This window comes from Petromyzon marinus, unplaced genomic scaffold, assembly GCF_048934315.1.
Source record: "Petromyzon marinus isolate PM22_M1 ecotype Great Lakes invasive population unplaced genomic scaffold, UKy_Petmar_22M1.pri1.0 PM_G_Scaffold_2, whole genome shotgun sequence".
Lineage (NCBI taxonomy): Eukaryota > Metazoa > Chordata > Hyperoartia > Petromyzontiformes > Petromyzontidae > Petromyzon > Petromyzon marinus.
In genome coordinates this window covers 5,605,619-5,677,707 of record NW_027422761.1, presented here as the reverse complement: position 1 = coordinate 5,677,707, position 72,089 = coordinate 5,605,619, and the positions used below count along the sequence as shown (strand labels likewise).

At 44.5% G+C, this 72,089-nt stretch overlaps 2 protein-coding genes across 4 annotated transcripts; both read right to left on the bottom strand.

The window, feature by feature from the left end:
- Positions 1–24,835: 24,835 nt before the first annotated feature.
- Positions 24,836–43,519, bottom strand: LOC116938255 (uncharacterized). Of its 2 annotated transcripts, none has more exons than XM_076060511.1 (8): positions 43,346–43,519; positions 37,262–37,604; positions 34,675–34,725; positions 31,211–31,361; positions 30,916–31,037; positions 27,818–30,351; positions 27,203–27,316; positions 24,836–26,335 (listed from the first exon to the last, which is right to left on the bottom strand). In XM_076060511.1, exons 1-6 carry the CDS (start codon positions 43,367–43,369, stop codon positions 30,254–30,256), a joined length of 789 nt encoding a protein of 262 aa, XP_075916626.1. In that variant the 5' UTR covers positions 43,370–43,519; the 3' UTR covers positions 24,836–26,335; positions 27,203–27,316; positions 27,818–30,253. The 2 variants fall into 2 exon arrangements, with proteins under 2 accessions (XP_075916626.1, XP_075916625.1); XM_076060510.1 differs by having other exon boundaries at positions 43,346–43,432.
- Positions 43,520–48,006: 4,487 nt separating this feature from the next.
- Positions 48,007–67,978, bottom strand: LOC142912339 (protein cordon-bleu-like). Of its 2 annotated transcripts, XM_076060508.1 has the most exons (5): positions 67,590–67,978; positions 65,273–65,313; positions 59,387–59,561; positions 53,968–54,184; positions 48,007–48,884 (listed from the first exon to the last, which is right to left on the bottom strand). In XM_076060508.1, the coding sequence occupies exons 3-5, from the start codon at positions 59,548–59,550 to the stop codon at positions 48,624–48,626; spliced, it is 642 nt and encodes a 213-aa protein (XP_075916623.1). In that variant the 5' UTR covers positions 59,551–59,561; positions 65,273–65,313; positions 67,590–67,978; the 3' UTR covers positions 48,007–48,623. The 2 variants fall into 2 exon arrangements, with proteins under 2 accessions (XP_075916623.1, XP_075916624.1); XM_076060509.1 differs by lacking the exon at positions 65,273–65,313.
- Positions 67,979–72,089: the final 4,111 nt, after the last annotated feature.

The following is a 72,089-nucleotide window of genomic DNA, read 5'->3' as shown; positions in this document are numbered from 1 at the left end:
ACTTGTCGTACCGAGCTGCGCTGAGTGCCTTTGCTCCATCAGACCAATTTTGCAGAGGAAGCGTCAGCTGCAGACAGAAAAAAAGAATATCCACACCATCTACACGTCAGGCACAGAGGAATGCACACGTGACTTACACGTCTATACTTATGAATATATTCATGATGTAATGAAAAAGTTTCCCAAATTAATCAGATTTGATGAATCTGCAAACGCCTTCACGCACAGAGTGCACCTGAAGGGTTTCTCTCCACGGGCTGCTATGGCACACAATGAGAGGGGAAATGTCATTAATATGCCTGGAAGCCCTCGTATCTTCAAGATGAATGTTAACTCAAAACTCTAAGCACACAATTTCGGCTGTCTGACTAGAAAAGGAATATTTATGAAAGCTAAATTCAGCTGACGTAGCAAAGGGTGTTGAAAACAATACTATTTGTGTGATGTACTAATGCATAAATTAATGTTCAATCGCAACTTAGAGGTGTGAATCCAGGCTCAGATGTCCTTGAATGCTGGGATGAACAGTTCCGACATCAGCTGAATGTGTGTGCTGTGTTCACCTCCTGTTTCCATTCTTAGTAAGAGTTCCAGAGGAAAACAAAAATAAACTATTGTTTTGATATAACCTCCGTGTTCAACAGAGTCAACAGCGGCACGCGCTTAGCGTCTTTGACCGATAGATACATTGACGCACGTATTGTTGGTTCTTTCAGTAAAGTCACGTAGATAGAAAATAAAAATAACAGATTAAATTTAATAAGATAAAGACCACTTGTGTTGCAATCGAAACGTCGTGGGTTTTTTGCTTTATTTTCAATTTTTTATTTTTCATTTCATTTCATTTATAATCTGTTATTTTATTTTATTTTCTATCTACGTGACTTTACCGAAAGAACCAAGAATATTAATTCCTGCAGTCACCAAAGTTTTAAGTCAAAACATTCACACCCGTTGACAAAGCCTCACCTTGTGTTGTTGTGGGCAGGTCGCTTCTGATAACAAGAGCGGTATAGCAGCTCAAGCGGGCTTGGCCTGCTAACAAAAGAACGAAAATAAAAACTGCGTGAATATTTACAATAAAACTAAGTTACAAAGTGGCGAGCCGGGTGAAGACAAATTAAACTTAAGCGAGATAATTAAAGTGAATGCAATCAGGCGAGGGCAGGAGGCAAGGCCCCGCGTGGCTAGGCACCGCGCTGTAAAGTTCCAACCTGGACATCGATTCCCATGCTCGCTGCTACTCAACTGACATCCCTACGTGAGAGAGCGAGGCTCTACCTTGGTAAACAACAACCACCACCACCACAACGACCACCACAACGATGAGAATTTCTCACCTCGGATTTCAGTGCAAGCGCGCACACGGCAGCTTCCTGTTACCTCGCGACAGCAGGAAGTAGTATGACGTCACTTCCCCCCCACGAGCGGCTCTCTAACTGAATAAATTATATGCTTAGTTTTTTCGGTAAAGTCACGTTGAAGAGAAACAACAAAATAATAATAATATATATATTTTATATTTATATTATAAGAATATGAATTACTGCAGTCACGCAAGCTTTAAATCAAAATTTGGTTAAATTATGTTAATGAAGCCGGCCCAAATGTCGATGGATGGGGGCGTGGGCGCTGAACCCGTCGCAATAAACTCGCGACGGCTTTAACGGACACATTATGTTAATGAGCTACCAGTCACTGGGCGTAGCTTTGCCCAAATAAGGATTGCAACTGGAACGATATCGGCAGTGACCCAAGCGGAGGTGACGTCACGCTCAAGAGCGCGGTGGACGGGGGTGGGGTGAATACCTTGGTGACGTGAATTCACTAGCGAGGCTCACATGAAATTGACTTTTCCAAGACAGAGGTTCTTTGTAAGCCATCTGGCTACCATGAGAGATTCGTTCATGAGGCTATCCACATATACAAGCACAGAGACAATTTCAACCGAGAAGATGGATTCTGGCTTAGCAATCATTGGAACGATTTGATAAACCATTTCAGGTCTTAATTGATTATTCACGCTTACAGTGGCTTTCAGACAGCATACATTAATTTTTCGTCTCCCCCCTTCTCTTTTCAGAACATAGATGGACTAGTCCTTCTAAATAAACTGCCAAATCGCTGCGCGTGGCGCTAACGTTTTAAAAATAAATAAATAAATACACCGTTTAAAAATAAATACATTTATGCAAACCGACACACCTGATGACGACCGTTTGTGTTATGGTCAAAACGTCATGAGAATTTTTATTGTTTTATATATATTTTATTATTTTATTGTTTCCCTTCAACGTGACTTTACCGAAAGAGCTAAGATTACGGAATATCATTTGGGTCGTTTTTTTTGTTACTCAAGATGAGATTTCTGATATTACTGCGTTTTTTAAAATATTTACATAACCAATAAAAATTTGTGTTTTTTTTTATTCAGACCGCGCCAATGCCAACGCGAGTGTTTATTGTTGATGGTGAGTTTTGTAAATCCGTCGTACGGTTAAAAAGAATAAAGTTTTCCCGTAAAAAAAATAAAAATCTCTCCGCCTTGGAGCCAATCAGGTTTCAGTTTCTCCCCTCCCACGTGACGCGGAGTTTTCTGGCTCCTCCCCCTCCTCGCTCGCCGCCATTTTGAGAGTCGTGAGGGAGGTGAAGCCTGCGGCCTTGACAACGACGAAGATTCACCAGGGTCAGTGACAACCTCACACTCACACTGTGACAACCTCACACTCACACACTGTGACAACCTCACACTCACACACACTGTGACAACCTCACACTCACACACACTGTGACAACCTCACACACACACTGTGACAACCTCACACACACACACTGACAACCTCACACACACACTGACAACCTCACACTCACACACACACTGACAACCTCACACTCACACTGACAACCTCACACTCACACACACACTGACAACCTCACACTCACACACACACTGACAACCTCACACTCACACAAACACTGACAACCTCACACTCACACTGACAACCTCACACACACACACTGACAACCTCACACTCTCACACACACTGACAACCTCACACTCACACACACTGACAACCTCACACTTACACACTGACAACCTCACACTCACACACTGACAACCTCACACTCACACACTGACAACCTCACACTCACACACACTGACAACCTCACACACACACACACTGACAACCAACAACAACAACAACAACCGCCATTCGCCACTAAGTGGCGGTGACGTCACCACGACGCTTGTGCCAGGCTATGTGCACCCTGAGGCCACGTGAAGTGTCGAACGCCCGCTGGCAGGAGGTCACGGGGCAGACCCAGGTGCCACGGGTCGACTGACTGAGATGACTGGCTGATACACCACCTGTGCCCCCTACTGTGCCAACCTGCTGTGCTTTAGCCACCCGGCGCTCCGCTCGCTGTTGTGAGCGTCGCTCCTCCGCCCTCCGTTGTTGTTGGAGGGCGACTGCCTCCAACTGCCCACTAGCATCCTTCACGAGCCTCCTCCACAGAGGCCGATCTTGACACCGCTGGTACCAGTCATCGGCAAGTCCACTCAGCTCCACGTCCTCCTGTACCACATCACTCCATCTCTTCTCTAGCCCGTGCCGCGCCCGCTTAGCCCCATCAATCCGGCCAAACAAAAGCTGTTTCGGCATGCGGTGGCTGGGCATGCGGGCTACATGACCCAGCCATCGCAGCCTTGCCTGCCGGAGGAGCTCACCGATGGGACCCTGCCCAGATCTTTCAAGGATTTGTGAGCTCCTCACACAATCCAGTCTGGTTAAACCCAGGATGGATCGTAGGCAGGCCAGCCTAAATGTTTCTAACCGGCGAAGATGTTCCATTAGGGGGGTCCACATTTCGCAAGCGTAGAGAAGGGAGGGAATGACCGTGGCCGAGAAGACCTTAAGCTTAGTGCGGAGCGACAGACCAGGTAGCTTCCACACAGCGTTACGCAACCGATGAAAATATATTGCCGCTCGACTGATTCGGAGTGAGACCTCTGCTGTTAAACTGGAGCCAGTCATAAGCACACTGCCCAGGTATGGGAAACTCTCCACTCTCTCCACAACTGCCCCATCACCGATTGGGAGTTGTGGGGGTGGAGTGTCCGATGGTACAAAATACCCAGGCAGGTGCTTAGTTTTGGTGGGGCTGATGGTAAGGCCCCACCTCTTAGTGGCACGCTCCAGTCTCAGCAGCAGCGTCTCCAACTCCTCCTCTGACTGAGCAGCTATTAGCAAATCATCAGCATACATAACGTGGTTGAGCAATAGGGAGCCATCCCTTGACCGCACCCGGGCATCGATTAGCCTCCCATTATATCTGTACCATATGGAGATTCCTCCGGTACAGCTATTGAAGGCTTCACGAACTACGTGGTCAAAATAGATGTTAAATAATGTGGGAGCCAGAGGACATCCCTGTCACACCCCAAGGTGTACAGGGAATGGCTCTGACTCCCGGCCACGTAGTTTTACCCGGGCCCGCTCACCATCATGAAGGTCCTTAATGATCGTGAGCAGAGGGTCAGGTACTCCAAAAGCACGAAGAACGACCCAGAGCCCAGGCCTACTGATGGTATCATAGGCCTTGACCAGGTCAATAAAGCAGAGATGTAGGTCTTGTTGGAATTCCCTACACCTCTGCTGTAGCAGACGGACAGAAAATATAGCATCCGTGCAGGACCGCCCTTTCCTGAAACCGCATTGTGGCTCCGCAAGTCTCTCCTCAGCGTGCCTGGCAAGACGATGCTGAATAATCCTTGGCAGGACCTTTCCCGGCACACTGAGGAGTGAGATGCCCCTGTAGTTGTTACAGTCTGTGCGGTCCCCCTTCTTAAAAAGGGGAACCACCAGGGCATCCTTCCAATCCTGCGAAACCCGTCCAGTGGTCCAGACTGTTGTTATGATGTCATATAGGGCAGTCTGTGCACAAACGCCACCCTCAGCATTTCGCTTGGGAGATCATCTCTGCCCGCTGCCTTTCCTGGTCTCAGACTCCGGATCGCCTTCAATACTTCCTCAGCAGATGGCACCTCAGCCAGCCACTCACAGGGGGTGATTTCATCCAATATTTGAGGCACCGCAGCCTCAGCAGGGTCATCCTCACTTTGTGCCACGATGTTTTCCTGGCTGAGGGATTTTCCCTCCCCCAGGACCTCACAGAAATGCTCAGCAAATCTGCGAACCTGTTCCTGGGGGTCGGAAATTGGATCACCGTTTTTTCCCCTAATGATGGTAATAGGTGTGGCGCTGCAGGTTATTTTTTTGATGGAGTTAAATAGAGATTTGTGATCACGGGCCACTGAGGCAGACTCCATCTCCTCAGCAACCCGCGACCACCACCCATCCTTGCAGCGCCTCACGGCTCTCCGAACCTCCGAGCGAAGGCTGCGGTAAGCCTCCTCATTCTCTGACGTGGGATTCTGTAGCCGATGACAGTGGGCCTGTCGCTTTTTCTCAACCATCCTGAACAACTCCTCTGTCATCCAGGGTGTCTGGGGAGGTCTGGACCGCGTACCCAAAGCAGCCATTGCAGCTGCATGAGTCACAGTCCTAAACCTCGCCCATTTACCCTCGACATCAGGAGGAGTCGGGGACGATGCCAATCCCAGCCGCAAGCGATGATGAAATTCTCGCTTGCAACTTTCATCAGATAACTGAGACCAGGCCACTTTAGGTTGGAATGGGGTCCTGGGTGTACACCCACCACCGGAGTGGAAGAATGGCAGGCGCATCTTACAGATGACTAGTCGATGGTCAGAGGGCAGATCAGCTCCACGGTAGGTCCTGGTGTCAAGGACATGGGCTCGCATTCGCTGGTCCGTCACTATGTAGTCCAGCAGATGTTCTTGCTTGGACCCGGCATGCATCCATGATGTTGTGTGGATGCGCCGATGCCGGAACAGCGTGTTGGTAATTACAAGCCCATGGGCGGCACAAAAATCTAGCAGCCTCCTACCGTTGTTATTGAGCTGATCTGGCCCATGCCCTCCAATCACTCTAGACCAGGTGCCAGTATCATGACCAACTCGGGCATTGAAGTCACCCAACATGATGACTCTATCCCGAGGGGCCACTTTAGCCAGCACCTGTGACAGGAGGTCATAGAAGGCATCTGACTCATCGGCTTTGCCTGCATCCCTCCACGGATGTTCGTCTTCGGTGGGGGCATAAGTAACCACGACCACCATTCCTCGCCTCCGGTTGATGGGAAGGCGAGCCCAAAGTAGCCTGGGGCTTACAGCTTCCCACACCTCACCGCCACGCTCCCACGCCCCCTTCATTCTTTTGTTCAAAAGAGCCACACCCTGTTGTTTGGCAGTCTGCTGCCCCGAGTAGAGGACTGTCCACCCCTCATGGTGGCAGGAGCCAGAGCCGGTCCACCGGACCTCCTGAATGCCGCATAGATCCAGGCGGTACCGGTCCAGCTCCCGACAGAGGAGTGGCAGCCTCTCCTCTGCAGTGAGCGTTCGAACATTCCACGTGGCCACCCGTATTAGCTTTTCGTTGTTTCTGGAGTAGCCCCGAGGGTAGGTATTCAATCTCCTGGCTCCGCCAATTGGGGTTTGGCCAGGAGACGTCATAGACGCCTGGCCCCCCGGGGCCTCCGGCACAAGCTTAGTTGTTACATATTTCAGTTTAATTCGTGGTTTCGTGGTAATTAATTGAAGGTGGAGGGGTTACCAGCCCCTCGCACCCGTCCAGAGCCCCCGTTTAGCCCCTGTGGTGGACACATATGCCATGAGGGGAGGAGCCAATCAAAATTGGATCTCCCCCCACAGCGCTGTCCACGACAGAGTTGCCCGTCCGGCACCGCGAGGAGGTAGGGGGTTGTTTTGCCGGACACTGACAACCTCACACTCACACACACACACTGACAACCTCACACTCACACACACTGACAACCTCACACTCACACACACTGACAACCTCACACTCACACACTGACAACCTCACACACACACTGACAACCTCACACACACACACACTGACAACCTCACACTCACACACACTGACAACCTCACACACACACACTGACAACCTCACACTCACACACACACACTGACAACCTCACACACACACACACACTGACAACCTCACACTCACACACTGACAACCTCACACACACTGACAACCTCACACTCACACACACTGACAACCTCACACACACTGTGACAACCTCACACACACACACTGACAACCTCACACACACACACACTGACAATCTCACACTCACACACACTGACAACCTCACACTCACACAGGCTGACAATCTCACACTCACACAGACTGACAATCTCACACTCACACAGGCTGACAATCTCACACTCACACAGGCTGACAATCTTACACACACACACTGACAATCTCACACTCACACAGGCTGACAATCTCACACACACACACTGACAATCTCACACTCACACAGGCTGACAATCTCACACACACACACTGACAATCTCACACACACAGGCTGACAATCTCACACTCACACAGGCTGACAATCTCACACTCACACACACAGGCTGACAACCTCACACTCACACACACACACTGAAAATCTCTCACACACACACACTGACAATCTCACACTCACACAGACTGACAATCTCACACACACACAGGCTGACAACCTCACACACACACTGACAACCTCACACTCACACACACTGACAACCTCACACTCACACACTGACAACCTCACACACTCACACACACTGACAACCTCACACTCACACACTGACAACCTCACACTCACACACACTGACAACCTCACACTCACACACACTGACAACCTCACACTCACACACACTGTGACAACCTCACACACACACACTGACAATCTCACACTCACACAGGCTGACAATCTCACACACACACACTGACAATCTCACACTCACACAGGCTGACAATCTCACACACACACACTGACAATCTCACACACACAGGCTGACAATCTCACACTCACACAGGCTGACAATCTCACACTCACACACACAGGCTGACAACCTCACACTCACACACACACACTGAAAATCTCTCACACACACACACTGACAATCTCACACTCACACAGACTGACAATCTCACACACACACAGGCTGACAACCTCACACACACACTGACAACCTCACACTCACACACACTGACAACCTCACACTCACACACTGACAACCTCACACACTCACACACACTGACAACCTCACACTCACACACTGACAACCTCACACTCACACACACTGACAACCTCACACTCACACACACTGACAACCTCACACTCACACACACTGTGACAACCTCACACACACACACTGACAACCTCACACACACACACACACTGACAATCTCACACTCACACACACTGACAACCTCACACTCACACAGGCTGACAATCTCACACTCACACACACAGGCTGACAACCTCACACTCACACACACTGAAAATCTCTCACACACACACTGACAATCTCACACTCACACAGACTGACAATCTCACACTCACACAGGCTGACAATCTCACACTCACACAGGCTGACAATCTTACACACACACACTGACAATCTCACACTCACACAGGCTGACAATCTCACACACACACACTGACAATCTCACACTCACACAGGCTGACAATCTCACACACACACACTGACAATCTCACACACACAGGCTGACAATCTCACACTCACACAGACTGACAATTTCACACTCACACAGGCTGACAATCTCACACTCACACACACAGGCTGACAACCTCACACTCACACACACACACTGAAAATCTCTCACACACTGACAATCTCACACTCACACAGACTGACAATCTCACACACACACAGGCTGACAACCTCACACACACACTGACAATCTCACACTCACACACACTGACATCTCTCAGGGACATGATCTAACCCACGACCTCCTGTAGACCAGGCGAGGTAGTTAACATCTCTCAGGGACATGATCTAACCCACGACCTCCTGAAGGCCACCGCGAGGTTGTTTTGTTAACAAAGTAAAACATTTCCTCATCGTGTAAATGTACACACGCGCGTGTGTGTAGAGAGTGAGTCACGAGTGATAGATAATTAATAATTAAGCTGAAGTTAGTCGTCCAAGTGGGAACGTGAAGAGTTTGCGGTGTTGGTTTTGGTGACGGTTTGTTTTTGGCGGGAAAAGTGGAAACGGCTGCGCTGAGGGCTCGCGTGAGGTAAACTTTTAATTAAACACAACTCTTAAATTACTCGCCTAATGTTTATTTTATCATCGTAATATACACGGCCTTTAATGTTTGCGCAGGTTGAGCACGTTTAGGGCGACGGGGGGAGCGGTGGCACAATGGTTAGCACGCATTGACCAGCGTGGTGAAGTATGGTCAGGTCACATTGACCAGAGTGGTGAAGTATGGTCAGTACACATTGACCAGGGTGGTGAAGTATGGTCAGGTCACATTGACCAGGGTGGTGAAGTATGGTCAGTACACATTGACCAGGGTGGTGAAGTATGGTCAGGTCACATTGACCAGGGTGATGAAGTATGGTCAGGTCACATTGACCAGAGTGGTGAAGTATGGTCAGGTCACATTGACCAGAGTGGTGCAGTATGGTCAGTCCACATTGACCAGCGTGGTGAAGTATGGTCAGTACACATTGACCAGGGTGGTGAAGTATGGTCAGGTCACATTGACCAGAGTGGTGAAGTATGGTCAGGTCACATTGACCAGAGTGGTGCAGTATGGTCAGTCCACATTGACCAGCGTGGTGAAGTATGGTCAGTACACATTGACCAGGGTGGTGAAGTATGGTCAGGTCACATTGACCAGCGTGGTGAAGTATGGTCAGTACACATTGACCAGGGTGGTGAAGTATGGTCAGGTCACATTGACCAGCGTGGTGAAGTATGGTCAGTACACATTGACCAGGGTGGTGAAGTATGGTCAGTACACATTGATCAGGGTGGTGAAGTATGGTCAGGTCACATTGACCAGCATGGTGAAGTATGGTCAGTCCACATTGACCAGAGTGGTGAAGTATGGTCAGTACACATTGACCAGGGTGGTGAAGTATGGTCAGGTCACATTGACCAGCGTGGTGAAGTATGGTCACTACACATTGACCAGCGTGGTGAAGTATGGTCAGTACACATTGACCAGGGTGGTGAAGTATGGTCAGGTCACATTGACCAGCGTGGTGAAGTATGGTCAGTACACATTGACCAGGGTGGTGAAGTATGGTCAGGTCACATTGACCAGGGTGGTGAAGTATGGTCAGTACACATTGACCAGCGTGGTGAAGTATGGTAAGGTCACATTGACCAGCGTGGTGAAGTATGGTCAGTACACATTGACCAGCGTGGTGAAGTATGGTCAGTCCACATTGACCAGCGTGGTGAAGTATGGTCAGTACACATTGACCAGGGTGGTGAAGTATGGTCAGTACACATTGACCAGCGTGGTGAAGTATGGTCAGTACACATTGACCAGCGTGGTGAAGTATGGTCAGTACACATTGACCAGCGTGGTGAAGTATGGTCAGTACACATTGACCAGCGTGGTGAAGTATGGTCAGTACACATTGACCAGGGTGGTGAAGTATGGTCAGGTCACATTGACCAGGGTGGTGAAGTATGGTCAGGTCACATTGACCAGCGTTGTGAAGTATGGTCAGTACACATTGACCAGCGTGGTGAAGTATGGTCAGTACACATTGACCAGGGTGGTGAAGTATGGTCAGGTCACATTGACCAGGGTGGTGAAGTATGGTCAGGTCACATTGACCAGAGTGGTGAAGTATGGTCAGTCCACATTGACCAGCGTGGTGAAGTATGGTCAGTACACATTGACCAGCGTGGTGAAGTATGGTCAGTACACATTGACCAGCGTGGTGAAGTATGGTCAGTACACATTGACCAGCGTGGTGAAGTATGGTCAGTACACATTGACCAGAGTGGTGAAGTATGGTCAGTACACATTGACCAGCGTGGTGAAGTATGGTCAGTTCACATTGACCAGTGTGGTGAAGTATGGTGAGTACACATTGACCAGGGTGGTGAAGTATGGTCAGGTCACATTGACCAGGGTGGTGAAGTATGGTCAGTACACATTGACCAGGGTGGTGAAGTATGGTCAGTACACATTGACCAGAGTGGTGAAGTATGGTCAGTACACATTGACCAGCGTGGTGAAGTATGGTCAGTACACATTGACCAGCGTGGTGAAGTATGGTCAGTACACATTGACCAGCGTGGTGAAGTATGGTCAGTACACATTGACCAGAGTGGTGAAGTATGGTCAGTACACATTGACCAGAGTGGTGAAGTATGGTCAGTACACATTGACCAGAGTGGTGAAGTATGGTCAAGCAAATCGCTCCTCAACCTCTCACCGGGAGACTAGCATGATGTTTTGTGTTTCTCACTCGTGATGGGACTTTGTAGTATCAACGCTGAGATGTATAAGGGGCACCGAGGGGTGATCAATAAGTTCTGAATTACTCATTGGTTTTGTCGGTAAAGTCACGTATGTAGAAATATAAAATTATATTAAAACAAAAAAACACAATCACGACGTTTCGATCACAACGCAAGCGATCTTCATCAGGTGTCAAGAACAAATCGCGGAGGTAAATACAGCAAAAAGATGAGAGACGAGAATTCAACAAACCTGAAAAACCATTATGTGAAGCACATCGAGTCAGGCCAACGACACAGTTAGACACTTCCTGGCGGACCACGAATTTCAGAAGAGTGTTACATTTCGTGTTCAACCTTTGGATTGCACATACCACCTGATGAAGATCGCTTGCGTTGTGATCGAAACGTCGTGATTGTTTTAATATATTTTTATTGTATTTCTACATACGTGACTTTACCGAAGAAACCAATGAGTAATTTCATGCAGTCACGAAAGCTTTAATACTTTATTAAGTTCTGAATTGGCCCGTAGTAAGGTAGGGGCAACTGATGAGCGGTTGACAGCTGCGCCATCGAGAGGGAATCTTGATGGTGACGGTGTTTGTCTTTGTGGGTGAAGGACGCCAGTGGGAGAGCCTCGCCATGGACACGTCAGGTGGCGAACTTGGCCGTGGTGGCAGCAGCAGCAGCAAGGCCGCTTCTGACAGCCGGTGATGGCTCTGTGGTGATCGTGATGGGGTTGGTGGTGGTGATTGTGAGGGTGGTAGTGATGGGTGGTGATCGTAATGATTGTGGTAATGGTGGTGATCGTGAGGGTGGTTATCGTGATGGGGTTGGTGGTGATCATGATGATGGTAGTGATGGTTGGGGATCGTTATGGTGAATGTGAGGATGGTAGTAATGTTCATAATAAAGGTTTTTGGGTTAGATCGCGTTTATTTATGAATGTGTCGTAACCCTCCACCACCCGACATGGCCAATCAGCAAAAAAAAAGTGTGACGTTGACAAAAGACAAATAGTTCACTACTTTAGCCCACCGGTGTGTTGAAGAGTGAATCCACATTTACAGTTTGAGTACGACGTTTCGCTGGTAAATACATCCAGCATCATCAGGCAATTCGCCAGAATGGTAAAGCCCTCGCTTGCTCACGGTTTTATGTAGAGCAGCAGGGTGACGTCATCACTTAACTCATATCAGGTGCAGTGATTAGAGGCGGGGGGGGGGGTATTGTAATTATATAATCGATTAGTAATCAGTCATTGGTTATGATTAGTAATGAGTTGTAGATTAGTAATTCTTTAAATCAAAATGTAATGTGTATTATTTAATAATACGCTTCCAGGCTGCACTAAGCCGGTAGCTGTCAGAGCGATTAAAGTTATTCTTGTTCCTCTCAATTTCAATGGATTCTCTAATTAGTCTTTGCCAGTAATAATTAGTTTTACACACCACTGCAACATTGTCAAAATCAATTGAGTGTCCTTGTTGACAAGCATGTTCTGCCACTGCCGACAGTTGTGTTTGAGATAATTTAATATTTCTCTGATGTTCTTTTAGTCTTACGCTATGTTACGTCCCGTCTGCCCAATGTAGCAGCTGCCACATGAACAATTAATCCGATATACACCTTCTGTTGATAGTTTAGGTAATGCGTCTTTAGTGCAAGATACTAGTTTTTGAATTTTGTGTACTGTACCAAATCTTACTGTAATGTTTTGCTTTTGCAAAACACGGGCTAATTTGTCAGTTACTCCTGAGATGTATGGAATTTTTATTGTTTTAACAATCAGGTCGCTTTCAGCAGTATTGCTTTGCGATCGTGATTTGGCATTCAGTGCTCTGTTAATTTGAGCATTATTGTAGCCATTCTGTCGTAGTGCGTCTTTAACGTGTTTAATCTCTCTCACTAGACTCTCACCATCTGACACTGTTTTAGCCCGATGTCAGATGGTGAGAGTCTAGTGAGAGAGATTAAACACGTTAAAGACGCACTACGACAGAATGGCTACAATAATGCTCAAATTAACAGAGCACTGAATGCCAAATCACGATCGCAAAGCAATACTGCTGAAAGCGACCAGATTGTTAAAACAATAAAAATTCCATACATCTCAGGAGTAACTGACAAATTAGCCTGTGTTTTGCAAAAGCAAAACATTACAGTAAGATTTGGTACAGTACACAAAATTAAAAAAACTAGTATCTTGCACTAAAGACGCATTACCTAAACTATCAACAGAAGGTGTATATCGGATTAATTGTTCATGTGGCAGCTGCTACATTGGGCAGACGGGACGTAACATCAGCGTAAGACTAAAAGAACATCAGAGAAATATTAAATTATCTCAAACACAACTGTCGGCAGTGGCAGAACATGCTTGTCAACAAGGACACTCAATTGATTTTGACAATGTTGCAGTGGTGTGTAAAACTAATTATTACTGGCAAAGACTAATTAGAGAATCCATTGAAATTGAGAGGAACAAGAATAACTTTAATCGCTCTGACAGCTACCGGCTTAGTGCGGCCTGGAAGCGTATTATTAAATAATACACATTACATTTTGATTTAAAGAATTACTAATCTACAACTCATTACTAATCATAACCAATGACTGATTACTAATCGATTATATAATTACAATACCCCCCCCCCCCGCCTCTAATCACTGCACCTGATATGAGTTAAGTGATGACGTCACCCTGCTGCTATATATAAAACCGTGAGCAAGCGAGGGCTTTACCATTCTGGCGAATTGCCCGATGATGCTGGATGTATTTACCAGCGAAACGTCGTACTCAAACTGTAAATGTGGATTCACTCTTCAACACACCGGTGGGCTAAAGTAGTGAATTATTTGTCTTTTATATTCTTAGTTTTTTCGGTAAAGTCACGTTGAAGAGAAACAAAAAATATATATAAAACAATAAAAAATTCTCACGACGTTTCGACCATAACTCAAACGGTCGTCTTCAGGTGTGTTGGTTCGCATAAATTTATTTTTAAACGGCGCATTTATTTATTTATAAAAAAACGTTAGCGCCACACGCAACGATTTGGCAGTTTACCCAGGACTAGTCCATCTATATTCTGAAAAGAGGAGGGGGGAGACGAAAATTTTTATAATGTATGCTGTCTGAAAGCCACTGTAAGCATGAACAATCAATTATAAATAAATAAATGCGCCGTTTAAAAATACATTTATGCGAACCAACACACCTGAAGACGACCGTTTGAGTTATGGTCGAAACGTCGTGAGAATTTTTTATTGTTTTATATATATATTTTTTGTTTCTCTTCAACGTGACTTTACCGAAAAAACTAAGAATATGAATTACTGCAGTCACGAAAGCTTTAAATCAAAATTTATTTGTCTTTTGTCAACGTGACACTTTTTTTTTGCTGATTGGCCATGTCGGGTGGTGGAGGGTTACGACACATTTATAAATAAACGCGATCTAACCCAAAAACCTTTATTATGAATAATATTGGTCGCGAAAGCCTACGTGTTAAACTGATGGTAGTAATGGTGGTGATCGTGAGGGTGGTTATTGTGAGGGTGGTTATCGTGATGGGGTTGGTGGTGATCATGATGATGGTAGTGATGGTTGGAGGTCTTTATGGTGATTGTGAGGGTGGTAGTGATGGTGGTGATCGTGAGGGTGGTTATTCTGAGGGTGGTTATTGTGAGGGTGGTTATCGTGATGGGGTTGGTGGTGATCATGATGATGGTAGTGATGGTTGGAGATCTTTATGGTGATTGTGAGGGTGGTAGTGATGGTGGTGATCGTGAGGGTCGTGGTGATGGTGGTGATTGTGAGGGTGATGGTGGTGATCGTGATGATGGTGGTGATCGTGATGGCGATGATGTTCATGACGATGGTGCACGTGATGGGGATGGTTATGATCCCGATCGTGGTCATCAGGGCCATAGAAAGTCATAGACGACAGTTAGGCAATACAAAAAAAGATGTATTCCTGACCAGGGAGTATACATTTTGTGAAGTATAATTACCTTCTCAGGGAGTATAATTTCCAACAGTTTTGCACTATTGGACATTGTGCTCCCTAGTTGGATCGTATTCTCCCCGTACAGAAATTCACGATCACATTGTGTCTCGTACATTTTCTCTCCCACCTGTCACAATCCCAACACCAGGTACGATTCCAACACCAACTATGACCCTTCCACCCAATTATCTTCAGCCGCCGAGGAAGCCTCGACCCTGCTCTCAACCCCCTTGGGCAGGCCCACCTCTGACGATCTGACAAACGAGCTGGAAGCACTGGTGCAGGAGATTAACGATAAACGCGCCAGGGACTTGGAGATGTTGAACGAGTTCCAGAATTCACTATTATTCGAGGTGAGAGGATGTTACTACGACCCAGGGTCGCCTTAATCTGGCTCTCTTGAGCCTCTGGGGCTTAACACCTGGGTCCTTAGGCGCCCTCATTCTGGCTTTGAAACTGTGCGAAGGATTTATGAAACAAGCCTCAGAGTTGTAACACTGAACCTGACGGGGAGCCTTCAGACCAAATTGAACGAGGGCCATTTTCAGGAAACGGTTGGCAAAAATCATCAATGATGATTGCATGTGAAAGAAATGCTGTATCTTTTAAAAAAACGGACTCAAATCTGATGACTTGATCTCCCTTTTGTACATTTGGGTAAGCAACTTCCGTTGAGATCTTAGAAGTCACCGTTCTTGAGGTGCGCTCTTCAGATACCCAGTGGTCGCTCATGGAACCCAAGTAGCAACAAACTCGTTTTTTTTTACCAGCTAGACCAGGGGTGGGCAAATTTGTTGACTCGCAGGCCACAGTGGGTTCTAAAATTTGACAGAGAGGCCGGGCCAGGAACAGATGGAGTGTTTGTGTGAACTAAATATAAATGACGTTAAAAATCATTACGTGAAAGGATTTGGCCTTTAACAGGTAGCAAAGCATTCGTTTGCAAGGCAATTTAACAAGTTGCACGAATATAAACAATACAAAAACATAAATTTTGATTTAAAGCTTTCGTGACTGCAGTAATTCATATTCTTAGCTCTTTCGGTAAAGTCACGTTGAAGGGAAACAATAAAATAATAAAATATATATAAAACAATAAAAATTCTCACGACGTTTCGACCATAACACAAACGGTCGTCATCAGGTGTGTCGGTTTGCAGTAATTTACTTATTTTGAAATATATTTCATTATTTTATTGTTTCCCTTCAACGTGACTTTACCGAAAGAGCTAAGATTATGAAATACAAAAACGTGTCGTAACTCGCGGTCAAAGTGCGCCATCTAGTGGGAAAATGGGGGCATTACAGGAGAAGGAAAATTTAATATAATAATATTTGGACAAGTTCGGCGGGCCGGATTAAAACGCCTGTTGGGCTGTACACGGCCCACGTCTGAGCTAGACACAACTCTTTCACCATACGGCAGGATTCCTCACGTTGGCTATTAGGCCACGTGACATCACGCACGTTATCTCTGTCTTGGGGGAGCTTGGCTGCAATCTCGCTTTATCTCTTATCCCCAGCTATTTAACAACAACAAAAACACTCAGTGGGACACTCCAAGAGCATTTGACTTACAGCCCACCGGTTGCGCATTTACTTACCGTAACAATGTGTGTTTCCCTCAAGTTTAGTTCAAATAAATGTTTAACGAGGTGAGAACTCAAGGGACCAGGATAGTCTCATTATTCAAAATCGATCCCCCGAGTCCAAGGTTGACAAAAGAGTAAGCAACAAAGAAAGTACAGAAATTATCAAATAAAAAATCGGAAGAAAAAATACAACAGCCGCCATTCACCGCTCCGCCACTAACTGGTGGTAATGTCACCAAATAGCTTGCGCCTTTGAATCCATGGTGCCCGTTTCGAAGGCAAGAGGTCATTGGACAGGCCCAGATCATTGTGGGTTAACTGACAGAGGTAAATGGCAGATGCACGGCCTGTGAGCCCCACTGTGCCAACTTGTGTGTTTTAGCCACCCACTGCTCCACTCTTGAGCGTCGCTCCTCCACCCTATGTTGATGCTTGCAGAGCGACTGCCTCCAACTGCCCAGTAGCATCCTTCATGAGCCTCCTCCACAGAGGCCGATCTTGACAACGCTGGTACCAATCCTTGGCAAGTCCAATCAGCTTTATATTCTCCTGTACCACAGCAGCCCCTGTGTTCTGTAGCTTGTACCATGACCATTCAGTCCCTTCTATCTGGCTAGACAGAAACTGATTGGGCATGCGGTGGCTGGGCATGTGGGCTATGTGACCCAGCTAACACACAGTCTAGCCTCATTGAGGAAGTCACTGGTGTGACTTTGTCCAGATCTTTCAAGAACATGTGAGTTCCTCACAACACAGCAGGGTGGATTGGAGGCAGGCCAGCCTGAATGTTTCAAACCGATGCAAAATGTTCCTTTAAATGTGTTCAGTTCCACGAAAACAAAACACGATCATATGAGGAATTGAAAACATTTCCCTCCATTATTGCTTGTAAAATTGCCCTTTCGCCCCCCCCTCCCCCCACTGTAGGTGTCTCAGGTGTGCGATGCTATCCGCTCCTCCATCATGTCACGTCACGAAGGCTACAATATCCGCTTGACCATGCAGTTTGGGGAAATGGTGACGGTGCTGCAACAAGCTCGACAACAAGAGGTAGCCCTCGCCACCTCGTGGCAAGCCCTGGACTCAATCATGCAGTTACAACAGAGGCCCTAGAGGGCATCAGTAATGGTCGTGTCAGACATGAGCCCTGGGGTGTTTATTTACAGAGAGAAAAAGCAACGTTGGAAGTTCACAACGCCCATGGCGGATTAACAACGGATTTGTTGGTTAAGTCACGTAAAATAGAAATAATAATAAAAGGAAATGAATAAAAATAAAACCTACGACGTTTCAATCGTAGCACAAGCGGCGATCGTCATCAGGGTTCATATTGGCCATGCCATGTTCTGACTGAGTTCGTACCAGATTGAGGCTTCACTTGAGCCTAATGAGGTGCAGAGTAATGGGAGAAAACTGGCAGAGGAAAAAAACCCTATAGAGGAATCGAGCCGGAGGACTCCACCATTTGTGGAGGTGCAGATGTGCGTGTTTGGCAGGGGGATTACACGAGGCCAGTACTTAAAAACATTCATATGCCAGGTTCCAAAACTTAAATACAAATTGTTGGCTAATCCTTCACGCACAACGCTCCTCCACACATGGAATTATATCACATTTGTATAACATCTAAACATGATCCTGGCCCACTTATTTTTTTAAATTATCAAGTCAAAGTTGATTTCCTGCTCAAATGTGCAATGGTGTTGTGTTTACAGCCCTTAGCCAGTGTTAGAAATGTCACATTTCAATGATGGGTGTGAGTCGACCCATAGGACAACCACTGTTTACTTCCGTACTTAGTGGTACTAATTGTATTGGCCCTTGAGGGCTCATAGGCTGAGTCAACCCCCAACCTTAGGATTTTATTGGTTTTTAATAAGCTATTAATTCCATAATTGGATGTTATAAATTTGAGCGCTTTTCAGATTTGTTGCATAGATAGTATGAGTTTTCAGATTTTAGTTAGACCTTTTCGGCAATGTTAATTGTAAAATGTTGTGAAATGTATTCTAATATATTCTTAGCTGTTACTGCAACCGCTTTTAAAATTGCTTTGTACTTGCTGTGCTTTCGTGATGTTTCATGAGTGTTGACCCAGGGCTCACTGAAATAAAATACATCGAGACTCTGGGCTTACACTTGGTTATAAAGTTAATACTGGTAGGAACCTCCTGGTTATTACACCACCAGCCCACAGGGGATTATTGTTGTGTCAGTCCGTCGTGCATCCAAAAATGGGAGGGGTGTGGCTGGGTGGAGATGGGAGGGTGGGGAGGGGCTGGGTGGGGAGGGGAGGGTGGGGAGGGGAGGGTGGGGCTGGGTGGGGTGGGTAGTGGAGGGGCTGAGTGGGGTGGGTGTGGCGGGGTGGGGAGGGGAGGGAGGGGAGGGTGGGGCTGAGTGGGGATGGGTGGGGCTGGGTGGGGAGGGGCTGGTCACCCCGTGGTGCCCTTATAAAACTCAACGTGTAACCTACTCACGCCGGCTCATGCCCGCCCTCACAGAATCAGGCCAGCAGCAGATGGGAAGAAACTGTTTTTATGGCGTGAGGTTTTGGTCCTGATGGACCGAAGCCTTCTGCCGGAGGGGAGTAGCTGAAACAGAGAGTGTCCAGGGTGGGAGGAATCGGCCATAATCTTCCTCGCTCGCCTCATGGTCCTTGTCGTGTGCAGGTCCTCGAGGGTTGGTAGATTGCAGGCAATTACCTTCTCAGCAGTGTGGATGATACGCTGCAGTCTGCTCTTGTCCTTGGCAGTGGCAGCAGCGTACCAGACGGTTATGGAGGAGGTGAGGATGGATTCAATGATCGCTGTATAGAATTGCACCATCATTGTCTTTGGCAGGTTGAATTTCTTCAGCTGCCGTAGAAAGTACATCCTCTGTTGAGCTCTCTTGGTGAGGGAGCTGATGTTCAGTTCCCACTTGAGGTCCCGGGAGAGAATAGTGCCCAGGAAGCGGAAGGACTCTACAATTTTGACTGGGGAGTCTAACTGGGTGATGGGGGGGGGGGGCTGTATTCTTCCTGAAGTCCACAACCATCTCAACTGTCTTTAGAGCATTTAGCTCTAAGTTGTTCTGGCTACACCAGGTCACCAGGTTTTCAGCTTCCCACCTATAGTCAGACTCATCCCCACCAGAGATCAGCCCAATGAGGGTGGTGTCGTCCGCAAACTTCAAGAGTTTGACGGACAGATGATTGGAGGTGCAGCTGTTGGTATACAGGGAGAAAAGCAGTGGGGAAAGGACGCAGCCCTGAGGAGTTCCGGTGCTGATGGACCTGGAGTCAGAGATTTGTGTTCCCAGCTTAACGCACTGCTTCCTGTCAGACAGGAAGTCTGTGATCCATTTACAGGTGGTGTAGGGCAAGTTCAGCTGGAAGAGCTTGTCCTGAAGCAGGGCAGGGATGATGGTGTTGAAGGCAGAGCTGAAGTCCACAAACAGGATCCTGGCGTAGGATGCTGGGGCGTCCAGATGCTGTAGGGTGAAGTGGAGGGCCATGTTAACTGCGTCGTCCACAGACCTGTTGGCTCTGTAGGCGAACTGAAGGGGGTCCAAGAGAGGCTCTGTGATGGCTTTGAGGTGTGCCAGGACCAGGCGCTCAAAAGACTTCATTACCACAGATGTAAGGGCGACCGGTCTGTAATCATTTAGTCCTGTTGGCCTTAGCTTTTTGGGCACAGGGATGATGGTGGAGGACTTGAGACAGGCTGGTACATGGCATGTCTCCAGGGAGGTGTTAAAGATGTTGGTGAACACCGGAGACAGCTGGTCAGCGCAGTGTCTAAGGGTCGCTGGAGAGACAGAGTCCGACCCGGCTGCTTTGCGTGGATTCTGCCTCTTGAAAAGTCTATTAACTTCTCCCTCCTGAAAGGAGAGAATCGTCTCTGTAGTATGGGTGGGGGGTGGGGCCTCTCGGGTGGGAAGGGGTGGTTCAGGATAGTCCAATTGTCTTTCAAATCTACAGTAGAACTCGTTCAGGTCGTTGGCTAGGCGGGAGTCGTTAGTGGTGTGGGGGGCTCTGGGTTTGTAGTTGGTGATCTGCCTGAGCCCTCTCCAGACAGAAGCAGCGTCGTTAGTAGAGAACTGGTGTTTTAGTCTGAGTACAGTCGTTTAGCCTCTCTCACCGCTTTGCTAAACCTGTTCTTCGACTCCTTGAATCTGTCTCTATCCCCACTCCTAAACGCTTCCTCCTTCTCCAACCTCAACCTTCTGAGCTTTGCTGAGAACCAGGGCTTATTGTTGTTAAAGTTCACCCTGGTACGTGTTGGGATACAGCAGTCCTCACAGAAGCTGATGTCGAGCATATTTACGGAATACACCACGTGGTGGTGCCGCCGTTGACCCTGGCCATTGACCGAGCAGCCCAACGTTCCTACTACCAGCTCCCTCCGCAGGAGAATGTGTTATGTTATCTTATCTCACACCACGGTTAATGGTATGGTTTACAAAATGGAGTATAATAGCGCCTCGCAGCTGTCTCTCACCCCTCCTCTGTTCCGACCATGGATGAACTCGTCCGTCTGAACGGGGCCCGTAGCTATCCGTGGTGCTAAAGTTGAGGGTAAGAATCCACCCATTTTTTCGCCATATAGCATTGTGATATATAACGACTTATTGTTGGTAGCTTAGCTGATTGGAGAATATAGAGTTTATTGATAACATTAAGGTAATTTATATTTTAGTTTTTTATTGGTTCACTATATAGTACTGTGAATAGCTCGGATGTGTAGGCCTTGACTTCAACATAGTCATTTCTGTGACCAGTCACTAGCTAATCACTCAGTTATTTCAATGCTAAATTCGCCTAGTTATTTCAATGCTAAATTCTCCTGTTTGATTTGTACTAAGTGCCTCGGTGAATGTGTATGCTCTGACTTTAACGTAGCTATTTCTGTGACCAGTTACAAGCTAATCACTCAGCTATTTCAATGCTAAATTCTATGCTAATTCCTTTGTCAAGAGGTGCCTCTGCGGATGTGTATGCTTTAACTTAGATATTTCAATGCTAAATTCTATGCTAATTCCTTTATCAAGGGGTGCCTCTGCGGATGTGTATGCTTTAACTTTTAACATAGCTATTTCTGTGACCAGTCACAAGCTAATCATTCAGCCATTTCAATGCTAAATTCTATGCTAATTCCTTTGTCAAGGCGCTTTGTTTCCTCTCACACAGCTTAAAGGTCGTGATCTGAACGTGGCTCTTTCACTCCAGCGCTGTCCTACCAGACAGTCTCGTCCCTTCACCTGATGAAGGCCGCTTGTGTTGTGGCCGAAACGTCGTGAGAATATTATTGTTATTTTATTTTATCAATTTATTATTTTATTCTCATTCTACGTGACTTTACCGAAAGAACCAAAGAAGAAGTATGTGTTAGCTAGAGTAGGTCGGTGGTCACCACCTTATGTGCAGTGTTATATTACTTACCGTTCTAATAAATCAGCGTTGCCTCCCAAGGAGTCGTGTGTGCACCTAATTCGCACCCACTACAAATGCAATACTACTGTAGAATTCAGTGGTAAATGCAATACTACTGTAGAATTCAGTGGTAAATGCAATACTACTGTAGAATTCAGTGGTAAATGCAATACTACTGTAGAATTCAGTGGTAAATGCAATGCAACTGTAGAATTCAGTGGTAAATGCAATAATACTGTAGAATTCAGTGGTAAATGTAATACTATTGTAGAATTAAGTGGTAAATGCAATAATACTGTAGAATTCAGTGGTAAATGCAATAAAACTGTAGAATTCAGTGGTAAATGCAATACTACTGTAGAATTCAGTGGTAAATGCAATACTACTGTAGAATTCAGTGGTAAATGCAATACTACTGTAGAATTCAGTGGTAAATGCAATACTACTGTAGAATTCAGTGGTAAATGCAATACTAATGTAGATTTCAGTGGTAAATGCAATACAACTGTAGAATTCAGTGGTAAATACAATAAAACTGTAGAATTCAGTGGTAAATACAATACTACTGTAGAATTCAGTGGTAAATACAATAAAACTGTAGAATTCAGCGGTAAATGTAATAAAACTGTAGAATTCAGTGGTAAATGTAATACTACTGTAGAATTCAGTGGTAAATACAATAAAACTGTAGAATTCAGTTGTAAATACAATACTACTGTAGAATTCAGTGGTAAATACAATAAAACTGTAGAATTCAGTGGTAAATGCAATAAAACTGTAGAATTCAGTGGTAAATGTAATACTACTGTAGAATTCAGTGGTAAATGCAATACCACTGTAGAATTCAGTGGTAAATGTAATACTACTGTAGAATTCAGTGGTAAATGCAATAAAACTGTAGAATTCAGTGGTAAATGCAATACTATTGTAGATTTCAGTGGTAAATGCAATACTACTGTAGAATTCAGTGGTAAATGCAATACTATTGTAGAATTCAGTGGTAAATGCAATAAAACTGTAGAATTCAGTGGTAAATGCAATACTACTGTAGAATTCAGTGGTAAATACAATACTAATGTAGAATTCAGTGGTAAATACAATACTATTGTAGAATTCAGTGGTAAATGCAATACTACTGTAGAATTCAGTGGTAAATGCAATACTATTGTAGAATTCAGTGGTAAATGCAATACTGTAGAATTCAGTGGTAAATGCAATACTACTGTAGAATTCAGTGGTAAATGCAACACTACTGTAGAATTCAGTGGTAAATGCAATACTGTAGAATTCAGTGGTAAATGCAATACTACTGTAGAATTCAGTGGTAAATGCAATACTATTGTAGAATTCAGTGGTAAATGCAATAATACTGTAGAATTCAGTGGTAAATGCAATACTACTGTAGAATTCAGTGGTAAATGCAATACTACTGTAGAATTCAGTGGTAAATGCAACACTACTGTAGAATTCAGTGGTAAATGCAATACTGTAGAATTCAGTGGTAAATGCAATACTACTGTAGAATTCAGTGGTAAATGTAATACTACTGTAGAATTCAGTGGTAAATGCAATACAACTGTAGAATTCAATGGTAAATACAATAAAACTGTAGAATTCAGTGGTAAATGCAATACTACTGTAGAATTCAGTGGTAAATGCAATGCTACTGTAGAATTCAGTGGTAAATGCAATAATACTGTATAATTCAGTGGTAAATGCAATAATACTGTATAATTCAGTGGTAAATGCAATAATACTGTAGAATTCAGTGGTAAATGCAATACTACTATAGAATTCAGTGGTAAATGCAATAATACTGTATCATTCAGTGGTAAATGCAATAATACTGTATAATTCAGTGGTAAATGCAATAATACTGTATAATTCAGTGGTAAATGCAATAATACTGTAGAATTCAGTGGTAAATGCAATACTACTGTAGAATTCAGTGGTAAATGCAATAATACTGTATAATTCAGTGGTAAATGCAATAATACTGTATAATTCAGTGGTAAATGCAATAATACTGTATAATTCAGTGGTAAATGCAATAATACTGTAGAATTCAGTGGTAAATGCAATACTACTGTAGAATTCAGTGGTAAATGCAATAAAACTGTATAATTCAGTGGTAAATACAATACTACTGTAGAATTCAGTGGTAAATACAATAAACCTGTAGAACTGCACACGCTCTTGTGTGCCGGTTACCTAACATTTACAAACGGAAGCACAGTTAAATAAACATCCCCAATATCTGCATTACCGTATATGTTCAACAGTATGAACATGCAACTCTTTGTCGCTTAATGCAGATACTCTGCAATGGGTATACGGCACAGCGCTCGTACGTGCTGGTTTCTGTATGCACCGACACACAGGGCATAAAACGAAACAGGCTGCATCAAGTGTTTATTCGTATATCAACACGAAACGCATCATTAAACCTCCAAAATGTAAAAAGGGACAAACGCTCCCAACATTTTCTATTGAACACATGAGTACAGTATAACGTAATGGACACATCTTCCATTTTCTTTGGTTCTTTCGGTAAAGTCACCACCACGTACAATGAGAATAATAAAATAATAAAATAACACGATAAAATTCTCACGACGTTTCAGCCACAACGCAAGCGGCCGTCTTCAGGTGAAAGGAACAGACCCGTCGGGACGACAGAGCTTCAATGAACGTTGTTAAGATTCGAAGCGACTTTTTAGCTGGTTGGGGGAAGTGAGGCACCTTGACAAAGGGGTTTACATATCAAACAGGAGAATTTAGCATTGATATGTAAACCCCTTTGTCAAGGTGCCTCTCTTCTCTAAACCAGCTTAAAAGACGCCTCGAATCTTAACAACGTTCGTTGAAGCTCTGTCGTCCCGACAGGTCTGTTCCTTTCACCTGAAGAAGGCCACTTGTGTTGTGGCCGAAACGTCGTGAGAATTTGTTATTTTATTTTGTTAATTTATTATTTTATTCTCATTCTACGTGGTGGTGACTTTACCGAAAGAACCAAAGAAGATGAATCCTTGCAGTCACGAAAGCTTTAAATAGAAACATCTTCCATTCTTTCTTAGCTTTCTTCTTTTATATACGCGAGGGATTTGCCTCTCGAACGGTGGGGTTCACGTCGAAAAATATTTGACGCCTGGCACGCCCTAAGCCCCGCGGTGGGAATAGGCTATTCCTTTTTCACGTCCGTCACATTAAACTTTGGTTTTTGCACCACAGGTTTTGACTTCAGCATCGGTCCAAACGGACAGCTGTCTTCACCTGATGGTTTCCTCTGCTCGTGAATGAGACTGGGACTTCCCGGTGCAGTTCCAGTGGTATTTGAAACTGTGGGAGGCTGATGGAAAGGACTTGCGACCGCGGATTTTGGAGAACTGAGAACGGACTGAATTTGAGACGAGTTAGACGCTGATTTTACATTAAAAGGGTTTCCACTACTTGGTTTAGGACTCCCCGGAGGTGGTGACTTGACAGGAAAAACGGCGTTCTTAGTCTCTGAATGACTCGACGCCACACTCACGCTAGATGGCTCGTCATCTTTGAACAAGACGCTTGGGAAACTGACTGGTCTGAATGGTTTCGGCTTCCACTGGTGAACTCGTGGTGGCTCAGTTACAATCACCTTCTTAGGCATGCCAGCACAACTGCCGGATCGGATGGCATCAAGCATGGCCAGACGTGCATCCTTGGGCCTACGCTCTGTACCTGTGGCCCCGTTACCCACGAGGATGACAGGAGGTGGTGGGGCTATGGGGACTGGAGGAGAATGCACAGGTGCAAGCCGTGGCCGCACTGTGGCTGAGTCGCCCGAGTCGGCTTCTCTCAACTGCTGAGACACCAGTTCTTCGTCTTCTGCTGCTGCCGCTGCTGCTGCAGATGGGGTCTATGGAAACCAGAAGACAGTAGAACACAGCAGTCAACGAGACACCAAGACTTGTGCTACCTGGGGTAACAACACTTCAAGTTCAGACAAATCACGCCATTGTTCGATGCCGTGCAAACGTACATCCTCAAGCTCAAAGAAAATTATGTTGAAGGACGTTTTTGTTAATGTATTAATGGGAGCAAGACAAATAGGCCCTAATATGCGTGATTCGTGTAATTTGCAACAGCTGTCAGGTTCACAAAAGTTCCATTATCCACGGCCCTATTCTTCCTATTATCCTCGATTATCCCCGACTTTCTCATTAGTCATTGCGGAATGGCTTCCTATGATCTGAGATTTTTGAAGGTAAGTGTCCCACGCGGGCACATACATCCCTATCGTACAGAAACTTTTAATTAAAAAAATCACTTTGGCCAAAGCAAATGAACGGATGGCACTTGCTTTGTTTATACACTGCATGGGAAATCAAAGACACAAAGACGAGACACACACACACACGAGACACAAATATCCCCACCCTCCCCCACCCTGTACAGCTGTCACTGACTCTTGGAGCAAGTGATGTTAGCACGTGCTAATGTTTACACACCGCACCGGGTACTCATTTGAGGCCGAGTCACGTAGAAGGGAAACAATAAAATAATAAAAAACAAAACAATAAAATTCTCACGACGTGAAAACCACACCTGATGATGATTGCTTGTGTTGCAGTCGAAACGTCGTGAGAATTTTATTGTTATTATTCATTGTTTCCCTTCTACGTGGTGGTGACTTTACCGAAAGAACCACGAATGTGAATCCCTGCAGTCACGAAAGCTTTAAATCAAAATTAAATACACAGCTGTCACTTGCATTCCCACTTACTTTTCTCAGTCGTTTCCCTCCTGCGCCTGATGGAACAGCGACAGAAATGCGAGCATCTCTCTCTGCCTCACTGTCTACAGCTGCCAGCATTGCCTGCAGATGTTCACCCGAAACCTAGAATATAACGGAACAGCGACCAGAACATTTACGGAAATGTTGTACAACGTTTCACGTTAGCAAGGTAAATGTTTAATATAATATTGTTAGCTCTTTCGGTAAAGTCACGTTGAAGGGAAACAATAAAATAATAAAAAAAAAATATATAAAACAATAAAAATTCTCACGACGTTTCGACCATAACACGACCGTTTGTGTTATGGTCGAAACGTCGTGAGAATTTTTATTGTTTTATATATATTTTATTATTTTATTGTTTCCCTTCAACGTGACTTTACCGAAAGAGCTAAGAATATGAATTACTGCAGTCACGAAAGCTTTAAATCAAAATGTTTAAGATAACTTTAATTATACATGTGCAATCATGGTTAACAATGCAGGTTCTACAAATACTTTTTTTTTTAAATAAACGAATCACATTTAATTTAGGCTATACACAACATTTTCCATATTTATTACAATATTTTAAATGTGACGATGTAGACAAAGCAGGCTGACCTTTCTCAATGTGCCCACGTTGTCTGTAGACTGAAGCGCTTCCATTAGGGAACCATGTGCATTGTTATCCTTCACAATTGGTGTTTGCACCACAGGTTTTAACTTCAGCATCGGTCCAAACGGACCGCTGTCTTCACCTGATGGTTTCCTCTGCCCGTGAATAAGACTGAAACTTTCCAGTGCAGTTCCAGTGGTATTTAAAACTGTGGGAGGCTGATGGAAAGGACTTGCGTCGGTGGATTTTGGAGAACTGAGAACGGACTGAATTTGAGATGAGTTAGTGGCTGATTTTACATTAAAAGGGTTTCCACTACTTGGTTTAGGACTCACCGGAGGTGGTGACTTGACAGGAAAAACGGCGTTCTTAGACTCTGAATGACTCGACGCTACACTCACGCTAGATGGTTTGTCATTTTTGAACATGACGCTTGGGAAACTGACTGGTCTGAATAGTTTTGGCTTCCATTGATGGACTCGTGGTGCCTCGGTTATAATAATCACCTTCCCCGGGTCACCTGGAGCATTTGGAATGTTGGCATTTTCTTCCGTAGAAAACTGTGGTGGTGGTGGAATCGTGAGCTCATCCTGTTCCCAATTTACCTGAATTGGTGGCAAAGCATGTACAGGTGTTGTATTTGTTGTGGTTGTGCCACTGTAAGTTTCATTCGGAGCATCAATGGCCTTGTAGGCTGTTCTCTTGGCAATGGCAGATGCCACGTAGATGCTGGAGGCCCTCCTGCCGGGACGGAAAAATGCATCTTGCTTTGAGCTCGATGGTGGTGGTGGTAGTGGTGGTGGAGATGTGGCAGTGCTGGCAAGTGGCTCGGTGGCAGAGTGTTGCTGAGATATTGCCTCCGTAGTACACTGGAGGGAATGGGACCTCTGGAATGGGCGAGCCACAATTGAGAGCCCTGATAAATGAGGAATCATTGGTGGAGGAATCACTGGTGGGGGAATTAATGGTGGAGGAATCACTGGTGGAGGACTTAATTGTGGAGGAATCACTGGTGGGGGAATCAATGGTGGAGGAATCACTGGTGGGGGAATTAATGGTCGAGGAATCACTGGTGGGGCAATTAATGGTGGAGGAATCACTGGTGGGGGAATCAATGGTGGAGGAATCACTGGTGGGGGAATTAATGGTAGAGGAATCACCGGTGACTGATGTGCTGTATGCTGTTGTGGATTGGTTGTAATGTCACCGATCTTCGCTGTTGAGTAGTATTTCAACGTTTCTTTGATTTCTTTTGTAGCATTGGTTGCAGTAGCATTTTCAGTCTTGCCGGGTTCTGTTTTATAAGCTGGTAGAAGGAATGGGACATCAGCTGTTCCAGGTTTTGGTCTTATGACTGGCTTGGAAGGAACAATTCTGTAAGTGGTCAATCCCACTTTAGGAAGGTAATCTCTGGTGATTTCATTTGTGGACCTCCACCGATCTGAAGGCTGCTTACAGACAGGAAAAACTGGAGAAGATGTTTCAGCAGAATGATTTTGACATTCAACTTCAGGTGCACGTCGCTCTTTTGAAATTGATCGAGTCTTGTGAAAAATTCTGTTTTGCATCGAAGCCCCAGGCTCATTTGACTGGTCCATTACTGGCTGTGAAGTTTCATTTATTTCGGATACTTTTTCACTTTTAGTTAGCCTTGCTTCTGCAATAACCTTGCAAACTTTGTCTGGCTCAACTATTTCTTCTCTAGCGCCGGCAATTTCTTGACGGATTTCCACTGGCTGGATCAATACAGACTCTTCCACGTGCGTCTTGTGTTGGCGTGTTACCAGTTGTTCCGTATGCTGTTCGGATGATGCATCCTGTCGCTCCACAGGTATACTCTTTACTTGCTTGTCCACAGATTTGGCATGCACTACGGGGATTTTCTCCACGTGCGCATTTAGACAGGTTTCGTTTTTAACGGGCATTTTATCCAGGCACTTTAGACTTCCTCCACCACGCCTTCCTGCCCTGCTTAACTCACTATTGGGTTTGGTGGACGTGTCAGGGAAAGCCACGGGTAACCTTTTACGTCCGGGGTCTTGTTCACCCACGACACAACCAGACGCTTCTGCGGTGGCCCCAGTAAAAGACCCACAAAGGGCAGGTTTGGATTTACGGTCAAGTTGCTGGGCCAAGGCAGATTCCCGAACCTTGGCAAGGAAGTCGACTTTCGCTTCATTACCATTCTTTGTCTGAGTAACGGGTGGCTCGGCAGAAACCTGCGGCGCGTTTCCAGCCTCGTTTCCATCGGCTGCTTCCATTCTTTGCACATCATCGCGAGCTTTGAGAAACTGCAAAGGTTTTTCTGAAGGTCCTCTGTTGACATCTGTTGCCACATTGGCATTTGTCTCATCGTTCACGTCGACTTTATCAGTTTTATCGGAGCTGCTGTCCGCAGTGGCTTTCATCACTGTTGAATCTGGAAGGGCTGGTTCTGGCTTTTAAACCGGCTCTACAGTAGAATCAACGTCAGCCTCTGTTTTATTTATTTTTACAGTTTCCACGTTGCGGGGACCACTCTTAGACCTCGAGTCATCATCTGCAAACAAGACAAAAGCATATTTTTTACATAATGTTTAAATCACAAATGCCACACCCCAATTATTCCACGTATTTTTTTTTTAATGGTGATATTATCACTCATTTGCTTTTCGCTCATTGCACGCTTTATGAAACAACACTGAATTTTATCACACGTTAAGTAGTCTTCTTTGGCTCTTTCGGTAAAGTCACCATGTAGAATGAGAATAAAATAATAAAATAAAATAACACAAAAAATTCTCACGACGTTTCGGCCACAACACAAGTGGCCTTCTTCAGGTGAAAGGAACAGGTTTGTTTTGTTCCTTTCACCTGAACAGGTCTGTTCCTTTCACCTGAAGAAGGCCACTTGTGTTGTGGCCGAAACGTCGTGAGATATTTTATTGTGTTATTTTATTTTATCATTTTATTATTTTATTCTCATTCTACGTGGTGACTTTACCGAAAGACCCAAAGAAGATGAATCCTTGCAGTCACGAAAGCTTTAAATCGAAATTGTTAAGTATTGTGCTACGTTATTCTTATTTCCGCGACTAACCGTTTTGTGTGTGAAAGCGCTCACCCGTCGTCAGCCCCATTTCAAGTTCATCAATTAACTCGTCCAATTCAGCCGTTGCTGCGGCACCGGCGTCAGCCTGCGCCAGGTCTGACGGGCCTCCTTGCACCGCGTTATCAGCTACGGCCCTGCGCCGACATTAACAGACGGCACAGACCGACGTGGGGAACGTGTTCTTTTAGCGTGACAGGACGCGTGACGTGGCAGCGTTTTCAACGCATCTAAATTAAAATGAAAGGAGTGTGTCGCGTGTAAAAAAAGAGCAAATCTGCCCGAAGAGGAATGGGTTGCGACGCCTTACCCAGCTTGTTGAGATGTGACGCAGAAAGTCTTCTGCGTCTCAGACTTGGCGGTGGGTCCTTGTTCGAGCGTACGGGGCGACGACGCTTCGGGCTGTTGCCTTGTGACATCGGGATCGCCGCCCATTCCAGCACCCTCGTTCAAAGATGTTTCTGCGGCGGTAATCAACGTCCAACGACGTAGATGAACGAGGTCCGTTAAACATTGCGGATATGAACACCGTGACGTACTTCAGAACGTTGAGCAATGTTTTTTATATTCTTGGTTCTTTCGGTAAAGTCACGTTGAAGGGAAACAATAAAATAATAATATATATATATAAAAAATAAAAAAATGTTTTTATAAATACACCGTTTAAAAATAAATAAATTTATGCAAACCGACACACCTGATGACGACCGTTTGTGTTATGGTCGAAACGTCGTGAGAATTGTTTTTATTGTTTTATATATATTTTATTATTTTATTGTTTCACTTCAACGTGACTTTACCAAAAGAACTAAGAATATGAATTACTGCAGTCACGAAAGCTTTAAATCAAAATTTAATGTTTTTTTATTTTTTTCAACGAGTGACGTGAATCCATTTTCTCTGACAAAATCGTTAAAGTTCGCGCAAACTATCACGCTGTGTAAGAGCACTTGGGGGGTGAAAAAAAAATCGGGTTCTTTTCATTTACATCTTCAACACCACAAAGATGTCTTATTAAAATCCACAAAACGCAAAGCGTAGAGTAATTTTTGAACGCGGACGAATGGCACTCTTTCGCCGTGCTGTTCGGCATCTCCACGAGCAAGCAATTTGCAAACCAACGGATTTTCTCCGACGTGAACGTGTCATCAGTGCGCGGGTTGCTTCGAATAAAGGCAAACAGCGGGGCAGCGTTTACACTATGAGACCTCCTTTGCCAGGAACAAGATATAGCAATAGGTTTTACCCTTTTAACTGGCACAAAAAACTGACCCCTGTATTCAAGGCATCGTGTCTGCAATAACCACAACACAAGCAGTCAAAATGCAAACAAAAAAGACAACTCTGAAAATAATATTGGCACTGTCCTTGAAGTTGATTGGTCCACACCCGAGACGGCTTTCTTTAGAGCCTAGTCTCCACTGGTATTGTACGCCTTTTGGCGTCTTCTGGTCCAACACCAGTGGAGACTAGGCTCTAAGAAAAGCCGTCTCAGGTGTGGACCAATCAAATTCAAGGACAGTGCCAATATTATTATCAGAGTTGTCTTTTTGTTTGCATTTTGACTGCTTGTGTTGTGGTTATTGTAAACATGATGCCTTGAATAAAGGTGTCAGTTTTTTGTGCCCGTTAAAAGGGTAAAACCTATTTCTATAGCGAGGCAGTATTTATACTGCGAGGCCGTGGGGCTCCATGAATGAGGAGGCATAAAAGGCGTTCCCATCGTGATCTCAGGGCATCTGCTCTGGGGGTTTCGTGTGAAGTTTTTGTTCAACAAAAAGAGCTTTTGGCCAAGTGTGCTGTACAACAACCAGAATAAACACCGTGGCCAATGATGACATCTGGTCACCGTTACATTGCATTTATGGCTTTTATTTTGGTGATTTCGAAAAGTTTTTTTTTGTTTTGGCCATGTTTTTGTTTATTGTAGTACGGAGTTAGACTGATGGCCTTAATCTAAGTTGTCTTGTGGTTGTTGTTGTTGTTTGACTTGCATCCCACTGGGATTTTTGCACACAGCGTTGGTGGTGTACGGTGCTATTTTAGGAATATTTTGATGTTTTTTTCCTGGATTTTCTGTTTGCAAAGTCACACACAAAGTCACTTTAAGATGTTTTCTTGTTCATGTTTTTGTTTGTTGCGGTTGCACCCGATTCAAGAGCCGGATGGCTCACAGGGCTATACCACATAAATGAAACTATGGAACTAAATGAACTATGGAGAACAGACTTGCTGAAATGTACAAATTGTGCATGAAAAGAGTCAACTTATACGAACGGTAAGCAAAAGTACGAGTCCAACATTGGCAGAAGAAATTGCTTGTGAGTTTTTTTGACGTAATAAACATCAACTTGTATGCGCATTTGAAATTTAAATTTGTGCAAGCTTTCAGAATTTACGTGTATTTTAAATCAATAATGCTTCCATCAAAAGCGCAATTGATTAGCACCTCACATTATCACGTCTGGCTACGTACGGTGCGAAATAATTGCAACATACATACATTAAATATTGTTTGGATTCAAACAGAACGTCACGTTAATGTCAATCACGTATGGCTACGTACGGGGTGAAATAATTTCAACATACATAGATTAAATATTGTTTGGATTCAAACAGAACGTCACGTTAATGTCAATCACGTCTGGCTACGTACGGTGTGAAATAATTGCAACATACATACATTAAATATTGTTTGGATTCAAACAGAACGTCACGTTAATGTCAATCACGTCTGGCTACGTACGGTGTGAAATAATTTCTACATACATACGTTAAATATTGTTTGGATTCAAACAGAACGTCACGTTAATGTCAAACATACAATGCTTGACCTGTTTGTCCATTGGAAATCCAAATTCCAGTTTTACAAAACATCATCAACAACCAAACAATAAGGTAATGGTGTCGTTTAGAACATAGGTAGCCAATGAAATAAAAAATAGAGCACTTGGTGGAGTATCCAAGAGCTTTCATTCCGAAATCTATAACGTACACTCACACTACCACTTTAAACGAGTTGAATATGTTACGTTACAAGCACCACAACTGCCCTTTAAACAAAGATTCACAGCTCAAACACAGGTTGAAAACATAACATACGTACGTGTTCAACATATGTATGAGCAGTTGTGTAAGATGATATATCTTATGAGATTCCACAAGAGATGTTTGACAGCCAGTTATATGTGCCAGCCAAATAAAAGATTTTAAAAAAATCCAATTGGTTGTCCTTGTTAAAGAGCCGCTGAGCTCAATTGGCTTTGCCAGCTGGAATAAAGTTAGTCTGAAATTGCATGGAACATATGTAAATTAACAATATGTAAATCACTAATTCGAATGTTTTTTTTGTTGGTATTTTGGCAGGCTGTTTGCTCCACAGCCTGTCAACATTTTCGTGGAAAAATGAGGACCGGGAAGGTTAAAGGACTTTCAAAAGATCCTTCAATTAATCCACACACTTTCAAAGGAAATGGTGCCCCTGCTGCAAGGTTATGCAGTTGTTTTACCTTGTAAGCATTATTCTGCAGTATGAAAGTCAATTTTATATCTGAATTAACATGCCCTAAAAAAACTCTTAATAAATTACATATTTTATCAAAGTAGCGTAATAATTAGCCAATTGTCGGAACACGATTACAATTTTGATCACAAGATATCTAAATGAACAACCATTTAAAGAAACAGTTTATTGGATTAAAATTACTTCTGGCCTCCATACTGCTTATACAGAGCCATCTATTCCAATGAAGCCGTGCATTTTACAATATTTACCTTCTTCATTTTCATCCTTTAACGGTAAGCGCCCAGAACTTTGAGCGGAGGCTGAGAAACACAAAACAACATTTCCATACATGTGAATGCCATTCATTAGCATCAGCACATTTGACTTACCCATAACCGGTCAAGTGAATTCTTTAAGGTTCAAACAGCAGCTGGCTGTTAATATAAAACATGTTCGTCACATGCATGCACGCACACACACATACACATAAGTACTCACATACACTCACTCACAATCAAATATATACATATACACACTATGTACATGCTCACTGGACCAACTTGCTCACTGATTGGATGACTGTTGGATTGTGATGCCACCTGACTAACAAGAACACAACTGACAGCATGCAACTCCCATCACAACACATTGCACGGTACGATGCCATAGTGCGGCACATTTCTGTGTAATCTATCACAAGACAAGATTTAATCCATATAGTAATAGGTTTTACCCTTTTAACTGGCACAAAAAACTGACACCTTTATTCAAGGCATCATGTTTGCAATAACCACAACACAAGCAGTCAAAATGCAAACAAAAAGACAACTCTGATAATAATATCAGAGTTGTCTTTTTGTTTGTTGTGGTTATTGCAAACAAGATGCCTTGAATAAAGGTTTCAGTTTTTTGTGCCAGTTAAAAGGGTAAAACCTATTACTATATCTTGTTACTGGCAAAGGAGGTCTCATAATGTAAAATATTTCATCCCTTTTACTGGTCATCTGTGAAAATGAGCTTCACAGTTCATCAGATTTCTCCAGTCTAAATAAAGATTCTGATGGCACCCCAAAATTGCAAAATGTCTCTCTTCACAATAATAAAAAAAATAATTTCGTTTGGTCGATGAACAATTCATCCCGGCCAAATCTCTTAAACATAATTCACTATTGCTTCGCGAGGACATTAAACCCCGGAAACATTACTGGGTTAGGCACTTTAACATTCCACGACTTCAACCCTTCATTAAGCGTAACAATGATGATACATTCTGTGTTGATGTCCTCAAAAATAAGTCGCCAATTAAATATTTCACCTTGTCATCATATTACAAACGGTGCTTTGACTGACGACAGACATCGTGGGGCTCATAGACTCTTTGTGTTTCTTCGGTAAAGTCACGACGTAGGTAAAATAAAATAAATAAAACAACTACATTAAATCACGACGTTTCGGGGGCAACACCAAGCTTCCGTCTTCATGGGGAAACCGTCACGGCAAAATTGCTGCATCAACTCGATACATAAATTCAGGTGGAAACCGTCACGGCAACATTGCCGCATCAACTTGATACAGAAATTCAGGTGGAAACTATCACGGTAATATTGCTGCATCAACTTGATACAGAAATTCAGGTGGAAATCGTCACGGCAACATTGCTGCATCAACTCGATACAGAAATTTAGGTGGAAACCGTCACGGTAAAATTGCTGCATCAACTTGATACAGAAATTCAGGTGGAAACCATCACGGTAAAATTTCTGCCTCAACTTCATACAGAAATTCAGGTGGAAATCGTCACGGTAAAATTGCTTGATACAGCTGTGACGGTTTCCACCTGAAGAAGGGAGCTTGGTGTTGCCTCCGAAACGTCGTGATTTAATTTAGTTGTTTTATCATTTATTTGTTTTTTAACTACGTCGTTACTTTGCTGAAAAAAAACACAGAGTGTGGTGAATCCTTGCAGTCACGAAAGCTTCAAATCTGGAAATAGTGGGGCTCACAAGGTAAATGTGTAGCAGCAGAGGTCTTGTTGAAAGAAGACAGTTGAAGCCAAACAAAACCGCATGCACGATTGGAACGTGTTCGCTTACCGTCTCCCCTGTGTAAACATGATGTTGACAAATCGGCTAGGTGATGATACTGTGTAGGAACCTCCTGGTTACTACACCACCAGCCCACAGGAGATTATTATTGTGTCAGTCTGTCGTGCATCCAAACATGGGAGGGGTGGGGCTGGGTGGGGAGGGGAGGGTGGGGAGGGGCTGGTGGGGAGGGGCTGGGTGGGGAGGGGAGGGTGGGGAGGGGCTGGGTGGGGAGGGGCTGCGTGGGGGGGTGGGGCTGGCTGGGGAGGGGCTGGTCACCCCGTGGTGCCCTTATAAAACTCAACGTTTAACCTACTCACGCTGGCTTGTGCCTGCCCTCACAGTCGGGCATATTTACGGAACACACCACGTGGTGGTGCCGCCGTTGACCCTGGCCATTGACCGAGCAACCCAACAACGTTCCTACCAGCTCCTCCCTCCGCAGGAGAATGTGTTTAAGTTTAGGTATTGTGCCTAAGCAGTTCACTGCACTAAAAGCAATGGAATTTCACTTTTTGCTCCCCGAGATGCTTGCAGGTTGTTACCAAGACGAAACGAACAGAAGCTTTTTTTAGACATACTTTTTCGCTTAAATCAAAACGTTTGCCCGATGGCACAGCTTAAATTCCCGCATTTTGAACAGGGCCAAAAAGCGCCGCTCCGTCGTAAAAAAAAAAAAATCGGCCTTGAATCGATAGAACTATAAAGGGCACTTGATAAAAATAAAAAAAATGGAAAATGTGAGCACGTGAGAGCCCTCTCTCTCTCTCACGTGCGGAGCTGCTCCGCCTTCGACGCTCGTTCTCCACGCCGGGCTGCACAGGAGGAGTGGATCCAGGCTGCGACAACAACAACAACGCCGCCGGCCGCGCCTGTTCTGGGGCAGATCTCGGAAGCGGAGGCGGCGGCTCGGGGCCGGCAGCCTGCGTATCCCAGGCGGTGGTGCATGGGGGGGGAGGAGGAGGAGGAGGCGCACGGGGCTTGGTGCGACGCCGCAGCGTGCCGAGCGGCGACGTGGCTCCAGCGGCCCGGGTCGAAGGCGAGGCCAACGGTGCGGGAGGGGGTGACCGGCTTCTTCCGGTCTCCTGTGCGAGGCGCGGCTGGCCTGGAGGGCTCTGAGCAGGAGACACAAGGTTTACATCGTTAGACCTCCTTTGCCAGTAGCCAAAATGTAATAATAATAGGGGGTTTTTCAACCTTTTTTCTGGCAACAAAACTGAAACCTTTTACATTATGAGACCTCCTTTGCCAGAAACAAGATATAGGAATAGGTTTTACCCTTTTAGTACGCCTTTTGGCGTCTTCTGGTCCAACACCAGTGGAGACTAGGCTCTAAGAAAAGCCGTCTCGCGTGTGGACCAATCAAATTCAAGGACAGTGCATATTATTATCAGAGTTGTCTCTTTTGTTTGCATTTTGACTGCTTGTGTTGTGGTTATTGCAAACATGATGCCTTGAATAAAGGTGTCAGTTTTTGTGCCAGTCAAAAGGGTAAAACCTATTCCTAAAACTGAAACCTTTTTACGAGGATTCATGTCGCTGCATTAACCACAATGCACGCCTTTTGGCGTCATCTGGTCGAGCACCAATTTGGGTCGAGGCTCAAAAGAAAGCCGTCCCTTGGCGTGGACCAATCAGTTTCAAGGACAATGCTACATATTATCATAGTATTTTTTTCGTTTGCATTTTGACTGCAAGTATTGTGGTTAATGCAGTAGACATGAATCCTTGTTAAAAGGTTTCAGTTTTGTTGCCAGAAAAAAGGGGAAAAACCCCTATTAAAACACAAAGTTGTTAAGAGATATCCACCAAAGCCAAACCTATCTCCGGCACAATACTGTACAACTATTTAATACATTTTGATTTAAAGCTTTCGTGACTGCAGTAATTCATATTCTTAGCTTTCGGTAAAGTCACGTTGAAGGGAAACAATAAAATAATAATATATACAAAACAACGTGACTTTACCGAAAGAGCTAAGAATATAACTATTTACTAATGGTGGTGTGTTATGTAACAAAGAACTTTATTGAAATCCAAAAACTAATTCGTTGAATTTTTTTTTTTTACAGCTATTGGCCAAACATCCCTGTGCAGGACCCTCTTGAATAGGAGTCTTCAGACTCAGTGCAACTTTCCTGAACATGTAATTATTCTTACGGGTGTAACACATTGCCATGCTGGTCAGTGGGAGATTGTTGAAGTATGATTAACTTAAGTGCAATTTTAATTTTTGAATGACGTGAAATATTAGGTAAAGAGGTATATAAGAAATAATCGATTTCAAGGAGCATCTTCATGATACTCAGCTCGAGTATCATGCCAATAATGGAAACTATTTATATTCCAGATGCTACGTCATTGGTTGGCTATGCACGATGTGAAAGACGTTCAACATACTGCCAATGCATTAAACATATGCAGTATCACAATAAAACAGCATGTAAATGCCACAAAAACTTTGAAGGAGCCTGAAAAGGCTTCATAATTTTGTTTTTGAAGTGTGGTTGCTATAACAATTTTGTTAACAAAGAGATTAAGTAACCAAAGCCTTAGGTTTATTTTATCTCCATATATATGTAAAAGACAAAAAGGTGTGAGTATGTGTCTGTTCAAAATGTTTAGCGAACTTCCCGACATGCAACAAACTTTAAATTTGCCATGTGGGTACTTTACAGACTGTACACCGTGCAAACCTTATACAAATACACTTTTGTTTTAGTTTTTTGGTGGGGGGGGGGGGGGAGCTCAATAATGTATTTGTTTTTGCACGGCAAAACATAAATGCTGTGACGTCAAATCTGTCACGTGACCCGCGCATGTGGAAGCCTAACGCATTGTAGTGTAGCATAGCCTGGCACAAGCGTCGTGGTGACGTCACCGCCACTTAGTGGCGAATGGCGGTTGTTGTTGTTGTGTATGTGTGTGTATGTGTCTGTGTCTATGTGGAAGCGTAAAGCATTGTTGTGTAGTGGTTAGCGCGCTGTGTATGTGTCTGTGTGTATCTGTGTATGTGTGTGTGTCTGTGTGTATGTATGTTTGTGTGTGTGACTGTGTGTCTGTGTGTGTATGTGTGTGTGTCTGTGTGTCTGTGTATGTGTGTGTGTATCTGTGTGTATGTGTGTGTATCTGTGTGTGTCTATGTGTGTGTGTGTAAGCCTAACGCATTGTAGTGTAGTGGTTAGCGCTACGCCGCGCTACGAACCCGGCGACCCCCAGTTCGATTCCCGCTCACTGCCACCGCCGGCGACGATTATTTCAACCGCTCTTGGGCCTCCCCTAGGTCGACTCAGCCTCAAACGAGTAACTGCCGTGTTGTGTGTGTGAACATCGCCACCGGGGAGACAAAGGCGGCCGGGCGTGGTGGACCCAAGTCCCGGGCGAAGCCGGCTAGTGACAGCTCAGCCCGTGACGTGTATATCCATGCCGTGACCGTACAGCTCATGCAGGCCAACGATGCCATTACCCTCTCATATCCCGACCTGCATCGCGTTGGCACAACGGTGCACAGTAAAGTTCACGCCAAAGGCCCCTCGTGACGCGGTGCTGCCCAACGGGCGTTTGCCGATGTGCTGCTCCACCCATTCAGTCGCCTGCACGTGTTCACCTACACGTGTTCACCTACACGTGTTCGCCTACACGTGTTCGCCTACACGTGTTCGCCTACACGTGTCCGCCTACACGTGTTCACCTACACGTGTTCTCCTACACGTGTTCACCTACACGTGTTCACCTACACGTGTCCGCCTACACGTGTTCACCTACACGTGTCCGCCTACACGTGTCCGCGCAGCGTCAGTAGGCTCCGAACGTTACTGAGCACGACATAGGTTGCAGTATTGAGAGGGGGGATATTGTTGAAACAGCACAATAAGTTGTGTCACGCTTTCTACAGGGTTGGGTGTGGGTGGGGTTGCACGTTCCTCCAGGGATTCAAGCGCTGTTCGTTCGGCCAATGCACACGGTGAAAGCAGACAAAGATACTGCTGCGCACTGCACTTCCATTTACTTCCTTTAGGTCACCGTCGAAAAAGTCTTGCTGGAGGGCAAATAAATAAAGAGGTTTCGATTTTAACCGAACATTAAACTAATTTTCAATGGTACAGTATCTTTTTTCCAAGTAGTGGTATCCCAAACTTTTCGCGGCTGCTTAAATTCTCTTTTCACACCATCGATATGTAAACTCCCCCTCGCCCCCTCGCCGGTCTGCACATGTTCACCCTCTCTACACCGTTCATCGTGCTAAGTCTGCCAATTAAATGCTAAATTCTATGCTAATTCCTTTGTCAAGGCGCTCTGTTTCTTCTCACACAGCTTAAAGGTCGCGGTCTGAGCTTGGCTTTTTCACTCCAGCGCTGTCCTCCAGACAGTCTTGTCCCTTCACCTGATGAAGGCCGCTTGCGTCGTGGCCGAAACGTCGTGAGAATTTTATCGTGTTATTTTAATTTATCAATTTATTATTTTATTCTCATTCTACGTGGTGGTGACTTTACCGAAAGAACCAAAGAAAATAAATGAGAGGCGTTTTTATTAACGGCTCGCAGCATTTAACAAAAGTCAGCTCACAACTCATCTATGGGATGTAGGGAAATAAAGATTCCTTTTCTGCTGGTGGACCCGTGCACGTTTTTTGTTTACAACCTTACTTTTAAGAGCAGCGCAACTGTAGCGTAAGGTTATTAATAATTTCTGGAAAAAAAAAACAGCAAAGGGCTATCACTTAAAACGGTTCACCACAATGGATGGTACAAAAAAAACCTTGATTGAAAGCTTTCGTGACTGCAGTAATTCATATTCTTAGCTCTTTCGGTAAAGTCACGTTGAAGGGAAACAATAAAAAAATAAAATATATATAAAACAATAAAAATTCTCACGACGTTTCGACCATAACACAAACGGTCGTCATCAGGTGTGAAAAAACCGTTTGTGTTATGGTCGAAACGTCGTGAGAATTTTTATTGTTTTATATATATTTTATTATTTTATTGTTTCCCTTCAACGTGACTTTACCGAAAGAGCTAAGAATATGAATAAAGAAAACCCTCATTAAACAAACACTTAACGTCATATAAATCGACAACAAAAAGCTTTAAGAACAGGATTTGCCAGTGGTCAGCGATAACATCGACAAAAATATTACTCACCAGCTCACTTTATTTTCCGATGGGTGTGGAGGGCAAGCGGCACCTGGCCACGTGGTCCCTACCCTACAACTCAAGTGCCAAGGCCTACGTGCTATGGTGTAGCGCGCAGGGAGACGTGCCGCTAACAAGTCTCCTGCTTTTGAACTAAATACGAGAGAGTAAGTTCTAAGAGGGGCAGAGTAACGGCAAATTCAAACGTGTGCTGAAATTTGGACCTAAAACCGCACCGGTCTCAGTCTGTGTCACGTCCTGTAAATCACAAACTGGAGAAGCCACGTTGATCTTGGCATTAAGCCTGCACACGCTTCGAATTGAAATGTACATTGCACTGTATGCACACAACATTACACCTGATGATGACCGTTTGTGTTATGGTCGAAACGTCGTGAGAATTTTTATTGTTTTATATATACATTATTATTTTATTGTTTCCCTTCAACGTGACTTTACCGAAAGAGCCAAGAATATGAATTACTGCAGTCACAAAAGCTTTAAATCAAAATTATTGGTGTTTTGTTGCTGCAAATATGGCGATGGGGTTCCTCCCCTTGCACATGATAAATGTATCACGCACGGTATTCATGCCACAGCCTGCACCCCGCTTGAAAGTTGTTTGTGCTTCCCATAGAGGGGCATACTTCCCACCCCCCGGGTTGAGAACCACTGTATTAACTTTTTAAATAGTACATTGTAATAACTGTTAACATATATACGCAAAAAACATGTCGCACCAACAATTTAAATGTGTATTGAGTGACACCTACAGCAACCACGATACATCTGCATTAAAATAAACTGATACATTTGAATTTAAATATTTCAAAAGTAAATCAAGGTATGTGATAAATATAAACTTAAAATCGGCTGTAATTTAATCATTCAACAATCCAGTTGTACAGTGATCACTGAATTAACAGTACTTACCCTGAATTTGATGATTCTCAACATCAATGGAATCAGCATGAATCATACTATACAGCTAAATAAATCGCTAATGCTTCCAAAAGGGTGCACTGTCAGCTAAATTGGTCTAAAACATGTTTTACCAGTGAATAATTTCTGGAAAGTTGTTGTTTTGCAGTTTACACCTACACCTGTACAACTTATTCCACCAAGATAACTTACACAAATTCTCAAAATGGCATTAACTGATTTAGTTGATAGCTAAAATTATTTTCCAATACGATTCTAACAATAAAGTGAACCAGAAAACAAAGATAACGAACTATAGGACTACACTGCATAACACATTGATATTTTTGTGGGGACCTTATAAGCTCCCCACAAAATATCAATGCCACATTTTAAAATGTAAAAAGGGTAATTACGAGTGTTGTATTATATTTAAAAAAATGTCTTTCACGTTGAATTATAAGGTCGGCATGACGGAAAATTATCTTTTTCAACAGTTTGATGTGCAAAAAAATGCGTAACATTTTAATGACACAGTCTGCTTTAGCTTTGAAGCTCTGAATCATGTTGACAGGTTTCAAGGTTTTTTTGCCAAAGGCAAGCTTTAATTTGAATCATAGCACCATAATTCAAGACAGTTCTTCAAGGGCAACTGAGTATTAAAAGGGAACGGGGTTAGCGCTAAAAAGTGATGGGCCTGTGCGACATTTACCGCTGTGAGCACAAGCATGAGGAATTATTTTCTGTTTAGCACTGCCGTTAGTATCGTTAGCGGGGCTGTAAACAGAGTTAGTACTTACGTCTCTGCTACTGTCACCATGCATTGAGCTGTTGGAACCACGCTCGGAAACATCATCATCATCACTCTGGGAAAGCCACAGCAGCAGAATGAGGACATGACACGCGGGTAAGCAAAGACAGCAAATACTCAACAATGCGCACGGGGGGAAGTTGTTAGAATAACCAAAACAGCTAGAAGTAGCTGGTTGCGTGTGTTAGTATCAACAGCAAGAACATGTCCCAACAGCGTTCAAAGCAAGCTTCTGCACGCAACGTGTCAGTATATTCAAATATAAGCGGAAATATAAAAATAAAAAGCAAATGCCTCCAGAATACATTTGAACTATAAACACACCGACTTGTTACAAATATATATTTTGTTACTGGCAAAGGAGATCTCATAATGTAAATGCTCACCCCGAGCCCTCAATACTCTGATGGTGCGCTGTTTTTGAGTTGTACGCCTTTTGGCGTCTTCTGGTCCAACACCAGTGGAGACTAGGCTCTAAGAAAAGCCGTCTCGGGTGTGGACCAATCAAATTCAAGGACAGTGCCAATATTATTATTATCAGAGTTGTCTTTTTTGTTTGCATTTTGACTGCTTGTGTTGTGGTTATTGCAAACATGATGCCTTGAATAAAGGTGGCAGTTTTTGTGCCAGTCAAAAGGGTAAAACCTATTACTATATCTTGTTACAAACATGTCTCCGTGTATCTACACATGACACTCCTCTCGACAAGAGAATAACACACCGTTTAATGAAGTCACAAGAGAACACCACGGCAAGAAAAAACACCGCTCAATTCCAAATACGCAGGGGTGCAAGTGTGTCACGTACTGACCTTATTTATCTTTGGCCGCAAAAAGCTCCAAAGCCCTTTGTGTTTTTTCTCCGGGAGGTCTGCGTTGTCGTTCAGGCCATGGCCCAGCTCTGTAACGCAAAGAGAGCCACTCAATACATCCACAGGGTACTCTTTGGTTCTATTCGCTAAAGTCACGTAACAAGCAAAAAAATTAAAAATTCTCACAACGTTTCGGCCACAACGCAAGCGGCCTTCATCAGGTGAAGGGACCGTGCTGTCATGAGGACAGCGTTGGAGTGAAAACAGCCAAGCCCAGGTCGCGTACTTTAAGCTGTGTGGGAGGCTGTTTTCACTCCAACGCTGTCCTCATGACAGCACGTTCCCTTCACCTGATGAAGGCCACTTGTGTTGTGGCCGAAACGTCGTGAGAATTTTTAAATTTTTATTTTGTTGTTGTTTGTGACGTGACTTTACCGAATAGAACCAAAGAGTACGGATCCTTGCAGTCGCGAAAGCTTCAAATCTAGAACATCCACAGGTGAAGGTTTACATTACCTGAGCGTTAATGTGCATATAGCAACAGGGATGACACGCAGCGAATTCGCTTCACAGTGAACGGTCCGTAGTTTTTGCAGATGCAACACAAAGTTAAATTATCATTAGACCTCCTTTGCCAGTTCCAAAATGTAATAATAATAGGGTTTTTCCCCTTTTTGATGGCAACAAAACTGAAACCTTTTTACAAGGATTCATGTCTTCTGCATTAACCACAATACCTGTGCACCAATCAGTTTCAAGCACAATGCACCATATATTATCATAGTATGTTTTTTGTTTGCATTTTGACTGCAGGTATTGTGGTTAATGCAGTAGGCATGAATCCTTGTTAAAAAGGTTTCAGTTTTGTTGCCAGAAAAAAGGGGAAAACCCAACTATTATTAAAGTTAAATTAATTAAGCCTTTCAATACGTGGTCTATTTTTTTATTAATTGTACGACGCTTGAAACCCAAGAAACTTCAAATTGCAAAAGGTGTACTATTTTCACGCACGTACCAAAATTATCAAGGTGTTTATTAAATGTTGATATAAACATGCATATTACACCATACTTGTGTATATATATTTTTTTAGGTACACCTCTACGGAGCGTTCACATTGTTCATTGTAACAATACTTCTCCACTAGATGGCAGGATTGTAAAAAAATTAAAATATTTTACACTTAAATTTCGATTTAAAGCTTTCGTGACTGCAGTGATTCATATTCTTGGCTCTTTCGGTAAAGTCACGTTGAAGGGAAACAATAAAGTAATAAAAAAGATATATCAAACAATAAAAATTATCACGTTTTCACAACTGATGATGACCGTTTGTGTTATGGTCGAAACGTTGTGAGAATTTTTATTGTTTTATATATTTTATTATTTTATTGTTTCCCTTCAACGTGACTTTACCGAAAGAGCTAAGCTTATATATTTTACACTTCTTCAATTTCCCACCGGGTGGCGCTGGTGGCACACAAAATGCAGCAAAGCGCGCAGCAGAGAACGGCGCTGGTTGTGCCAAGGGGTTGAAACTTGCAGCCCGTCACGGTAACCATGGAGCTGTCCAAGCACGGACATTCTAAGCCTCCCAAGCCATTATTAATGCGGCCAAGAAGTCAGTTCACCCACATGGTGGCCGCACACGGGACGTGTGAACATTCCGTGCTCGATTCCAGCAGCCAGCAAGCCCAAACATGCAGCTCATAAACTCGCACGCACGCACGCACAAACAAATAACACGAACAATCCTCTGCATTAGTAATAGGTTTTACCCTTTTGACTGGCACAAAAACTGACACCTTTATTCAAGGCATCGTGTTTGCAATAACCACAACACAAGCAGTCAAAATGCAAACAAAAAAGACAACTCTGATAATAATATTGGCACTGTCCTTGAATTTGATTGGTCCACACCCGAGACGGCTTTTCTTAGAGCCTAATCTCCACTGGCGTTGGACCAGAAGACGCCAAAAGGCGTACAACTCAAAAACAGCGCACCATCAGAGTATTGAGGGCTCGGGGTGAGCATTTATATTATGAGACCTCCTTTGCCAGTAACAAGATATAGTAATAGGTTTTACCTTTTTAACTGGCACAAAAACTGACACCTTTATTCAAGGCATCGTGTTTGCAATAACCACAACACAAGCAGTCAAAATGCAAACAAAAAGACAACTCTGATAATAATATTGGCACTGTCCTTGAATTTGATTGGTCCACACGCGAGACGGCTTTTCTTAGAGACTAGTCTCCATTGGTGTTGGACCAGAAGACGCCAAAAGGCGTGCAACTCAAAAACAGCGCACCATCAGAGTATCGAGGGCTCGGGGTGAGCATTTACATTATGAGACCTCCTTTGCTATGCATGGGTAGCCAAAGGAACGACAGAGAAATCCAATCACGGCGGCTTTAGGTTCGAAGCCAATTCATGCGCTTTGCCTACTGACACAAATTAGCACGAGGCAGAGGCGACTAAATTTCGATTTGAAGCCTTCGTGACTGCAAGGATTCATCTTCTTTGGTTCTTTCGGTAAAGTCACCATCAATAAAATTCTCACGACGTTTCGGCCATTCTACGTGGTGGTGGTGACTTTACCGAAGGAACCAAAGAAGATGAATCCTTGCAGTCACGAAAGCTTTAAATCGAAATTTAACCTCTACGGGGAGGGATTTCACACAACCTTAAGCACCTGAAGACGGCCTCTTGCGTTGTGGCCGAAACGTCGTGAGAATTTTATCGTGTTATTTTATTATCTTATTATTCTCATTCTACATGGTGGTGACTTTACCGAAAGAACCAGAGGCGACTAGACCGAGAGTGAGCAGACTGAGAGAGTTTGCCGGGCGGACTGATTTCAAGCAATGCTCACATCAGCATCTAACTAGAGATATTTGAGCAGGTGCCACGTGCACTATTTACTTTAAAAATGCTAGCAGTTATGAACACTGTCACAAAAGTAGGCACAGCAACTAGAATATACTTGTAAGAGACCTCTACGTGGATAGCAAGGCTATTTATTATAGTGGAGGGGGGGGGGTATCAAAACTGAAAGTCAGATGACCAGGGCATATTTCCAGGACGCTGACAAGTAAAATACCTTGAAACCCAAAAGATATACCGATGTCTGAAAACTTTAGAGGTGAAAAAATGAGTAGAATATCAAAAAATTAAAACTTCAGAAGGTGCACACGGTTTGAACCATCACCACATGGGGGTCCGCGATTCCAAATGAACTGTAATAATGATAAAAGTACGTGAAAGGAAGACAAGTGTCATTGCATTTGGAATCTCAGAAAAAAACCATAAACAGACCATAGACTATTCTTAGCTCTTTCGGTAAAGTCACGTTGAAGGGAAACAATAAGATAATAAAATATATTTTGTTTAAAATATATTTTATTGTTTCCCTTCAACGTGACTTTACCGAAAGAGCTAAGAATATGAATTACTGCAGTCACGAAAGCTTTAAATCAAAATTTAGACAATAGACTGTACATCAGAACGATTGAAATGAGAACAGAATTATTTCCAGGTATATCAGGGTAGTGTGGAAGGCATCAAAATGAAATGTAAAAAAAAATGTATTGCATGATGATATAAGAAACATTTTACGCGTTATATATAGGCCTGTAATGTACAAAATATAGTCGCACATGAACACATACACACATATATACAGACGTCTAAAACAAATTGTTATCTTAAAAGTCATACCGATAAAATAAACAATTCTAGGTCAAATTTCGATTTAAAGCTTTCGTGACTGCAAGGATGCATCTTCTTTGGTTCTTTCGGTAAAGTCACCACGTAGAATGAGAATAAAATAATCAATTAATAAAACACAATAAAATTCTTACGACGTTTCGGCCACAACACAAGTGGCCCTCTTCAGGTGAAAGGAACAGACCTGTCGTCTGACCTTTATTGTGTTATTTTATTTTATTAATTTATTATTTTATTCTCATTCTACGTGGTGACTTTACCGAAAGAACCAAAGAAGATGAATTCTAGTCAATAACCAGGAGGTTCTATTGACAAGTCTAAAAGAAACTGCAGGGAAGGTAGGCTTTAAGCCAGCCTTATAAAGGACCGCCATGATAAAACGAATTTTTTATTCTTTGGTTCTTTCGGTAAAGTCACCACCACGTAGAATGAGAATAAAATAATAAATTGATCAAATAAAATAACAAAATAAAATTCTCACGACGTTTCGGCCACAACACAAGCGGCTCCAGCGCTGTCCTCCAGACAGTCTCGTCCCTTCACCTGATGAAGGCCGCTTGTGTTGTGGCCGAAACGTCGTGAGAATTTTATTGTGTTATTTAATTTTATTAATTTATTATTTTATTCTCATTCTACGTGGCGGTGACTTTACCAAAAGAACCAAAGAAGGATGAATCCTTGCAGTCACGAAAGCTTCAAATCGAAACGAATTTTTTGTTCTTTTCCATCAGCTCAAAAGTAACGTTAAAACAAAACCTCTGCTCCTGTCGACGGCGTACACCTCCTTGATGCCGAGCTCGGACAGCGAGCACGACGTATCGAGCAGCTCCGTCTCGCTGGCGTCCCCGAACAGCGCCGTGTGGTGGACGTCAAGCTCGCACTTGTTGCAGATGTCGGGCAGCAGCGCTTGCAGGGCCACGCGCGGGCTCGCCAGAACTACGGTCTTCTTACGTGCTCGCGAGTAGTTCACCGTCAGCCGCACCGTTTGCTGAAAAACAAATTAAGTGATGTAATACTCTTTGCTTCTATTCGGTAAAGTCACGTAGGTAAAAAAAATCACGACGTTTCAGCCACAACAACACAAGTGGCCTTCATCAGATGAAGGGACCGTGCTGTCACGAGGACAGCGTTGGAGTGAAAACAGACAAGCCCAGGTCGCGTCCTTTAAGCTGTGTGGGAGGAAGCAAAACGCTTTGACAAAGGAATTAGTATAAACATGAGCACGATGTACGTAGGAGGTGCATGGGCCATGACCTGAGCTTGGCTGTTTTCACTCCAACGCTGTCCTCATGACAGCACGGTCCCTTCACCTGATGAAGGCCGCTTGTGTTGTGGCCGAAACGTCGTGATTTTTGTTATTTTATTTTTTACCTACGTGACTTTACCCAATAGAACCAAAGAGTATGGATCCTTGCAGTCACGAAAGCTTCAAATCTAGAATTAAGAGATTTAAGTAGAGGATCGACGAATTGAACGCTGTCGTTAACAAATCCCCTCTTCGTTTACCCTCTTAGGATCCAGCTGTCAACGTTCATCAAATTTCTCAATTTAAAAATGAAATACTGGGCTAGGCTGTGGATTAAGGGGGACTAAAACTGGGTTACACTTGGTCTGAATTACAGTATAAAACCTCACGATGTGCTGTAGTGGAGGTTCAATGGGACAGGAAGCCCACCTCTTCACACAAATAGCAATGTTATTGTATTTGTCTCTCAGCCAATGGGGCCTCTGCCTTTGCAGGAAAACTCTGCACCAGTTTCGACCTTGTGGATTGCCCTTTTAAACAAATGCTGTTTCCAGCTGTTGAGAACAGCAGCACCATTAAAGCTATGGTGGATTTAGCAGCAGAAAACAGAAAAACTATACACAAACTCAAGTTTGTGGTGGAGGATCATGGGTAATGAATACATAATACACAGACTGTAAAATTATGTTTTGTCTTTCTGTTCCCCCCCTTGTACTGTGACTCTGTACTGGGCTCATGCTCAGTCCCAACAAAAACCTTTTTGTAATGATGTTTCATCCATTCTGCCTATGGACCTTCCAGACCAATATTTTCCAGCAGTGCAGACAAAGCATGATTTCAGAAAGTAAGCTGGTTTCGAATTTCTGGATCACATCACCAGTATATAACCTGCTTAACAAATGATGCTGTGTAATATTCCATATATCCTGGATGACAGGATGCATGCATTTGTACCCCTGGGGAGAGCCTCTAACTAAGCAAATTCATCGTGTAACTTGTATGATTCACGATAAAGGTTTTTGGGTGAGATCGCGTTATTTATAAATGTGTCGTAAAACCCTCCACCACCCAACATGGCCAAAGCAGTAAACATGTGTCACGTTCACAAAAGACAAAATATTCTAGATTTGAAGCTTTCGTGACTGCAAGGATCCATACTCTTTGGTTCTATTCGGTAAAGTCACGTAGTAGGTAAAAAAATAAAACAAGAAAAATCACGACGTTTCGGCCACAACACAAGCAGCCTTCATCAGGTGAAGGGACCAGCCTGTCTAGAGGACAGCGCTGGAGTGAAACACAGCCAAACTTAAAGGTCGTAGTCTGAGCGTGGCTGTGTTTCACTCCAGCGCTGTCCTCGAGACAGGCTGGTCCCTTCACCTGATGAAGGCCGCTTGTGTTGTGGCCGAAACGTCGTGAGAATTTTATTGTTTTATTTTTTTACCTACGTGGTGACTTTACCGAATAGAACCAAAGAGTAAAAGACAATTAGTTCACTACTTTAGCCCATTTGCGCGTAGAAGAGTGAATCCACAACATAATTTACAACATTGTGAATACGACGTTTCGCTGGTGATTAGATCCAGCATCATCGGGCAATTCGCCAGAATGGTGAAGCCCTCTCCGCTTGCTCCCGGTCTTAAATAGAGCAGCAGTAGGGTGACGTCATCATTTAACTCATATCAGGCGCAGCGATTAGAGGTGGATAGGGGGAGGGTATTGTAATTATATAATAGATTGGTAATTATTCAATTGTTATTAATTACTAGTAGTTTCCCCTATAAGGAATTGTAGTTGCAATATATTTAATTTAACAATAAGGGTTACGACACGTTTATAAATAACGCGATCCAACCCAAAAGCCTTTATTATGAATGATATTGGTCGCGAAAGCCTACGTGTTAAACTTGTAAGATGAAAATAAATGCACCAAAGGTTATCGGTCTGTATCCAGCTATATGCCTCTGTGTCTAGTATACAATAAACAACCATCACAAGATAAAATCTAAGACGTTTTGTCATTTGGTAGAATATCAACTAATGTACCATGGCCTCTGGTACAATTGGGCTTTCACAACATTTACATACTCGCTAAACATTCTAAACTAGCCCCTGATCCTGGTGTACAATGCAAAGCCACCACAGGAGAGAAGATCAAGGCCTTGTTCACTGATCCCCAGGATTAAAGCACCTGCAGTTGCTAAGCATGCTTAAATTACATTTCAGACTAAACAATGCAGAGTAGAATTGGAAATACGTAATAGATTTGGATATCATGGAAAACACATGTCTCTAATTACCAATACCTATCCATATCTCTGTTTAAGAGCATTTCATTATTGTAATTTAATTGTACTTGTGTTGGTGTCAATAAAGTAGGAAATATGGAAACAGTTGCATAAAACTATGACAGTATAGGCTGACCTGGCTATAAATCAAAAGTAAACGCATCTATGCCTCTATGTAAGGAACGAGACAGGAAGACTTCTCCACAAATCTGGATGTCGCCTGATGAAGCTGGTTGTAATTACTGGCAAAACGTCGTACTCAGATTGTAAATGTTGTGGCTTGGCTCCCCAACACACCGGTGTGCTGTACTAGTACACTACACTATACACTACACTATACACTACACTACTATACACTACACTATACACTACTAGACACTACACTATACACTACTATACACTACACTATACACTACACACTACACTACACTATACACTACACTATACACTGCTATACACTACACTATACACTACTATACACTACACTATACACTACTATACACTACACTATACACTACACACGAGTGCTGTACTAGTGACGAATCGTCCACGTTCTGTTTACGCGACAGCCCTTACTAGTTGGCTGTGTCGGGTGGTGGCGGGTTTTCACGACACAACATTTATATATTTATACGCGGTCTAACCCAAAAACCTCTATGATGGATATTGGTCGCGAAAGCCTGCTACGTGTTAAACTGACCAACTCCAACTCTGCCTGACCACCACAGTCCTACTCAAATAGTCACACAAAGTGGCTGCATCTTAGCCCTTCGTATTATTCATAAGACTGCCGGTCTCCTTTTACCAATTGAAATCTTACTCCAACCATTCACATATTTCCAAGAGGAAATTTGACTTCCTCATTACTACCAAGTAACGAGGCAGTCAAATTTAAAAGATTTAACAACAAAAAGCATCGTACGCTTTTCGAAGCAGACTTCAACTTTGCACAGAAGAACGGAACGGTCCAACTCTATCTTCTCAATAAAGCCAAGTATGGCGCGTAAATACTTTGATCTAAAAGCAATCCATCCTTTTCACTGAATGCAAGTGATAAATATAATCACAGCCGGTGAAGTGACGAGAGGGAAATATTTTCCTTTAAAATTAATTAGGTTGCAATGTTTATACAAGATGCTTAAAAGTAAAACATTTTTAAAATAAGAATGTTTGCATAGCATATTCCACCCATGGATAAGTATTATCATCATCATCCGCATCATCATTCAGTATAAATTTTCTACTGGATGAATGCTAAGTATAGCCTGGTAAAAACATGATCTGCAGGCGAACTGAGCCAAAGCAAAATGTAGTTACTCTTTGTTTTTTTATCAGTAAAGTCACGTATAAATAATAAATAATAAAATAACATAATAGCGTACGACGTTTCGGTTGCAACACAAGCAGCCATCATCAGGTACAGAAGAGCTAAGTTTACGAGAGAGAGGGGAGACACAACCTCAGATGTATACACAGATACCCAAGTAGGGGGGAACTAACACAGATACAACAGGGGACACAGAGAGAGAAGCATACCAGACAAACAGGGTTTAGCAACATTTGGAAACCATATAAAGCAACACAGTCGGTCGGTCAAAACACAATCAACGCGTAGTCCGGTTGATCACGCTATTTCAAAGATTGATAAATTGCAAGTTGTAAACTGGCGGGTAACACCAACCGGTGCATCCAGTGAGGCATGATGTGATAATGGCATTTCATCATGTTTCATTAGTCAAGATACCAAAATCCAACCAAATCCAGTCTCACAAATATTTCCATTCATAAGTAGATTTGACCCGAAGGGGTCAAGGTTTCCCGATGATAACTCATCGCGTGACGGTGTAGTCGGCAGCATGCGTGCAAGGTTCAGAAATGAATCCGGCACATTATCACAAAGGTCAAATCGGAGAGCCATGTATATAACATGGTAATCCACAGATGGACCCTAATACAAAACTGTACAAAATCCTTTTACCTGTAACAACACGTGAGACTTTCTACAAAGTGTCAACAAGCACGACACGGCCGAGGAAATGTGTGAAAGACGCCTAATGCAGAAGCTAACCAATTGAGGCAATGACGTCTAAAATGTACTTAAGGAGAATTTAACTAAAATTGTGTACTGACAATGTACACACATGCTGTGTTAACACACACCCATAGCCACACCTAGCTCAAAGTGTAGTTTCAAACTCTTATAATTCATCTAATAATAGTTATTTGCATGTACGCATGAACCGGGCCACTTTGCTTACACGTCCATTTTTCTAATCAGCTTTGTCACTCCGAGATCTCTACGCAGGTTTCAGCGTGTTTCGACTGTACAAAGTCTTGTCTACGACGAGGCCGCGTCAGCGAATCAACGCTTTACCTCCGGGACAACGGGCTGCATCGGCTTCCTGAGTCGGTCATCAGTGGCGGGCCGAGGCTTTTTAGGAGGAAGGCCGTCACTCCAAGATCTCTACGCAGGTTCCAGCGTGTTTCGACTGTCAAAGTCTTACCTACGACGAGGCCGCGTCAGCGAATCAACGCTTTACCTCCGGGACAACGGGCTGCATCGGCTTCTCCAGTCGGTCATCGCCGGCGGGCCGAGGTTTGAGGAGGGCCGTCCCAGCACCGAGGGCCCCCAGCGGTGTGCTGGGCCCGTACTGTAGAGGCGATGCATCGTCCCTCGATAGCAGCTCCAGGGTGTGGCCGTCAGGGCTCAACCGGTAGGGACCGCAGAGTTCAACCAGGAGGTCCGTCACCGTCCTGCTGCTCACACAGCAACACGTGGGCAGCAGCAGCAGCTCCAAGTCAACGTCAAAGTGTGAGTCGTGCGTAAGGACATTTGTTGTTCCCGACTGAGGCCCGACTCGTAATTTAGAAACCAGAAAATTGTTCAAAAGATGCAGCGTGATATTCTTACAGCATGGCTATGAACGCTCGCGGATGCGTTTGTGTCATGTTTACATTCGATGTGTGGAGTGTAATTTAAATTACTGTTTACGGGGCCGTAGCAATGAGTATGGAATGTAAGTAAAAAATTGTACACAATGCATCTTCAAAACACTCACCATCCTAACGTATTACAAGGAGGGGGATCAATCATACGTCTTGTTCACACTCATGGATTTCAAACACGGCTTAACAAGTTAAAACGTGTTGCATGGATACAAAATATACTTTTAATGTTGTATTCAAAATGACCGTAAATGTTTTCCAAGAAATAAAATGGCGTGTTTATTATATCCATAGCGATTATTTGCGCATTTAACAAATCCCAAAAAAAATAACACACCGGCAGATGCAATCACCCAAAAGATGACCACATTACAGACAACTGGAAATAGCTCATTATAAAATTGCTTGCAAAGAGGGCAATTTGACCTCGCGGCCATGAAGATTTATGCTTCGTGAAAATAACACATTTATTTTAATGCATTTAAAACCACTCTCATTAAACTCCACTCACCACTCTTATTAAACTCCACTCACCACTCTTATTAAACTCCACTCACCACTCTTATTAAGCTCCACTCACCACTCTTATTAAACTCCACTCACCACTCTTATTAAACTACACTCACCACTCTTATTAAACTCCACTCACCACTCTCATTAAACTCTACACACCACTCTCATTAAACTCCACTCACCACTCTTATTAAACTCCACTCACCACTCTTATTAAACTCCACTCACCACTCTTATTAAACTCCACTCACCACTCTTATTAAACTCCACTCACCACTCTTATTAAACTCCACTCACCACTCTTATTAAACTCCACTCACCACTCTTATTAAACTCCACTCACCACTCTCATTAAACTCCACTCACCACTCTCATTAAACTCCACTCACCACTCTTATTAAACTCCACTCACCACTCTTATTAAACTACACTCACCACTCTTATTAAACTCCACTCACCACTCTTATTAAACTCCACTCACCACTCTTATTAAACTCCACTCACCACTCTTATTAAACTCCACTCACCACTCTCATTAAACTCCACACACCACTCTCATTAAACTCCACTCACCACTCTTATTAAACTCCACTCACCACTCTTATTAAACTCCACTCACCACTCTTATTAAACTCCACTCACCACTCTTATTAAACTCCACTCACCACTCTTATTAAACTCCACTCACCACTCTTATTAAACTCCACTCACCACTCTTATTAAACTCCACTCACCACTCTCATTAAACTCCACTCACCACTCTCATTAAACTCCACTCACCACTCTTATTAAACTCCACTCACCACTCTTATTAAACTACACTCACCACTCTTATTAAACTCCACTCACCACTCTTATTAAACTCCACTCACCACTCTTATTAAACTCCACTCACCACTCTTATTAAACTCCACTCACCACTCTCATTAAACTCCACACACCACTCTCATTAAACTCCACTCACCACTCTTATTAAACTCCACTCACCACTCTTATTAAACTCCACTCACCACTCTTATTAAACTCCACTCACCACTCTTATTAAACTCCACTCACCACTCTTATTAAACTCCACTCACCACTCTTATTAAACTCCACTCACCACTCTTATTAAACTCCACTCACCACTCTCATTAAACTCCACTCACCACTCTTATTAAACTCCACTCACCACTCTTATTAAACTCCACTCACCACTCTTATTAAACTCCACTCACCACTCTCATTAAACTCCACTCACCACTCTTATTAAACTCCACTCACCACTCTTATTAAACTCCACTCACCACTCTTATTAAACTCCACTCACCACTCTTATTAAACTCCACTCACTACTCTTATTAAACTCCACTCACCACTCTTATTAAACTCCACTCACCACTCTTATTAAACTCCACTCACCACTCTTATTAAACTCCACTCACCACTCTTATTAAACTCCACTCACCACTCTTATTAAACTCCACTCACTACTCTTATTAAACTCCACTCACCACTCTTATTAAACTCCACTCACCACTCTCATTAAACTCCACTCACCACTCTCATTAAACTCCACTCACCACTCTCATTAAACTCCACTCACTACTCTCATTAAACTCCACTCTCACGCCTTTCCAAATTGACATTTCAATGCTTGTGTAGCACCACAGATGGTACTACGGTACCACGTAGTGTAACACCACAGATGGTACTACGTAGTGTAACACCACATATGGTACTACGTAGTGTAACACCACAGATGGTACTACGTAGTGTAACACCACAGATGGTACTACTTGTGTAACACCACAGATGGTACTACGTAGTGTAACACCACAGATGGTACTACGTAGTGTAACACCACAGATGGTACTACTAGTGTAACACCACAGATAGTACTACTTGTGTAACACCACAGATGGTACTACGTAGTGTAACACCACAGATGGTACTACGTAGTGTAACACCACAGGTGGTACTACTAGTGTAACACCACAGATGGTACTACGTAGTGTAACACCACAGATAGTACTACTAGTGTAACACCACAGATAGTACTACTAGTGTAACACCACAGATAGTACTACTAGTGTAACACCACAGATAGTACTACTAGTGTAACACCACAGATGGTACTACGTAGTGTAATACCACAGATGGTACTACGTAGTGTAACACCACAGATGGTACTACGTAGTGTAACACCACAGATGGTACTACGTGGTGTAACACCACAGATGGTAATACGGTACCACGTAGTGTAACACCACAGATGGTACCTCGTAGTGTAACACCACAGATGGTACTACGGTACCTCGTAGTGTAACACCACAGATGGTACTACGGTACCACATAGTGTAACACCACAGATGGTACTAGGGTACCTCGTAGTGTAACATCACAGATGGTACTACGTAGTGTAACACCACAGATGGTACCTCGTAGTGTAACACCACAGATAGTACTACGGTACCACGTAGTGTAACACCACAGATGGTACTACGGTACCAAGTAGTGTAACACCACAGATGGTACTACGGTCCCACGCAGTGTAACACCACAGATGGTACTACGGTACCACGTAGTGTAACACCACAGATGGTACTACGGTACCACGTAGTGTAACACCACAGATGGTACTACGGTACCTCGTACCGTCGGGGTGAAGGGCTACGGGGCTTCTAGGATCCCAGACAGCTGAGCCCCTCACTGGGCAAGGGGCATCAAAGGGGACCTCCCCCAGCCGATCTGGGACCAGTTGAAGACCGAAGCCGAAGACCGGTAGCAGCCAGACAGGACCCTGGGGCCCCTTGCAAGGGCCCCGGGGACGCCGTGCGGGCCGGTGGTGAGACTCTGGGCCGGTGGTGGGACTCTGGGCCGGTGGTGGACTCTGGGCCGGTGGTGGGACTCTGGGCCGGTGGTGGGACTCTGGGCCGCTGGTGGGACTCTGGGGCCAGTGGTGGGACTCTGGGCCGGTGGTGGGACTCTGGGGCCAGTGGTGGGACTCTGGGCCAGTGGTGGGACTCTGGGCCAGTGGTGGGACTCTGGGCCAGTGGTGGGACTCTGGGCCGGTGGTGGGACTCTGGGGCCGGTGGTGGGACTTTGGGCCGGTGGTGGGACTCTGGGCCAGTGGTGGGACTTTGGGCCGGTGGTGGGACTCTGGGGCCGGTGGTGGGACTCTGGGCCAGTGGTGGTGGGACTCTGGGCCAGTGGTGGGACTCTGGGCCGGTGGTGGTGGGACTCTGGGGCACTGGTAGTGGGACTCTGGGCCAGTGGTGGGACTCTGGGGCCAGTGGTGGGACTCTGGGCCAGTGGTGGGACTCTGGGCCGGTGGTGGGACTCTGGGGCTAGTGGTGGGACTCTGGGCCAGTGGTGGACTCTGAGGCCAGTGGTGGGACTCTGGGCCAGTGGTGGGACTCTGGGGCCGCTGGTGGGACTCTGGGGCCAGTGGTTGGACTCTGGGGCCAGTGGTGGGACTCTGGGCCAGTGGTGGGACTCTGAGGTCAGTGGTGGGACTCTGGGGCCGCTGGTGGGACTCTGGGCCTGTGGTAGGACTCTGGGGCCAGTGGTGGGACTCTGGGACTCCCCGGCCCTACGCCCTTATAAGGGCGAGGTCAGAGGAAGCCAGAGTGTAGACCCTGGGTCGGGGTCAGGGGTCAGCCCCCCCTTAGGGTGATCACAGCGGAGGAGCCGAGAGCGTTGCCAGCGTCACGGCACGCCGGGAGTAGGCCGTGTCCCTAGGGCTGTAGCAGCCCATCAGGACTGTCGGGGAGCGCTGTGTTGTAATAAAGGAGTTGTCTATACGAAGGTGTGTCTACGGAACCCATTACGCCTGTGCCAAACTTGGGCGGCCATAAAATGCTTACCCATCCATCGCTTGATCCCCGCAGGAATGGAATGAGTGTGCGTGTGTGTGTAGCGGTTAGCGCTACGCTGCGCTATGAACCTGGCGACCCGGGTTTGATTCCCGCTCACGGCCAACACCGGTGACAATTATCTGAACGGGTCCCGGGCCTCCCCTAGGTCGACTCAGCCTCAAATGAGTACCTGGTGCGGTGGATAAAAACATTGCCACTGGGGAGACAAAGGCGGTCGGGCGTGGTGCTGGCCACCCACCCCCTCGTGTACCGTTCCGGCCTTCATAAGTGCTCACTAACAGCACTTGCCCAACAGTCTGTTAAGGCTACACGGGGGATCTTTGTCTTTGTGTGCTGCTCGCTAACAGCACTTGCCCCTACAGTCTGTTACAGGCTACACGGGGGATCTTTGTCTTTGTGTGCTGCTCGCTAACAGCACTTGCCCCTAAAGCCTGTCACAGGCTACACGGGGGATCTTTGTCTTTGTGTGTGCTCGCTAACAGCACTTGCCCCTACAGTCTGTTACAGGCTACACGGTGGGGGATCTTTGTCTTTGTGTGTGCTCGCTAACAGCACTTGCCCCTACAACTCTGTTACAGGCTACACGGGGGATCTTTGTCTGTTTATCTTTGTGTAAATAATCCAAGTGCACGACAGGCACCTCCCGTCGACTCGGGCCACGTGGTGCACCCCGCCCGGCAGGATGACGTTGAGCTCCACATTGTCCACTGGGGGGCCGTCGCCACCGTCCGGTGGGTCTAAGCTGGGGGTCCCAGTCTGGGACTGGGACCGCATCAGCGGTGGTACCGGCGCACGGGGCTTCATCTTCCGGGCTGCTGCGGAACGACAACAAAATAAAGAGCAGTGGGACGTTGCGCTGCTAGGCCGTTTTAAGGATTTATATTGTTACATCAACAAGGGGGGTTGGGTGTGCAGTCAGCGTTGATGCAGGTACATTCGTTAGGTCAAGGCGAAGCCACTCATTCTCCAACGTCGGTGGACTGGCGTTTTGTTAGGAACAACGAATGATCGGCCACTTAAGAGATCACAAGGCAATGGGGATCAATGCGTCAACATTCAACCCTGACTTAAAACTGCAATTAATCAAGTGATAGGCGTGTGACCGCCCTTACACACATCACTTTCAGATCTCGCATGGCCACGTGCACCTATATTCACAAATTTAAAGGAAATTAATGTATTCATTTAGTGGTTAGCAGCAGTAATGGATGATCATGATGCTTTAAATAAATAAAACATTTCATAAAAACGAAGCAGATGGAACCATTATATTACAAACACAGTAGCTCCATGTGATGCTTATGTAAAACGCAATATCTACGTAAATGCAATTGCCAGTTCAACGTAACACGTTTGCTACTTTGTTGCATGCAATTTCACGTTCACTTAAAATTGGGCAGTGCTCTTTGAATACATCTTGCACTGACTGTGCAAGCCCTGTACCGCCATGAAATTACTACACAGAGAAGTGATATTAAATCACTCTTGACAACAGGATGTTGATGAGTGATTAGCACGTGATGAGTCATTCATTGATCCGTTCATTTTTTTTAAAATCATCTATCAGTATGGTGGGGGGGGGGGGGTGTGGTCACTCCGTCAAGTAACCAGTTAACATTATCAAGACACACCTTAGTACATGACTTAAGTGAGTTTAGGGGTGTGATCAGTACGTACGATATAATTTTTGTTTGGGTGAATAATTATCCCGAATGTTTACGATCTGACCACTTACTGCATTCTTGGCGTAATGCAGTAAGAGTGTGAGTGTGTGTATGTGTGTGTATGTATGTGTGTGTCCGGCAAAACAACCCCCTACCTCCTCGCGGTGCCGGACGGGCAACTCTGTCGTGGACAGCGCTGTGGGGGGAGATCCAATTTTGATTGGCTCCTCCCCTCATGGCATATGTGTCCACCACAGGGGCTAAACGGGGGCTCTGGACGGGTGCGAGGGGCTGGTAACCCCTCCACCTTCAATTAATTACCACGAAACCACGAATTAAACTGAAATATGTAACAACTAAGCTTGTGCCGGAGGCCCCGGGGGGCCAGGCGTCTATGACGTCTCCTGGCCAAACCCCAATTGGCGGAGCCAGGAGATTGAATACCTACCCTCGGGGCTACTCCAGAAACAACGAAAAGCCACTACGGGTGGCCACGTGGAATGTTCGAACGCTCACTGCAGAGGAGAGGCTGCCACTCCTCTGTCGGGAGCTGGACCGGTACCGCCTGGATCTATGCGGCATTCAGGAGGTCCGGTGGACCGGCTCTGGCTCCTGCCACCATGAGGGGTGGACAGTCCTCTACTCGGGGCAGCAGACTGCCAAACAACAGGGTGTGGGTCTTCTTTTGAACAAAAGAATGAAGGGGGCGTGGGAGCGTGGCGGTGAGGTGTGGGAAGCTGTAAGCCCCAGGCTACTTTGCGCTCGCCTTCCCATCAACTGGAGGCGAGGAATGGTGGTCGTGGTTACTTATGCCCCCAACGAAGATGAACATCCGTGGAGGGATGCAGGCAAAGCCGATGAGTCAGATGCCTTCTATGACCTCCTGTCACAGGTGCTGGCTAAAGTGGCCCCTCGGGATAGAGTCATCATGTTGGGTGACTTCAATGCCCGAGTTGGTCATGATACTGGCACCTGGTCTGGAGTGATTGGAGGGCATGGGCCAGATCAGCTCAATAACAACGGTAGGAGGCTGCTAGATTTTTGTGCAGCCCATGGGCTTGTAATTACCAACACGCTGTTCCGGCATCGGCGCATCCACACAACATCATGGATGCATGCCGGGTCCAAGCAAGAACATCTGCTGGACTACATAGTGACGGACCAGCGAATGCGAGCCCATGTTCTTGACACCAGGACCTACCGTGGAGCTGATCTGCCCTCTGACCATCGACTAGTCATCTGTAAGATGCGCCTGCCATTCTTCCACTCCGGTGGTGGGTGTACACCCAGGACCCCATTCCAACCTAAAGTGGCCTGGTCTCAGTTATCTGATGAAAGTTGCAAGCGAGAATTTCATCATCGCTTGCGGCTGGGATTGGCATCGTCCCCGACTCCTCCTGATGTCGAGGGTAAATGGGCGAGGTTTAGGACTGTGACTCATGCAGCTGCAATGGCTGCTCTGGGTACGTGGTCCAGACCTCCCCAGACACCCTGGATGACAGAGGAGTTGTTCAGGATGGTTGAGAAAAAGCGACAGGCCCACTGTCATCGGCTACAGAATCCCACGTCAGAGAATGAGGAGGCTTACCGCAGCCTTCGCTCGGAGGTTCGGAGAGCCGTGAGGCGCTGCAAGGATGGGTGGTGGTCGCGGGTTGCTGAGGAGATGGAGTCTGCCTCAGTGGCCCGTGATCACAAATCTCTATTTAACTCCATCAAAAAAGTAACCTGCAGCGCCACACCTATTACCATCATTAGGGGAAAAAACGGTGATCCAATTTCCGACCCCCAGGAACAGGTTCGCAGATTTGCTGAGAATTTCTGTGAGGTCCTGGGGGAGGGAAAATCCCTCAGCCAGGAAAACATCGTGGCACAAAGTGAGGATGACCCTGCTGAGGCTGCGGTGCCTCAAATATTGGATGAAGTCACCCCCTGTGAGTGGCTGGCTGAGGTGCCATCTGCTGAGGAAGTATTGAAGGCGATCCAGAGTCTGAGACCAGGAAAGGCAGCGGGCAGAGATGATCTCCCAAGCGAAATGCTGAGGGAGGGTGGCGTTTGTGCACAGACTGCCCTATATGACATCATAACAACAGTCTGGACCACTGGACGGGTTCCGCAGGATTGGAAGGATGCCCTGGTGGTCCCCCTTTTTAAGAAGAAGGGGGACCGCACAGACTGTAACAACTACAGGGGCATCTCACTCCTCAGTGTGCCGGGAAAGGTCCTGGCAAGGATTATTCAGCATCGCCTTGCCAGGCACGCTGAGGAGAGGCTTGCGGAGCCCCAATGCGGTTTCAGGAAAGGGCGGTCCTGCACAGATGCCATATTTTCTGTCTGTCTGCTACAGCAGAGGTGTAGGGAATTCCAACAAGACCTACATCTCTGCTTTATTGACCTGGTCAAGGCCTATGATACCATCAGTAGGCCTGGGCTCTGGGTCGTTCTTCGTGCTTTTGGAGTACCTGACCCTCTGCTCACGATCATTAAGGACCTTCATGATGGTGAGCGGGCCCGGGTAAAACTACGTGGCCGGGAGTCAGAGCCATTCCCTGTACATCTTGGGGTGCGACAGGGATGTCCTCTGGCTCCCACATTATTTAACATCTATTTTGACCACGTAGTTCGTGAAGCCTTCAATAGCTGTACCGGGGGAATCTCCATATGGTACAGATATAATGGGAGGCTAATCGATGCCCGGGTGCGGTCAAGGGATGGCTCCCTATTGCTCAACCACGTTATGTATGCTGATGATTTGGTAATAGCTGCTCAGTCAGAGGAGGAGTTGGAGACGCTGCTGCTGAGACTGGAGCGTGCCACTAAGAGGTGGGGCCTTACCATCAGCCCCACCAAAACTAAGCACCTGCCTGGGTATTTTGTACCATCGGACACTCCACCCCCACAACTCCCAATCGGTGATGGGGCAGTTGTGGAGAGAGTGGAGAGTTTCCCATACCTGGGCAGTGTGCTTATGACTGGCTCCAGTTTAACAGCAGAGGTCTCACTCCGAATCAGTCGAGCGGCAATATCTTTTCATCGGTTGCGTAACGCTGTGTGGAAGCTACCTGGTCTGTCGCTCCGCACTAAGCTTCAGGTCTTCTCGGCCACGGTCATTCCCTCCCTTCTCTACGCTTGCGAGACGTGGACCCCCCTGGTGTAACATCTTCGCCGGTTAGAAACATTTAGGCTGGCCTGCCTACGATCCATCCTGGGTTTAACCAGACTGGATTGTGTGAGGAGCTCACAAATCCTTGAAAGATCTGGGCAGGGTCCCATCGGTGAGCTCCTCCGGCAGGCAAGGCTGCGATGGCTGGGTCATGTAGCCCGCATGCCCAGCCACCGCATGCCGAAACAGCTTTTGTTTGGCCGGATTGAGGGGGCTGGGCGGGCGCGGCACGGGCTAGAGAAGAGATGGAGTGATGTGGTACAGGAGGACGTGGAGCTGAGTGGACTTGCCGATGACTGGTACCAGCGGTGTCAAGATCGGCCTCTGTGGAGGAGGCTCGTGAAGGATGCTACTGGGCAGTTGGAGGCAGTCGCCCTCCAACAACAACGGAGGGCGGAGGAGCGACGCTCACAACAGCGAGCGGAGCGCCGGGTGGCTAAAGCACAGCAGGTTGGCACAGTAGGGGGCACAGGTGGTGCATCAGCCAATCATCTCAGTCAGTCGACCCGTGGCACCTGGGTCTGCCCCGTGACCTCCTGCCAGCAGGCGTTCGACACTTCACGTGGCCTCAGGGTGCACATAGCCTGGCACAAGCGTCGTGGTGACGTCACCGCCACTTAGTGGCGAATGGCGGTTGTCGTTGTATGTGTGTATGTGAGTGTGTATGTGTGTATGTGAGTGTGTATATGAGTGTGTATGTGAGTGTGTATGTGAGCGTGTATGTGTATATGAGTGTGTATATGAGTGTGTATGTGAGTGTGTATGTGAGTGTGTATGTGAGTGTGTATGTGAGTGTGTGTATGTGTGTGAGTATGTATATGAGTGTGTATGTGAGTGTGTGTGTATGTGAGTGTGTATGTGAGTGTGTATGTGTGTATACAGTCTGTTAAGGTAATATGGGGGATCTTTGTCGTTGTTGTGTATATGAGTGTGTATGTGTATGTATGTGAGTGTGTATGTGAGTGTGTGTGTATGTATATGAGTGTGTATATGAGTGTGTATGTGAGTGTGTATGTGTGTATGTATGTGAGTGTGTATGTGAGCGTGTATGTGTATATGAGTGTGTATATGAGTGTGTATGTGAGTGTGTATGTGAGTGTGTATGTGAGTGTGTATGTGTGTATATGAGTGTGTATATTAGTGTGTATATGAGTGTGTATGTGTGTATGTATGTGAGTGTGTATGTGTGTATGTATATGTGTGTATGTGAGTGTGTATGTGAGTGTGTATATGAGTGTGTATATGAGTGTGAATGTGAGTGTGTATGTGAGTGTGTATGTGAGTGTGTGTGTATATGAGTGTGAATGTGAGTGTGTATGTAAGTGTGTATGTGAGTGTGTATGTGTGTGTGTATATGAGTGTGTATATGAGTGTGAATGTGAGTGTGTATGTGAGTGTGTATGTGAGTGTGTATGTGTGTGTATGAGTGTGAATGTGAGTGTGTATGTGAGTGTGTATGTGTGTGTGTATGTGAGTATGTATGTGAGTGTGTATGTGTATGTGAGTGTGTACATGAGTGTGTATGTGTGTGTGTATGTCAGTGTGTATGTGAGTGTGTATATGAGTGTATATGAGTGTGTATATGAGTGTGTATGAGTGTATGTGAGTGTGTATATAAGTGTGTGAGTGTGTGTGTGTTTGTACAAGGATGTTGCAACCTGCTGTGTACGGTGTACACTGAAGTTATTCTATGTGTAAGCACCTTGGCAGGAGTTTCAAAGGGGGAGGAACAACAACAACAACCTGCTTGCACACACACGGACACACACGGACACACACACGGATACACACACAGACATACACACACAGACACACACACACGGACACACACACACGGACACACACACGGACACACACACACAGACACAATACAACAATGAGTACACACGTGTCAGCCAGAGCGAGCGGACACTGCTCAGATGGATCAACGTTTTCCATCATTAGACCTCCTTTGCCAGTACCAAAATATAATAATAGTGTTTTTTCCCCTTTTTTCTGGCAACAAAACTGAAACCTTTTAACAAGGATTCATGTTACTGCATTAACCACAATACCTGCAGTCAAAATGCAAACAAAACACATACTATGATCATATATGATGCATTGTCCTTGAAACTGATTGGTCCACACCAAGAAAGCCATCCCTTGGTGTGGACCAATCAGTTTCAAGGACAATGCATCATATATTATCATAGTATGTTTTTTTTATTATCATAGTATGTGGTTAATGCAGTAACATGAATCCTTGTTAAAAGGTTTCAGTTTTGTTTTGCCGAATCGATTGTTAAAAAGCCACTCGCCATAACAATTACGTCATCCATTGTGATTCACAGCATCTCAATACTACATTGTTCAAGCGTTATGTAACATGCCCGTATTTGTATTCAGCAAGTTATTTAAACATGCGCTTGAGTGTCATAGATTTTACACGTATGTAGAAAATGCAAAGAAATGTGTCAGGCATATTATCACACGTCCTATTAAACCGCTCCCACCGTCTGTACACACACACGGTGGTGGTGGTACTTTATACTGTAAAACACAGCACTTATAATACACCTTTATAAATGACCGCAGTCGTAAATCGGCCACGTGTATTAACCACGTGGAGCTCATTAACACAGCCACGTTAGCCACGAAAAATCAGACACAGTCGTTCACTCGTAACTTAGAACTTGTAAAATCTATACACGTTACTTTTAAACTACGAATAAGAGTACTGTAATTACGGCAAAAATACATTAGAGGTGCTGTATATCAGAACAATAAATCAAACAATAACACAGCCACGTAAACCACAAACGCCAAAGGCCCCGTTCACCACCACAACTTGTGCTAAAATATTCTTGGTTCGTTCGGTAAAGTCACCACGTAGAAGGGAAACAATAAAACAATAAAAATATAAAACAATAAAATAATAAAAATATAAAACAATAAAATTATTATTCTTGGTTCTTTCGGTAAAGTCACATAGAAGGGAAACAATAAAATAATACAAATATAAAATAATACAATTCTCACGACATATCGACTGCAACACAAGCAATCATCATCAGGTGTGAAAACCACAACAAAATATTCTTGCTGTGGTTTTCACACCTGATGATGATTGCTTGTGTTGCAGTCGAAACGTCGTGAGAATTTTGTGTTATATTTTTATTATTTTATAGTTTCCCTTCTACGTGGTGACTTTACCAAAAAGAACCAAGAATAAGAATCCCTGCAGTCACGAAAGCATAAAAATCAAAATGTAACTTGTGCCAAGTTATCAGAGTTACTCATCAATCCGACTTGTTCAACGTATAGCTGCTACGGCTTCAAAGATTATCACAAACAACAATCATTAAACATAAATAAGGGAGCCCAGAACACCCCACCACCAACAACCACAACAACCACGCCATCATCAACGTATAGCTGCTACGGCTTCAAAGATTATCACCAACAACAATCATTAAACATAAATAAGGGAGCCCAGAACACCCCACCACCACCAACAACCACACCACCATCAACGTATAGCTGCTACGGCTTCAAAGATCGTCACAAACAACAATCATTAAACATAAATAAGGGAGCCCAGAACACCCCACCACCAACAACAACCACACCATCATCAACGTATAGCTGCTACGGCTTCAAAGATTGTCACAAACAACAATCATTAAACATAAATAAGGGAGCCCAGAACACCCCACCACCACCATCAACAACCACAACAACCACACCATCATCACGGACGACATAAACTTGTTTACTTCACACCACGCAACAACTTTACAAACTGTTGTTGTTGTTTACGAATGCGACCTCGCAGAACCGCAAGAGTTTGTGACGCTGTGCAAGCAAGCAGCAGCATCACCATCTATTTATAATTAATATCGTGAACAAAACAAGTACAAACTTCTCCGTCTCTCTCCACTTCCACACTTGCAACCAACCCCACTTCCTCCACGTGCTGCTGCTGCTCACACAGACAGCGACAACAGCAGCAGCGTGCGACAAAAGGTAGCCATTACCACGTGCTGGTGATCACGTGCTGGTGGTGGTGGTGCTGGTCACGTGGTTGTTTGTAGTCGTGGATTTTGTCTTAACGGGGTCTCCAGACAAAACCTTGTAACTCCACAGGCTGCTGGCTGCTGCTGCTGGCTGCTTGCCGTCTCTCACTCCTCCCTGGAAGCCGGGAGGCGGGCGGGCGGGGCGGGCGGGAGCGTGAACAGAACTCGACGGCAGTGTGGCCGGGACCTCGGTTACGGTCGGTCTCAGACGGGCCCCGTCACCGCTGCGTAGTCCCGTCGTCGTGTGCGCGAAGGGGCCCACGGAGCGGATGAGCGAGAGAAGGGGAGAGAGAAGGAGAGAGAGATTATGGGAGCTGTGAGAGAGAGAGCGAAGTGGAGTTGATGAGAGCGGCAGGAGGAGGGGGAGGGGAGGGACGAGGAGGGGGCGGTGCCGTAGTGGGCGGGGTCACACTACGGCACCGCCCCCTCCTCGTCCCTAGTGTGACCCCGCCCACTACGGCACCGCCCCCTCCTCGTCCCTAGTGTGACCCTGCCCACTACGGCTGAGACTTGAAGCCAACTCGGTGTGTGGGGGTGGGTGGTTACTAAAACAAACATTCAGATTTATTAGTGCAGCAAAGCGCTTCATAAACTCAAGCCGTGTTTAATTTTACCAGGGTAAGGCTCACTGGGCTCTGTTAGATCTGCTTTAATTTATTTATCTTTCCAGAAGAGATCTGCATATCGTCGCAAATGATGGGTCAACCAAATTGGCTTATCGTGGGTAAATTTGTAAGACGCTAATGCAGGGTGGTTTAAAAAAATGTGGACCCAATTTCAAAGCGGTATATTTCACGATGGCAACAACACGTTACAATTACACAACAAGTTACAAACGTAACAGTAGGGGTCTTCCCCCTTTTTTCTGACAACAAAACTGAAACCTTTTTAACAAGGATTCATGTCTACTGCATTAACCACAATACCTGCGGTCAAAATGCAAACAAAAAACATACTATGATCATATATGATGCATTGTCATTGGTGTGGACCAATCAGTTTCAAGGACAATGCCACATATATTATCATAGTATGTTTTTTGTTTGCATTTTGACTGCAGGTATTGTGGTTATGCAGTAGACATGAATCCTTGTTAAAAAGGTTTCAGTTTTGTTGCCAGAAAAAAGGGGAAAACCCCTATTGTTACATTTTGGTACTGGCAAAGGAGGTCTAATGAAGTTACAAACGCTTTAATGAGTTATCAAGATTTACTAACCATTTTATAAATTCTCTATGTGCCCTCCACCAACATCGAGACGATAGTTGAATTCGTCCCAAACGCCTCTCAAAGCGAAGTCTTCTCTCTAGCGGTTATCATTTTAAACTCTATGCCCCGCCGTTTCAAGTGGTATTGCCCGATGACGCTGGATGTAATTACCAGCGTAATGTCACAGTACTAATCAAACTGTAAATGTTGTGGATTCACTCTTCAACCACCACCGGTGTGGGGCTAAAGTAGTGAACTAATTGTCTTTTTTCAACGTGACGCTTTTTTTTTGCTGATTGGCCGTGTCGGGTGGTGGAGGGTTACAACACAGTTATAAATAACACCATCTAACCCAGAAAACCTTTATTGTGGATTATTATGAAGAGTTCGTGGTTTGCAGAGATGTAGCGATTTCAAATCGGGTCAATGTATTTGAAACACCCTGCTCTAAAATCCTGACCCGAACCTTAATAACAATACGATTGTATTAAAACATTATAGCAATGCATTGATTAAAATTACATATTTACAGTGGTGGTAAATATTCAACATGCAAAAATAATGTGCGGTGCTTCGAAAAGTATTGCATTTATATCTTCCGGCATAATTATGAAGACAACCTAGACTGGATCAGCCCATCATCTGTTGGGGGTAGATACAATAGGTAACACACTGTGGAGGAGAAGTCAACAGTGGTTGCCTTTATGTGTTTACTTGCCCCCGCCATAGTAACGTCGAATTTCCACCACGTGGCTCAGAGCTCTTAAACGGGAGATGAGCACCGCCTAAATGCTCACTTTGTAAAAAAAATATTTTTGAGATCAGAACGCATCAGTACAAATACAATATTACAGTAGAGTTCACATTACAGCAGTACACAGACAAGTCACAATCATTCATTGTTATTATTTTATCCAGGCGAGATTGCAGGATTTAATCCATGCAACCTATCTTGGCCACGGATCAGTAACGAAGGGATGGGGAACCTTACGACTTCGGCTGATTGTTGATCCTTCAACAACAGCCTTGTGCCATTGTAATGTGTTTTATTTAACGTAAAGGCATTTATAATGTTTTTTAACTTTATATCTTGAAAAGTAATGTCCGTTTGTGTTGACCCTGCAACCACAGCCTTCCGATTAATTATTAGACGGTTGGATATTTTATCATTCGTTATTTTACGATAATTAACTTTACTTCTGAACAATCACTTCGCTGTCTCCTGTAAATCGTTCATTGAATGTTTTTGATCTTTTTATTCTGAATCTGCTCGTATAAAATCGATGTTTTCATTTTATTAAAAAATTTGAGCGATGCATCAATGCGTTTGTTTTTGTCAATTTCCCCGTGTCTAATCGGCACCAGTAATTCTGTCAAATTCGCTTCAGAACGATGGACCCACAAATCAACTTTGGTTACAGCCTGCTTTGTCGAGTCTTAGAAGATGTGCAGTTTGTGGATTAACGCTCCACGATTAATTGGTGATGTACAGTGGGATGATGTATGAAGAAATATTTCATACTGTGGGAATTGCAGGTTAAACTTCAGAGACTGTACCCAGTCTTTGGGGGGTAGGGGAGGGAAAATGTCCTTCCTTGTTATAGTAATAGGTTTTACCCTTTTAATTGGCACAAAAACTGACACCTTTATTCAAGGCATCATGTTTGCAATAACCACAACACAAGCAGTCAAAATGCAAACAAAAGCGACAACTCTGATAATAATATGCACTGTCCTTGAATTTGATTGGGTAAAACCTATTACTATATCTTGTTACTGGCAAAGGAGGTCTCATAATGTAAATCTTTCCTTGTTGTTAAACTCCAACCCTCGCTGCGACCCTGTTGAAGCAACGCTGGATGGCGCCCTATTCCCATTGTAGATCCTGAACTCGCGCTGTGCAGAGTGGTCCTGATGTCTTGTGACTCCCAAAATTAATTGACCCCTAACATATTTGTCATTTGCATGTTAAATGTTGGGTTTTAAATAAAGCCTCCCATTATAATATTAAGCTTTAGAGAATTCAATTGAGAACGCGAGACATTTGGACCACCCTGTATCTGTAGCCTGGAATTCCACGTTGCTGATGGTGGCCAGTTTACATTGGTTGGCTTCTCACAAAGTGATGCTCAATATACACAATAAATATGAAAATAATGGAAGATGAAAACATCTCGCATTCTGAAGGATTTCAGCTCAAAGTTCAGCTTTAAATGTGACCTGTTTTGCTGCCAGAAAAAAATGGGAAAACCTATTCTCATATAAATCAGCTAATGAACTGTCATTCCACTGAATTTGTATCTGAGATATAGACAGGGTTTTCATAATAAATTGATGGTGGATAAAACCAGCAAGTGGCAAATTCCGCAACAGGTTACTTTATACATTTCTATAAATCTCGGAATGAAATGTGTGTGTGTTGCGTTTTTTTCTGTTTAATTTTTGTTTTAAAAAAATTGTTACTTATTAACTTTGTACCCAGTGGTGTTGACAAGAATCAATGATCAAAGTTAATGACACACCCACAAATGAAAAAAACGGCTGATAAGTTAAAGAGCCAAGCTCCATACTCTTTGGTTCTATTGGGTAAAGTCACGTAGGTAAAAAAATAAAATAACAAGCCAAGCTCCATTGGAAGTCGACAGTGACCAGTCATTTTATTGTCGAGATACGTTACGCAAGTGCGCTACTTGGCGGGCTGCAGGCCAACAGTAGCCGTTCAAGATGAGATCAGATTGCTTCATTGATGTTTTGTTTCATCATTAGACCTCCTTTGCCAGTACCAAAATATAATAATAGGGTTTTTCCTCTTTTTTTTCTGGCAACAAAACTGAAACCTTTTTAGCAAGGATTCATGTCTGCATTAACCACAATACCTGCAGTTAAAATGCAAAAAAAACATACTATGATCATATATGATGCATTGTCATTGGTGTGGACCAATCAATGTCTATGGGAACCTTTAACATTGAAGTCTATGGGAGCCTTTAACATTGAAGTCTGTGGGAGCCTTTAACATTGAAGTCTGTGGGAGCCTTTAACATTGAAGTCTATGGAAGCCTGTAACATTGAAGTCTATGGGAACCTTTAACATTGAAGTCTATGGGAGCCTTTAATATTGAAGTCTGTGGGAGCCTGTAACATTGAAGTCTGTGGGAGCCTTTAACATTGAAGTCTATGGGAGCCTTTAACATTGAAGTCTGTGGGAGCCTTTAACATTGAAGTCTATGGGAGCCTTTAACATTGAAGTCTAT

Excerpts from the sequence above, each read along its gene's own strand:
- LOC116938255 (XM_076060510.1), bottom strand. The coding sequence starts at position 30,220 with ATGAAAGCCACTGCGGACAGCAGCTCCGATAAAACTGATAAAGTCGAC. Across the intron at positions 27,317-27,817 it reads ACGTGGGCACATTGAGAAAG|GTTTCGGGTGAACATCTGCA; the intron begins GTCAGCCTGCTT and ends GTTATATTCTAG. Across the intron at positions 26,336-27,202 it reads GAGGGAAACGACTGAGAAAA|ACCCCATCTGCAGCAGCAGC; the intron begins GTAAGTGGGAAT and ends TGGTTTCCATAG.
- LOC142912339 (XM_076060508.1), bottom strand. The coding sequence starts at position 59,550 with ATGAAGCCCCGTGCGCCGGTACCACCGCTGATGCGGTCCCAGTCCCAG. Across the intron at positions 54,185-59,386 it reads GTGGCCCGAGTCGACGGGAG|CAGGACGGTGACGGACCTCC; the intron begins GTGCCTGTCGTG and ends CTGTGTGAGCAG. Across the intron at positions 48,885-53,967 it reads TGCAGCCCGTTGTCCCGGAG|CAAACGGTGCGGCTGACGGT; the intron begins GTAAAGCGTTGA and ends TTTGTTTTTCAG.